This window comes from Perognathus longimembris, chromosome 3 (genome assembly GCF_023159225.1).
Source record: "Perognathus longimembris pacificus isolate PPM17 chromosome 3, ASM2315922v1, whole genome shotgun sequence".
NCBI classification, from domain to species: Eukaryota; Metazoa; Chordata; class Mammalia; order Rodentia; family Heteromyidae; genus Perognathus; species Perognathus longimembris.
In genome coordinates this window covers 42,287,296-42,359,221 of record NC_063163.1, presented here as the reverse complement: position 1 = coordinate 42,359,221, position 71,926 = coordinate 42,287,296, and the positions used below count along the sequence as shown (strand labels likewise).

At 38.8% G+C, this 71,926-nt stretch overlaps 3 protein-coding genes across 3 annotated transcripts in view; 2 read left to right on the top strand and 1 right to left on the bottom strand.

Moving 5' to 3' along the window:
- Med4 (mediator complex subunit 4) overlaps nt 1-3,131 on the top strand; it is a 21,614-nt gene extending 18,483 nt beyond the window's left edge. Inside the window, exon 7 of the mRNA XM_048341370.1 lies at nt 2,276-3,131. Within this exon, the coding sequence (XP_048197327.1) occupies nt 2,276-2,448 (173 nt within the window). The 3' untranslated portion in view covers nt 2,449-3,131. The remainder of the gene's footprint in view (nt 1-2,275) is intronic.
- Nucleotides 3,132-11,874: 8,743 nt separating this feature from the next.
- Nucleotides 11,875-16,379, bottom strand: Nudt15 (nudix hydrolase 15). Its single transcript, XM_048341371.1, has 3 exons — nt 15,869-16,379; nt 12,546-12,742; nt 11,875-12,389 (listed from the first exon to the last, which is right to left on the bottom strand). The coding sequence occupies exons 1-3, from the start codon at nt 16,024-16,026 to the stop codon at nt 12,229-12,231; spliced, it is 516 nt and encodes a 171-aa protein (XP_048197328.1). The 5' UTR covers nt 16,027-16,379; the 3' UTR covers nt 11,875-12,228.
- A 10,523-nt stretch (nt 16,380-26,902) lies between these two features.
- On the top strand, nt 26,903-56,214 carry Sucla2 (succinate-CoA ligase ADP-forming subunit beta). Its single transcript, XM_048341369.1, has 11 exons — nt 26,903-27,053; nt 33,404-33,584; nt 40,551-40,650; nt 40,805-40,967; nt 43,660-43,788; nt 46,474-46,612; nt 48,214-48,375; nt 48,471-48,613; nt 53,141-53,261; nt 54,109-54,197; nt 55,460-56,214. Exons 1-11 carry the CDS (start codon nt 26,964-26,966, stop codon nt 55,532-55,534), a joined length of 1,392 nt encoding a protein of 463 aa, XP_048197326.1. The 5' UTR covers nt 26,903-26,963; the 3' UTR covers nt 55,535-56,214.
- Nucleotides 56,215-71,926: the final 15,712 nt, after the last annotated feature.

Below are 71,926 nucleotides of genomic sequence, written 5' to 3'. Positions count from 1 at the left end.
TCTCTGGGGTTCAGGAACGCTTGGTGGGAATCCACCCTTTGGGATTCTGGTAAAACCTAAGAAGTCACATGCAGGGGTGCCACTGAAAGTTGCTGAGAGGTAAACACCACTTGACCTGCACTCCAACCAGGCTCACAGGAATAAAGGAAAAATGACAGTCAAGGAAGTGAAGCTTGTTTTGCAGAATACCCCTAGCACCTTCTGCTGACAAAACCAGAGATTGCAGCAGCTGGCCCAGGAAAAAATGGTGTCAGGGATTAGGAAGGTTAGATTGAAGCTGACTGGCAAACCTATACAGTCCCTCCCCTCCCCTCCTTCCCGCCTTTTTGTTTTTTGTGTGTGCTTGTCCTGGGGCTTGAACTGAGGGCCTAGGTGCTGTCGCTGAGCTTTTTTGCTCAAGGCTAGTGCTCTACCATGTGAGGTACAGCTCCACTTCTTTTTTTATGGTTAAGAGTCTTTTAGGGGCTGGGGATATAGCCTAGTGGCAAGAGTGCCTGCCTCGGATACACGAGGCCCTAGGTTCGATTCCCCAGCACCACATATACAGAAAACGGCCAGAAGCGGCGCTGTGGCTCAAGTGGCAGAGTGCTAGCCTTGAGCGGGAAGAAGCCAGGGACAGTGCTCAGGCCCTGAGTCCAAGGCCCAGGACTGGCCAAAAAAAAAAAAAAAAAAAAGAGTCTTTTATACTTTCCTACTTGGGCTAGCTTTGAACCTTCATCTTCAGATCTCAGCTTCCTGAGTAACTAGGATTACAAGTATGAGCTACAAGCCCCTAGCTTAGTTTAACTCTTTTGATCTTCTTCAAATCCGCCTTCTTCCTCTTCATCTTAAACTAATTTGCTTTGCTCTGTACCTTTTCTTCAGTTTTGGTGTGATTTGGGACTTTGTGTTTGTAAGATAGCTCTGACACACACATTGCCAGTCAACAACTCTGATGATTGTTATTTTTCTTTTTTTTTGGCCAGTCCTGGGCCTTGGACTCAGGGCCTGAGCACTGTCCCTGGCTTCTTCCCGCTCAAGGCTAGCACTCTGCCACTTGAGCCACAGCGCCGCTTCTGGCCGTTTTCTGTATATGTGGTGCTGGGGAATCGAACCTAGGGCCTCGTGTATCCGAGGCAGGCACTCTTGCCACTAGGCCATATCCCCAGCCCCTTATTTTTCTTTTTATATTGGTCCTGGGACTTGAACTCAGGGCCTAGACTCTGTCCTTGAGCTTCTTTTCCTCTACTTCTGACTTGAGTAGTTCATTGAAGATAAAAGTCTCCTGCTTGGCCTGCTATCCTCAGATTTCAGTGTATATCCTGAATAGCTAGGATTGTAGGTGTGAGCCATCAGTGGCTGAAGTGATACATTTTTAAAAAAGCATTTCTTCTGTTTTCTAAGAAATTACTCAAATCTATTATAATCCTTAAGGTGTAGTATACACTATTACATATTTTTATATATTTATAATATATCAAATATGACCTAATTATATATTACATGTGTTGCAAATAAGAAATTGTCAAGTGAATGAATAGTTTCTTACATTGTAGTGTGTGTGTGTTTGGTGCTAGTTCTAAGGCTTTATTTACTTATTTTTGCCAGTCCTGGGCCTTGGATTCAGGGCCTGAGCACTGTCCCTGGCTTCTTTTTGCTCAAGGCTAGCACTCTGCCACTTGAGCCACAGCGCCACTTCTGGCCATTTTCTATATGTGTGGTGCTGGGGAATCAAACCTAGGGCTTCATGTATATGAGGCAAGCACTCTTGCCACTAGGCCATATTCCTAGCCCCAATTCTAAGGCTTTAAACACAGGGCTTGGGTGCTATCCCTGAGTTTTTTTGCTCAAGGCTAGCACACTACCACATGAGCTACAGCTTTACTTCCAGCTTTGTTGATATTTAATTGGAAATAATAATCTCATGGAGTTTCCTACCCAGTCTGGCTTTGAACTAAAATCCTGAGATCTTAGCCTCCTGAGAAGTTAGGATTACAAGCATGAACCACTAGCACCCAGCTTGTGTGTGTGTAATTTTAAACAGGGTCCCGCTTTAATTTGATCTGCCTTAGTTTGTTCAAATATGTATTTTAATTCTAACTTTACCCTTAATTCAGTGGCTAGGGATATACTCAGTGGTACAGCATGTGTTTAGCATACATGAATGAAGCCTTGGGTTGGTTCAGTTTCCAGAAACACACTCATACTCAAATTATTTGCATATGGGGAAGAGTAATGAAGAAGTAGATTAATACCAGTAGCATTGTTCTTACACATACTTCTCTCTTTTCTCTAGATGTTCTTGCTCCACAGTATCCATGGCAGTCAAACGACATGTCAATGAACATGTTACCACCAAATCACAGCAATGACTTTTTGTTGGAACCTCCTGGGCATAATAAGGAAAATGAAGATGATGTAGAGGTTATGTCCACGGACTCCTCAAGTAGTAGTAGTGACTCTGATTAAAAAACTTATGAGATTGCACCTAGAACCGAATACTCTAAGATTTTCTTAATAGTGGGAAATATAAACTGCACACTCCTAAGTGTAGCCATGTAGACTGTGCATCCTATTAAAATCAAAGTGGGTTTTGTTTGCAAGCCCCACACTGTGGTTTTAGTTCTAATCTACTAGGCAGATGTTGGGGACTAGTCAAATTTACTGTTGTGAAAGTTGTTGAGCCAGTTCCATGCTGGTCTGCCCTGTTCTGTTCTAGGTGTGCTGCTTTGGAAGCACATGGTAGGGAGATGATCCATGCACATGTGTCACTAACCAGCATCAGGAAATATTTAGAAAAGCATTTTTCAAAAGTGGTGGGTTACTGCCATGCAGAGTTTAGAGTACAAACATATCAGAGTGTAGTTTTTCAGCTGTGCCACAGTAATAAGTTGTCAGTTGTATTATTTGTAATTATTGTTATTTTATAAATAAAATTGTTTTTGTTTGTACTTTGTTTTTTAATTTAAATACCTTAGTGGAGGTAAAACATTGTTTGTTTGTTTTGCAAATCCAGTAACATTTCCAGATACTTAGCTAGGATTCTGCAGTGGTCATGTCCATGATGTTGGAATATATCTGACCCAGTAATCCCAACTAGCAAGTTTCTCACTCCTTTTCTTAGAAGAAATAAACTATTTATTAACAGAATGCCTACTATAGTCATGTCTGCTTTCAAGAATAAGTTGTGTCGAAGGTGTTAGAAGACAACTGCATCTTGCCTTTACCTTTTTTTTCTAATTTTTGAGACAAGGTCTTGATAGGTGGCCTTGAACTCAGTGTGCCGACCTTGGTCTCCCCATGTGCTGCGGCTAGCTGCTTCCTACTGTAGTTTCCCAGCAGGAGGCAGTTTAACTGCTTCTGGTGGTTATCCTTCATGTCAAAGAATTTGTTTTTACGTCCATTTCTGATTTAGCAGTTTAAATTTTTGAGGTTCTGGGGTCTGAATTAAGAGCCTTTCCACTTGGTAGGCGGGTGATCTGCCACTGGACCCACACCCCTTAACCTTTTTGCTTTAGTTATTTTTCAAATAAACTATATATTTTTTTTGTCCAGGTTAACCTTGAATTTATATCCTCCTGCTATTGTAGCTGGGATGATAAAAGTGACCCACTGACTTAGCAGTTTTGGGTAATGTATTTTTCCTACTGCATGTGTAATAAAACACCAACTGTGGAATATTTAGGAAATAGCGCAGAAAGAAAGCAAAATTATTAGTATTCTACCCAGAGTTAATAATAGTTAATATTTTGGTAAAGATTCTATTTAAAAATCCACATATATGCTTTCTGTAAAATGTGAAAAATATTTCCTGAAATGATGCAATATAATTTTAATTGTTAACACTGTATCCTTCAAGGATTTTTTTTCCAACTTTGGTTTTTCTTTTTCTTTTTTTTTTGGCCAGTCCTGGGCCTTGGACTAAGGGCCTGAGCACTGTCCCTGGCTTCCTTTTTGCTCAAGGCTAGCACTCTGCCACTTGAGCCACAGCGCCACTTCTGGCCATTTTCTGTATATGTGGTGCTGGGGAATTGAACCCAGGGCCTCATGTATACGAGGCAAGCTCTCTTTGCCACTAGGCCATATCCCCAGCCCATGGTTTTTCTTTTAATTAGTTTGATCTCCAAAAAAATTGGAGAATTAAAGTTAACCTTAGAATTCTACAATGTAGAAGGAAAACTGTAGTATTAAAATGTCTCTGTAGGCTTATATCTGCAAATTAATAATATAATTTTATGTTAAATTGTGCTTTTTGAGTACTAGGAATAGTTTTTTTCCTGTCTATATATTGTTTTGAAAAGATTTGCATTATGCTTAATATTACGTGATTTTCTGTAATGATCTGCTTTTTTATTGCTGAATGTGTACATTTTTCCTTTTTCTGTTGTTTATATATAAACTCATTGCTAATTTTTAAGGATAGATTCAAAAGGAATGCATATTTTCAATTTTTTAAATTTTATGCTGTAACAAATTATACAAATTTGCTAGCTTAGAATAACACAAGTCCATCTTATACTTTTGTAGGTCAGTAGTCCATAATGAGTCTCACTGGCTAAAGCCAAGATGAGTGCTTTCTTGGGGCTCTGGGGAAGGTGTGTTTCTTCCTCTTTTCCAGGTTAGAAGTGCCTTTAGCTCCCAGAGGAGTCTTTTTCAGTCAGCATCCCTGATATTCTTTTTGCCCATCTTTTCCACATTTGAAGAATTTTGCTACTATCCTGGGCCCACTGGCTAATCCAGGGAAGTTTATTTTATTTTAAAGTTAGCTGAGATGACCTTATATTTGCTACTGTGTGGTTAAGACTGGTATTTGGTAGGTTATATATATATTAAATATATTTTCTGCTTACAGTATTTTCAAGTTATGATGAATTTACTAGAATATAACTATCAGAATATATAATTTATATCAAAAGGTACAAACAATTCAAGTATCTACTGATAGATGAATAGGTAAGCAAAATGTGATATATAAACAGTGGAATATTATATAGCCTTAACAAGAAAGGAAATTCTGAAACATTATTGATATACACATGGACAAGCCTTGAGGACATTATGCTAAGGCAAATAGGCCAAGCACAAAGGAGTACATATTGTGTGATTCCAGTTGGTGTACCTGGAATAGGAAAGTTCAGAGACAAAATAGAAAAGTGGTTTCCAGGGGCTGGAGAAGTGGACATTAGTTTGTAATAGGACAGAGTTTCAACATGGGAAGATGAAAAGGTTTTGGAGATGAATGGATGATTGCATAATAGTGCTATAATAAAAACAGATGGTGTTAGTATATGGAGAAATTGAAGCCTCAGTGTTGATGTAGTATAAAATCCAGTCACACCAATAAACCATTCAGCAGTTCCTCACAAATTAAAACAGTTAACCTGTATGGTCTAGCAGTTCCACTTTTATTTATCTGTGAGAATGGACACCTTGTCTATACAAAAACTTGCATACCAATATTCCTAGAAGCATTACATTATTGAAAAAAAAACTTGTGTCCTAACTGAAGGAAAGGGTAAACCTAGCCATGTAATAGAATAGCATTCTGCTATAAGAGGAATTGATACTTGCATCCAGATGGATAATCCCTGAAGATGTTAGGCTAAGTGAAAGAAGCCAGACACACAAAATGACATGTACAGTTAAAATTTTATGAAATTTCTGGAGAAGGCAAATCTAGAGAGCTAGAAAGAAGTTAGCCAGTCTCCAGGGGCTGGGAGAGGGGCACCCAGGGTGATTACTGCAAATTGGGCACTGGGTTTCTTTTTGATGATGAAAATATTCTGAATTAGATGATGTTGGGATTGAGGACAATATTTGTTTTGCAATTTGTGCGCTTTCAAATGAAAAAAATCATTTTCTAGATCAGGAGCTTTAGTAACATGCCATGAAATGAATTTGAGATTCTAAAAGTAGTATTAAAGCAACATGAATTAATTTGAATGGTATACCCATACACACCAATCCCATGGAATCATTTTGCAATCAATAAAATATTAATACAACTTGGATACTATAATGGGGAAGGAAGGAAGCAGAGGAGACAGATGGAACAAACAGGAAGCTCTTAGTACCTGGAAGGACTAAGAAAAATGTGGAAGTTAATTGTTACAGTTTTCTATTTCTGGGATGTTTAAAATTTGTCATGTAGAAATTTCCTTTGTTCTCTACATCACCCCCCTCCCTCTGCCACACACAGACAGTTTTAAAATGTCAGGAAATGGAAAAGTTTTCCTTCTAAAACAGCTTTGATGCACCAAAACTCAATTCAGAGATGCAGACATGTGTAGGAGTTCGCCAGAGTGAATGTTTATTGCTCTATGGCAATACTCTGAGCTCACCTGTGGCAGTTAATGAAGAGTAGCATAAACAAATACTGTCACAGACTGGGTGATTTAAGCAACAGGAATTTGTTTTCTACATATGAAGGGCAAAGTCTTCTGCCACCTCTCTTCCTATGTTTTTGTCTTCTAATGTGATCTTTTCTCTTCATGTACATCCCAGTATTGGTTATGTCTTCAAACCTCCTACTTTTATGAGGACCTCAGCTATATTGAAGAAATAATACCTGCCTTACCAGCCTCATTTAAATTCACTTACCTTTGAAAGCCTAGTCTCCAAATACTTGGAGACTTCAGCCACTTTCTGAAATATTGCGGGTTACATGTAGAATTCCATTGGGATGCAGTTCAAAAAATAACCAAGGAAGGGCCTGTATAAACTAATAATCAGATGTTAAATGAATGTTCAGCCTAGTAAGGTGTTTGTTTTCAGTTTTAGGTTGTTTGCATATACAGTTGCATGTCCCTTGTATAACCCATGTACATAATACATACGGAATTGTACCAAATTTTGCAAATCATTGTTTTAGTTAACCAACTACTTTTGCTGCATGTTCATTTTAATGTAGCTTTTAGCTCTTCTTATGAGACCAAATCCTTGATCAGAGATACATCACTCTAGTATCACCCTAGTTGTAATAATTTGTTTGGGAAAGTGACTTAATTTGTAACAACTGATTTTAGGGCCATTTAAAGGAAAGTTTGGTTGTCAGAAGGCAAATTCTTACTCTTCTTAAAGCATACTCTCCCTTAATCTTTTCCTTCAACTTCTTCTAAATGTCATAGCTACTTTCCCTTCTGATGCATACAATCAGAATAGAAGCATTCGAGATATCTAAGGGTATGAAATCCAGGGACAGGAAATAAATTTTCATCATTCTGTTTCCCATTTGCTGATGCTGACTGCTGTGTTGAACAGGTTCCCTGGGCTAAGTGCGAAAATATACTGATGCAGCTTGGTGCCCTTGGGGCAGTCATTCACTCACTCAGTGTTTGAGCACCTTTGTGTGCTAGGTACTACTTGCTGAGCATCCAGCCCTGAATAAGACAGAACATAAACATAAGATGAATTCCATAGTGGTAAGTATGGTAAAGAAGAGAAAACATAAGCCAAGTTCCAAGTCTAAGATAGTTTAGAGTCACCTAGATCTCTTGTGAAGTATAGTATAGAGTTTTCATAAATTTTGAAAATAAAAGCAAAATTGTGAGTGCTGCTACTTTTCACAACAGAAAAGTTAACTTTTGACCCTGGACTGTTAAAGGAAAAGGCCAACATTCTACTCGCCCCCTTTTTTTTTCCCCCACCAAAATAGCATGCCTGACTGTGGCCTTTGTTTCTATGATGAATTTGTTTCTTTGTTTCTGTGTTGCAATTCTGAGAACTGATAGTCTTATCTGAAAGGGAAAAAGATGTTCATAAGATTCCTTTATTTTTCGCAGAAAAATCAAATTCAACAACCCTACTCATTTCCTTGTCATGCTATAGTTTAGCAGGAAAGTACCCCAGGCACAGCTATTAAATGCTTTAAGATTGAAAAAACTGGGGCTGGGAATATGGCCTAGTGGCAAGAGTGCTTACCTTGTATACATGAAGCCCTGGGTTTGATTCCTCAGCACCACATATATAGAAAAGGCCAGAAGTGGCGCTGTGGCTCAAGTGGTGGAGTGCTAGCCTTGGACAGTGCTCAGGCCCTGAGTTCAAGCTCCAAAAAAGAAAAAAAAAAAAAAAAGAAAATCAGAAATAAAAGAAAAAATTTTTAAAAAATGAATGAAAAAATTTCCAACTTCCCTTCACTCAATCTCCACTTTAATGTTAAGATTTGTTGAATTCCATCTCAAAGTCCCAAGTTTAATGTGTTTAGTTACCTCTAGGAAAATTATGCCCATCCCTGTGTTAAGTGTGTTACATTCTGCAAAGCATAGTGAACACATGACAGACTTCAAACTTGCTTTCAGAATGGTATTTCTCCAAATGTGGCTACAGCCTCGAGTATCAGAAGCAGCTGGGTGGTGATTAGAACACAGATCCAGCTAGATGGAAGAACCCTGTGAGGTCTCCTGCACAAGCCTGGACACCAGTGTCCTAAACCAGCCTCAGTCACTGCTGCCACTATCTGGGAATCTCAGTGCTCCTCTCAGGAATTTTCATATATAAACAATATAACAAATCTCCTCCCCCCCCCCAAAAAAAATAAAGGACTAATGAATGAGTATACAGTAGAGATTCTAGTGAGATTAATAGGGGCAGCAGATTAGAAAAAAGAATCAATTGTGTTCACACCCACTTTCCATTTATATATGAAGTGCTATAAATCTGACTTCTCAAACTCTTGGGCCTAAATGTATTTCAGAATTTGAACTGTATGTTTTAGAAGGCTAATAGGACTTATATACCATATGTTATAAACATCCCAACAAAGTCTGTAGTAGGACCTTTTAAATCAAGCACATTACAATTTCTTTAGCAAAAATACCTATTTTGGTGACCCAGCCTTTTCACTCTATATCCAAAAAAATAAGCGAAAATGTACATGCACACATACACACCATCTACACACACCATCTACAAAGTCATAGCAGCTTTATTTACAATGGTTCCCAATCAGGAACAACTCAACATCAACATTAGTTTGCATGAATTCTGGTGTATTTATCAAGACAGAGCTCAATTGTGTATTCCAGGCTTGTCTCTCACTCTTGGTCTTGCTTCAGACTAAGTTCTGGGATCATAGTCATACATTACCACACCTTGCAATTTCAGTGTATTTAAACATGGAACACTACGTACAATGATAGTGATGAATTGTAGCTGCTCGACAAGGATAAACACTAAAAAGCAATGTTGACTGAAAGATGCCATGAATAAAAATGCATGTTATATGATTCTTTTTTCTTTTTTGCCAGTCCTGGGGCTTGAACTCGGCCTGAGCACTGTCCCTGGCTTCTTTTTGCTAAAGGCTAGCACTCTGCCAACTTGAGCCTGGACTCTTAAAGGAAAAGGCCACTTCTGGCCTTTTCTATATATGTGGTGCTGAGAAATCGAACCTAGGACTTCATGTGTACAAGGCAAGCACTCTTGCCACTAGGCCACATTCCCAGCCCGTTATATGATTCTTTTTTTTTTTTTTTTTGCCAGTCCTGGGCCTTGGACTCAGGGCCTGAGCACTGTCCCTGGCTTCTTTTTGCTCAAGGCTAGCACTCTGCCACTTGAGCCACAGCACCACTTCTGGCCATTTTCTATATATGTGGTGCTGGGGAATCGAACCTAGGGCTTCATGTAAACCAGGCAAGCACTCTTTGCCACTAGGCCATATTCCCAGCTCCTGTTATATGATTCTTACAATCATATTATTATATAATTTCTTACAGCAGATCAAAGTCAACTGATTTCCAATGATGGTAGTGGTGGTTACTGTAGGAGGCAATACTTTTGGGGTGCTGATAAGTTCTATTTCTTGATAGTGGTAATTCATTGGAATTCTTATATGCATGTTATTCTTCCATTTAAAAAAATTACTGAGCAAGCTAATCTTATTTCCTTAACTTTATTATTCAAATAGATTTAAGTATTTATGGAATCCTACTCATAAGCCAGCTACTGTGCAAAGCATTAAGGATACCTAATGAGCCTTATTTATGGTACATGCAGCTTGCTGAAGTCATGCTTACTGGCTAGTTTGCTTACCTATAAGATCCCATACAGAACAACTTTTAGGGGTGATTTCTATCATGGTTTTAACCATTAATTCTCACAGCTATGACTCCTGGCTATCACTTCTAGCCCATGGAGTGAGCTAGACTCCCATACTCCTTCCAAGGATTGGCCGACATTAGGCAAAGCCATGCCTGTATGCTGGGTTGGGAAAGTGAACTGCAGGACCTACCTCATGACAGTTCTCCATTTTGGCAGGCTGATCCAGTCCCATTCCCCTGGCTCCAAATTCCTCACTTCATTCACCAGCCCTTAATCCCTCACTCTGGGCCTAATTTTATTCCGAAGCTGTTGACTGCTTATTCTTCCTCTCTCTGTTTGAATTCAAGTTTTTGTTTTGTTTTGATTTGGTTCTGGTATTAAGGCTTGAATTCTTGATTGACTTTCTTGTTACAGGCACTCTACCCTTCAGCCATGCCTCCAGTATGGCATTTTGCTGGTTAATTGGAGACTGAGCCTCACAGACTTTTACAACTGGTTTGGCTTTGAACTGTGATCCTCCAGGTTTCAGTCTCCTGAGTGGTAAGGATTAGAGGTGTGAGCTACTACCCCTGGCTGAATTCAGCTCCTTTAGTGATAACCTGGGCAGGGACAGTGATTAAGGCAGGTGCTTGCCATCAGGACTTGTAAGCCTAGCCTATTGAAAAGTCACTAAGAAAAGCAAAACAGCCTAGTCCATGGTAGGCCTACTCAGATCATGGTTTCGACTTTCTGGACTGATAGCTGTTTTCCTGGTTTATTTCTATTGGGGGTTTCAAGAATCTCTTACCCAAATAGCCTCTTTCTCAGTACCCTAAGTATCTTGTTCATTGGAATATATTCTTGCTGTGTAAAACAAGTATATCTGCTTGTATTTTTTTATTCAGTAATAAAACAGAAGTAGTCTCAAACACAAATGACTATATATGACCATGTGCTTCTGAAAATATAGAAAACATTATGCAGTTCTTAGTTTCAAACACAAACTTCAATAATTTCCCCTACAATATACCTAGCCATCATGATTCCTCTACAAGTAGCGTTTGGATTTCAAGCACTCCACCTAGTGGCAGCTTTATGCATACACACCTTTCGCTGGTAGGTGCATCTCTTTGTTTCACTACTGCTCCTCCATAGAAACAGGTCTCCTCCCAGCTACAGTGAATCTTAGTTGGGGCTGGACTGAGGCAAAAATCAGGACCCTATCTCATAAATAACAAGAGCAGAAGGGACTGGAGATGTGTTTCAAATGGTAAAGTGCCTGCTAAGCATGCTTGCAGCCCAGAATTCTAAGCCCCAGTACTACCAAAAAAAGAAGGGAGGGGTGAGGGAGGAGTGGGAACAGAAACAGGAAGTAGCAATTGAAGTTGGTGGCTGTTTTGCTTACTCATTACTCTCCCTTTGCCTAGAAATTCTGATGAAATGGAGAGTTGCATGCAAAACTATTAAGTTCTAGCAATATACAAAAATCCAATATTTAAACATTTGACAAATAAAAATAAGGGAAAATGTAGGCTAGGAATTTGGAATTAAGTACAGACTTACATTTCTCAAATTTTCTTGAGGTAAATAAAATAGGGGCCATGGATATACCTCTCAGTTAACAGTTATCTTTAACTGATGCTTCTTGTAAGAACTACTCAAATTTAGCACTAACACAGAATATGACACAAATCTAATTACTTGCACAGAGAGAAAGAAGGGGAAAGGGAGGAAGAGGATAGGGGGAAGGGAGGAAGAATGCCTCAAAATGTGATCTTATATCTGGATGGGTACCTGGCTCAAGTGGTAGAGTACCGAGCAAACGGGAGGCCTTGAGTTTACTCTCCAGTACTTCCAAGAGACAACACAATACCCAAGATATAGCTTAGTAAAAAAAATAAGTTTTTTTTATTAACCAAGTAACAACATGTTAACCTAAGTTTTCTGAAAAATAATTTTTTCTAAAACAAAAAAGTTCATCAGTGAGAAGGGTATTCTGGCTTTACAGTTTTATATCTGGCTTAGTTCTGACAGCTGATTCTCATATTTGCTTTTGTATCTGGTCTGTTACAATACCATACAGCCAGGCTCTGGACATCTCTGTACACTCATGAGAATAAAAGTGAAAAGTTACATGCCTTAAATACAGTTCTGGCCTTGAATACCCTGAAAGGCTCCTGGGAACTGCCAGATACCTGTTGAGATTCAAGAAGATTCAAGAAATTCAAAAGAGATTCAAAGAATCTTTTTGGTGAACTGGAGATGGTTTCCTTTGTATCCTTCCAGATGGCTCAGCTCTTCTGTAAATGGATTATAGCCTTGCTCCTTCAAACAGCGGAGTGCCCAGAAAAGCTGGTCTGGAGGAGGGAATTCTTCCCACGGAACCCACTCCCAACCTGGAGAAGAGACAGATTGTCAGTGCACTTAGCTGACACAGAGCACAAAGAAGGTACTCTGGTACGCTAACCTAGATTTAGGAAAATAACTTAATTTGACTGTGATCTGCTGCAGGCAGACAAGGCAAAAGGCACCATTATATACAGTTGTCTTACTTTCATTTTTTTCAGGTTCTACATTCTTTGGTTCTGGGTCTTGGGTCCTATCAACTTCTCCTTTCATCAGTATAGTGACATAATGGTAATTCTCTTTCTCAACAAATGAATTGACCACTGAAGCAAAGCGGACATTTTCCAGGCGAAGAGCAGCTTCTTCCCAGGTTTCCCTCTGAGCACATTCTTCCCAAGTCTCTCTAGAAAAGAGATACATTCCACTTATACAGTTTATTCTTCTCTTTCTTGATTAGAAACTAGTGTAAAGGCAAAAAGAACAGTAACTGGCTTGCACTTGGACATGATGAAAATCTTTGCTGGGTGAGTGCATTTCTGTAATCCCAGCTGCTTGGGAGGCTCACTTGAGTCCAGGAGTTCTGGGCTGCAGTGTGCTCTGCCAATTGAATATCCTAAATTCAACATGAATGTGGTAACCTCCCTGGAGTGAGAGGCTACCAGCTTGCCTAAGTAGTTGACTTTCTGCATGTCCTACATCGACTGATCCAAGCAGCAAAAGGACTTCACAGAGAACAAAAAAATAACACTTAGCCCACTCAGCATGAATTCTCAAGCTGGATGCAAACCTGAGCAACTAGAAGGCAGTTCAATGGATCCATTTCAGAGCATGGGCTTTGGGTCAACTAGACTTGGATGGGGCTTGAAGGCCTTTATTTTCTATCCTAAGGACAAAGAGAAGCGTGAGCTTTTGTACTGGGTGGTTATGTTGAAGTGCACTGACTTTTCCAGGAGTCTCACCATTCCAGCTTATGCCTCAAAACTGAGGACAGTAAGCACTTCTAGATTCTCACTGGTATAAGGGAGATCAAACAAGAGGTCATCTGAGCTTGTAGATTTGCCAGGAAGGCCGGACTAGTCCTTGACCCTCTCAGAAGACAGAGGAAAGATGTGCATTTGCTATTTTGTGGGAATGTTTCCCTTACTCCTGAGGAACAATCTGTCCGCAAGGAGAGACAATCAAAAACAATGGGTCACAGAGGCCAGGAGATTTGCCGAGGAAATTGCAGAGACTCACAGGCCTACCCCAGTGCTTCAAAGCAGGGTGCTAGGGAAGAAGCTTGGGAAGATCTGCAATGTCTCATCATTTTAGGATGCACAGAGGCTGATGTTTAACCAAGCAGAGATTCCTGATGAGAGCAAAGAGATAGTATACGTTGCACAGAGGAGCAATGGGTGGACTGCAGCAGCCTCCATGGGATCAACAGCCTGCTCATTCCTTCTTCCTCTACACTGCAGGGGGGCGGGGGAGGGGGTGGAGAGAGCAAAGCAATGGCTTCACTTTGTACATCACAGGGAGAGATTAGAACCAGGAATCACACTAAAGGTTTATACTGGATTAGACTCTGGAATGCTTGGAAGTAAATTGTAAGGGCCAAATTTCCATTTACTTAAAATAAACTAGCACAGGAAAATTTACTGGAAATGTCACGTGTGGAAAAAACCCTCATGTTTGGAGACAATGGAAGGACAAAATAAAGTTATTTTCTCTTTGGCCTCTGTTAAATTTAGCTGTCAGTATACAGTTCTGTAAAGACCATATGACAGAGAGCAGTTTTGCTTAAGCACTTAGTAAAAGTGCATTGAAGTTCAGTGTTGGCGACCATCATTGATACTGAATCAAGAGCCCAGTACTTTCCAGTATAGCTGTCTCTAACTATTCTAGTAATTATATATTCTATGTAGTCCTTAGCTTGTCATCTAAGTTTGGCTAATACCAACAATCAATAAAGTACAATTAATGTGCAGCTATGTAGACAATTTAGGTTTTTGTTAATACTGTTTTGGCAGTGCTGGGGTTTGAACTCACACCCCTTCTGCTTTATATTTCTAATAGGGTCTTGCACTTTCCCTGGATTAGCCTGATCATTATCTTCCTATTCATGCCTCCTATGTAGCTGGAAAAACAGATATATACAACCGCACTGGGCTTCTCCATGGAGATGGGTATAACTTTTTGCTGTGGCTGGCTGCAAACTGAAATCCTTCCCATCTCTGTGTCCCAGCAGGTAGGATTGTAGGTGTGAGCCATAGTACCTGGTCCTATTGTCTGTTTGTTTGAGACAAGTTCTTGTCTATGTAACTCAGGCTGGCTTTGAACTTGTGATCCCCAGTGCTGGGGTTACAAGTATATACCACCACAGTGGTTTATAATTTGGTTCTTAATCAAAACTTTAAAAATGTATTAACTAATGGCTTATCTTAATTATCTGAAAATGACAAACAATATTTTTTTTTAATTCAGAAGACCATTTTAAAAAATTCAACACGCTGGGTGCTAGTGACTTACATCTGTAATCCGTACTCAGAAGCTAGGATCTGAGGATCATGGTTCAAGGCCAGCCCTGGCAGGAAAGCCCATGAGACTCTTATCTCCAAATAATCACCAAAAAGCCAAAAGTGGAGCTGTGGCTCAAACCGTAGAGCACTAGCTTTGAGCAAAACAGCTCAGGGGCAATGCCTAGCCTTGGGTTCAAGCCCAAGATGAAAAAAAAAGTTCACATGCTAAAGATATTAATTTCATATTTTATATTAAAAAACACAACAAAGACTGATTAAAAGACACTAGTATGAAGCTTTTACTTTTAATTACCAAGACAAATGCTCCATATTTTCAGTTGATAATTGGCAAAGACAAAAGGCAGGTGAGACATTGCAATATATATCTTTCCTTTCATCCCAATGGGGACAAAAGAGCTTAAAAAGGACATTTTGGAGTTAATTTAGGAAGAGGGCTTGGGGCTGTAGCTGAAGTGGTAGAGCTCCTACCTGCATGCCTACCAAGCATGAGGCCCTGGATTCAATCCCCAGTAATGCAAAACAAACTAACAAACATTAAATTGGGAAGAACATAAAGTAACAGATGATATAAAGAGCTGATGTTAGAGAGTGGTATGTTTTTACTTCTAGGTCTATTTAGGCAGAGGACTTGGGTATTTAGGGATACATCTAAATCTCATGGAATCTCACGGAATCCTGGATGGTCAGCTATGGACTGCTGGGGGGTTTAGAAACCCCAACTCAGCTCCTTCCAGCCCCACCTGGGACAAGTAAGGGTGAACTCACCCGGGGGACGTGCTTTCTCTCCCTCCCCCACCCCCCGCCCCCGGCACAGCGCCCCCACCCGGCGGGAGACTGCGAGACCTTCGGCTTCCAAGAGAAACTCCTAAGAAACTACGCACGGCGAGAGCGCAAACGGATGCGCACGCACGCACGCGCGCACGCACGCACGCACACCGACGCGCAGGCCCACCCCCTGCAGACTTGTGTTTAGCCTTGCACGTTCCGCTTTGCCTTGCCGACCTGCTCACCCGAACTCCAAATGGCCCCCAGGAAGCTGGAAACTGCCGGCTCCAAAGGACCCTTTCCTCTTGCCCAACAGGACGCATCGAGGATGCTTGTAGCTGGTCACAACCACTCCGACCCCGACTCCGGGCCGCCGCGTTAGCGGCTCCGTGCTGGCGCTCATAGTGCCGAAGGCCTGGCTTGGTCGCCCCTGGAAGGACACTTCCGGTGGCGTCCGCTTCGGATCTCGGCTCGGCTTGCCCCAGAGCTCTAAACCAAAACGGGCCGCTAGGCTTCCGCCTCCTGCAGAGGTGGGACTGCGTGCCGAGTTTTATTTTAACTAACGCCACTTATTTTTGCACTTCAACACTGAGGTGTCCACTCCCAGATCCCTCCATACCACATATTTACAAGCCACCAGCGGTTTCAAACCTCTGGACCCTTACACATTCTTTTATCCTTGAGTGACCTTCGTTCCAAGAACTTACACTAGGCTCGGTTCAGTGAGGTACCAGGGCAAGAGAAGATCCTGTAGAAACGGCCAAATGTAAGTCACTGTGATTCAAGAGTACACATAAATGAGAGTTTGGAGTGAATAAGGGCTAGTTGTGTTAGAATGTGTTAAGTGTTTGATACACTTGCAGATGTTTACACACCGTGCACCAAATAAAAAATAAAATAGAAAAGGAAAAAAATCGCAGCGGACTCAAAGAGAGCTATAGCTAAAACAAATGATTCGCCTCTCGATGGGATTTACTTTTAAAATATGAGTTTTTATTTCTATTAATGTACACAGTTTTAAAAACCAAATGGTTATGAAAGAACAACTTTGACCTCTAATCCTGTTCTAGAGATACTTTGAACTCTTTGGACTATTGTTTTTGATATTTGCATACACACACATTTTGCTTGCTAAGGAATCCAGTTAAAAGTTACTAAATGTGCCAGGCACCAATAGCTCATGTCTGTAATCCTAGCTACTCAGATGGCTGAGGGTGGTGGTTCCAAGCCAGACCTGGCAGGAAAGTCCAAGAGACTCTTCAATTAAGCCCCCCCCACACACACACACACACACACACACACACACACACACACACACACACACACACACACAAACTCCAAACCCTGAAATGGAGCTATGGCTCAAAAGAGTGCTAGCCTTGAACAAAAAAAGCTCAGGGACAGTGCCCAGAACCTGAATTGAAGCCCCAGGACCTTCATTCTCTCGGACTCCCACCCCCTCACACTTACTAGATGAAGTCAGCATAGGGAACCTCTATGAGAACTGCACTCAATAGGGATTGAGATTGGAGAGAATTCAATAAATTATTCTGTGCAAAATATATTTACATCTGAAATACCATAATGAACCTCCTTGGTGCAATTAATATACCATCATAAGAATAAATTCTGTTAGATGGGAGAGTAGGGGTCAGTGGCTAGAAAAGTTGAGAAGACATTTAACCAAAAAGAGTTATGAAGTCAAATTAGCACTTGAAAAGGTGCTCACTATTGTGAGTTAATAGGAAAAAGGGGAAGTATAAAGCACACTGAGGCTCCCTCTACATATGTATTAGAATGAGTAAGATTCTTTCCTGTCTTTTCCTCTCACCCCGCCCCCAACCTCCCCTCCCAAACAATACCAAGTGCTTAGGATACAGAACATTTAAAACTCTCCTGTGTTGATGGGAATGTAACACAGTACAGTTTTGTCTGGAAACAAATTGCTGTTTCTTCAAATGTTTGATGTAGCTGGGCACTGGTGTCTTACCCATAACCCTAGCTACTTAGGCTGCTGAAATATAAGAATCATGGTTTAAAGCCAGCCTGGCCAGAGAAGTCTGTGAGCCTTTTTTTTTTTTTTTTTGCCAGTCCTGGGGCTTGGACTCAGGGCCTGAGCACTGTCCCTGGCTTCTTTTTTGCATAAGGCTAGCATTCCACCACGTGAGCCACAGCACCACTTCTGCCTTTTTTCTATATATGTGGTGCTGAAGACTCGAACTCAGGGCTTCATGTATGCGAGGCAAGAACTCTACCACTAGGCCATATTCCCAGCCCTGTGAACCTTTTTTTTTTCTTAATAATTAACCAGCAAAAAAAAAAAAGCCAGAAGTAGGTGTATAGCTCCAGTGGTAGAGTGCCAGTTTTGATCTGAAAAGCCAAGCAAGGGTGTGAGGCCTGACACAAAAAAATTAGGTATATACTTATAATACAATTCTGCATTCTCATTACTAGCTAGTTAACTGAGACAAGTTAAAGTTTATGCTTATATAAAGGATCTGTATGCAACTATTACAGTGGCTTTCTTCATAATCATCAAAAATTGGAAACAATACAAATATTCTTCCCCTAGGAGATGAATAAACCAACTGTGATATAGTCATGAATGGAAAATCATTCGGAAATATACAGGAACAAATATCAGATATCCTCAACAATACTGATGAATCTCACTTGCATGATTGTAAGTGAAAGAAATCAGATGTAAAACACTACATGCTGAATGATTCCATTTATATGATATTTGGAATAGACAAACTCTAGGCACAGAAAACAGGTCAGTATTTGCCTGGGAAGGGTGGATTGCAAAAGACATGTTGTTGTTTTTTTCTGGGTAGTTGAATAGTTCCATATGTTGATTATGGTGGTGATGACATGATTATGTGTAATTCACGGGAGTGTATGCCAAAAAAGGATGAATTTTACTATGAGTTTATCAAACTTCAAGTATGTCTGACCTTTTTAAAGAAGGCAAAACAGAACAATGCAACATGTATTTGCAGAAAGGAAAAGTCAGGATGCAGATGGAGAGGGTCAAGGCAACAAAAAACCAAATGGCTTTACTTCACATCAAGAGTTATCATCCTTGTAGGCCATTGTGTCTCTAAAGATGACATTTTTGGTGAGGCTAGCCTTATATTGGGGTTGTTGGGAGACAGGCTTCTACTCTTACTGGGTCTTGGAAGGTGTGGGGGACTGGTGGTTAAGATTCCTATTTTTAAAAAGTTGCTTCTAACCATAATAAGAAGTTAGGAGCTTAGAGAGAGGATGACTAGATAAGGAGTATAGACTGTGGCATTCAGGATAAATCACAGTTAGTAATCAGTTTCAAGTTTTCCTTTATTGCATTGTAATTCCATTTTACTATCCAAGACCTTCATGAGCTCCAGTTACATGGTATAGCATCGTCTTAACTATGCTGTAAAGAATTGGAATGGGGGCTGGGAATATGGCCTAGTGGCAAAAGTGCTTGTCTCCTATATATGAAGCCCTGGGTTCGATTCCCCAGCACCACATATACAGAAAACGGCCAGAAGTGGCGCTGTGGCTCAAGTGGCAGAGTGCTAGCCTTGAGCAAAAAGAAGCCAGGGACAGTGCTCAGACCCTGAGTCCAAGGCCCAGGACTTCCCCCCCCCGCCCAAAAAAAAGAATTGGAATGGATAGGGGCTGCTTTTGCACAAAGGAATGGCCAAAGAGAAGCATCAATCCCAAGAAGCAATGAGGTCTTTTTAAGTCTCAGTATCACTGATACTCAGAAGAGTGACTAACACCTAAATGCCTATAAAGAACACTTGAATGCAAGCTACTTTTCTATATATGAGTGTAACAAGATAGTGTAGTGCGTTTACACAAGCTAGAAAAAGATTTTTCCTTACAAACTAGAAAAAACATTTTCCCTAAAACCCTTATATTGCAGGTTAAATGGTGGCATGAGTCATTTGAAAGGGAAAAGGCACCACACTGATGTGTAAGAATCACACAAGAGGGGCTGGGAATATAGCCCACTGGCAAGAGTGCTTGCCTCCTATACATGAAGCCCTGGGTTCGATTCCTCAGCACCACATATATAGAAAATGGCCAGAAGTGGCGCTGTGGCTCAAGTGGTAGAGTGCTAGCCTTGAGCAAAGAGAAGCCAGGGACAGTGCTCAGGCCCTGAGTCCAAGCCCAGCAAAAAAAAAAAAAAAAAAAAAAAAGAACCACACAATATATGTGTTTACTCTCCAACTGCAAAATCCACTCACCATGTTTCCTTCTGTAGGCATCCTTACCAGCTGTACTAGCTGAAGGGGGTGGACAAGTCCTTGCAGTGTTAACATCCCACAGAGCTGTGTGAGGCCACATCTCCTCTCTAGTTTATCCACATTCCCATAGAAGCAGTCCCTGTGCCTATGGCTACTCTCTTCCCCAACCTACGACTTTTTCAGGAGAGTGCCTTCACCTCACTTTGATTACACAGAAATAGTGAACCCTTGGCCTGGAGGGTAATATTTGTCCTATTCTAGTGCATCCTTATTTTGATAACATCTTATCTGCTTTATTTTCCTCATGGCTTGTTTATCTATTACTACTATGGTAGGTTTTTATTTTACCTAAAAGTTATCTGATCTCACTTCATAGTGTACACTAAAGCTGAGAATTTTCCTAGCAATAAATTATGAACAAGTTCTTCTTTATTTCCCTAGAAAATAGCTAACTAATGCAACATTTATACTACTAACAAGGTATAAAATGAAATAATGTAGTTAAACGACGCTGCTTTTCTTCAGCCATAACTCCTTGTCAGGGTGCTGATCTTGGAGTAAGAACCCACTGTTGTGAGATCATTTCTTCACTGCTCTAGACCCTGCACAGTCCTGTGTTGACTGAATGTGCCTGGTTCTCCCACACATAAGACTCTGGTTTGAACTCAACTGATTTTTTTCCTTCTGGCACTCTTCCTGTGTTTTACAGTTGAAGCTCCATGTAACTCAAAACCCACCTTGCAGTTTTATATAGTATTGAATGGTGCATAATGTAGCTAAATCATACACTTAGATCACATTGCAACTTATGTCTGAAGGAACATTTTTCCCTCTCCTTTTTTGCCTTCTCACACACACCTCTCATCTCCCTCCTAACACTGCATATCATTGGATTGAGTCTGTGTGAAATGAATTAAATATTCAATATGTTTCAATTTGATCTAGTCACATTCAATGTGTCTTGATTAATGTCTGACCTCTCAGCTTTCTCTTATTTCCTTTAAGATGTCCCAAATATATCAGATTTATGGTGTGGCTCCTATTCTGTTCTAACACTTTGGAAAACCATGTCCTTGACTTCATGTGGACCCAGCATGGGCCCCAGGGACCAGCAAGAAATCAGAATCTGAGTCCTTACACAGAAACCTCCCCTTCCACTCATCTGCTGTGCCCCATGACTATACGCTGTGGTCAAGTTTGTTTTGGTATGAGGGACTCTCTTGGGTAATATCAAATCATCTCAAGTAGGAAAGTTGACAAGGCTGGGCTAGAGGCAAGGGATCCTGTCTTCAACATTGCTGTTACTTACCTGATGAAACTTCTTTATATCAGAAGATTATGAAAAAGAAAAAGTAACAATTCACTCTCCTCTTTTCTCTTTGAGACCAGAAAGGGAGCTGATACTCTCCACTTAAAAAATCTATAATTTATGATCTGGCTTTAGTCCTTCATATTCTTATGGGAGGGCTTACAATCAGACTTTGCAGGCCTATTGTCTTGCTATGTAAATTTAGTTAGAAAGTAAGCATTACTTCTATCAAATGTGCCTTTCCTGTCATTAATGTATTAGATGGGTATTATCTTGTAGTAAATTACAGGTAGTAATAGCCATACTCTTTATTATTCCTCTCATTGAGAAATGTAACTCAAGTACCCTTATTTTGAATCTACTTGTGACTTTCTTGACCAATAGAGTAAGACAGAAATGACATATGATTTGCTGGGTTAGGTCATTAGAATTCTTGAAGCTTCATCCCTCCTGCCCCCTTGGTTCTTAGAAGACTTACTCTCAGAAATCCAGGGACCATGTGAAGAGTCTAATTATCCTGCATCTGCTATGTAGGAAGCTCAAGCTAGCCACATGCAGAGACAGGGAGAGAGATGCTTGGCGGCCTGTCACTGGCTTTTCCAGCCATCCTAACCTAGGCAATTAGATATGTGATCCAAGAAGCCATCTCTATTGTTTCCACTTGAGCACACATGGAGAAGAACTGAAAAGTCCAGATGACAAACAGAACTGAGGCACTAGCTACGTGATTTGAGAGCACCAAGTCCAATAAAAATGTAGAACTCAAGGTTTAATACTGTTCAGAAGTTCAAGATGGTGTAAACAGAGAATGAAAGGGGCCCCTTTATTACTACTGAGTCACTTACAACTCACTCACATGCCTACTTTAGATACACAGAATACTCAAAACCAGCAAACCCCAGTCCTCACCATGGGAAGCCAAGATACCTGTCCTTGCCGTGGCCTGCTCACATCGCTGACCTATCATTAGTATAATACAGTGATTGTGGTTTTTTTACACCACCAAAATTTGGGATTGTCTGATTAGTAACATTGCGTATAATCCCATTACAGAGGAATAGTTACCAGTGTTTAGCCTTTATATGAGTTATTTAAAGGCACTATGAAGTAACAATGTAGCAAACACTAAAATGTTAAGCTGTGTTAGAATGTTGGCTAGACCTTAAGAAGATTATACTAAATGCAGACACAAAATGACACATACTATATGTGTCCATTTGTATGAAATCTATAAGAGGCAAAGTCATGAAGACATGGAATAGAACAATGACTACCTAGGGCTGGCAGGTTGAGTTTGCAGGAAAGTAGGAGGTGACTGCAGATGGGTAGCAACTGCTTTGTTGTTAACTGGAGATTAGTCCCATGGACTTTCTGCCCAGACTGGCTTCAAACTGTGATCCTCAGATCTCAGCTTCCTTTGTAGGATTATAGGTATGAGCCACCAGGGCCTGACTCATGTATAAAGTTTGCGAGTGCTTATGTATTTTATCATTAAACCTTTTTATCTAGAAAATGTCTTCATAACTTTATTGTGCCTCCTTATGTCCTATCATATTTCTCAGTACAAGCCCTAGCACAGTTCTTCTGGGACATGTTTTAAAATCAGTACTTACAGCTTAGGATACAAAAAAGGCAAATTAATAATTATTTGATATTTCTAGACACAGAAGAGATGATTAAATCTCTACTGTTGTGCCGATTTTACAAGGTAACTGTCCAGAATGAGGAAGTAAAACTCACCTTATATTGAAAAGGAAATGGGTAGGCTAACTGAAATCAGGGAAAATTAGTTAGCTGCTCCCGAGTTGGGATTTCCTTCATTCTCCTTGGTTCACTGAAATATGTCACCAGATTCAGGCCCACAGATATGAGCATACCAGAATGTTCATGGTCTTCCTTGGAGAAAGAACTTAAGGATAGACAGAGACATGACTTAGTCAGGAGCAGGCTTAATAATGCAAAGAAAATGAAAGCAAAGCCAAAGCAAACCCTCCAGCTGGGAGGACAGGCAGGCCAAAAGAAGGTGCTATGCAGGAGCTGCCAAGACGTCAAGCTTTTTGGGAGTTCAGGACACAGTGGTGGTCAGTCCTGGAAAATTAGATTATGTGTCATTACCTAGAAGTCTCCTGCTAAAGGACCTACATGTGAGGGAGGTATGGCGAGGAGGCAGTTCTTGGACTTGGTTGGTCAGACTAGGGCTGGTATTTTTTGCACATTCCAGGGACCATTGGTAATCAAGACCCTGCTGGATGTCATAAGCCATTCTGTTAATATCTGAAGTCTAGGAGGCAATTTCTTATCAGTGTCCAAGCAATGCTTCTCAGCCATTAGGTTTTCTAACTCCTAATTCTCTATCTGATAGTTCAAAGGGAAGATCTAGTTCTTCATGTCATACTTAACACAGGTAGTAGCATTTTTTAGGGCTAGGACAGATAGACGAGGTGAGAGGGAAATTAAAAACAATAAAAATACAAAACAGGTCAGACTTAGGAATGAACAGAACCAGAAAGTAAAGGCTGGAAAAGAAATCACTACGAACAGTGAGCTTTCCTCCTCCCATCACTCTCCCTTTTCCAGATATTAAGTTATCATCTCCTGGATTGTGTAGGGAGACACTGAATAAGAATGCATGTCTGCCAAACTGTATTATCTGTTATACAGATATTGTGTATTTTGAGTAATAGTAGACCCATCTGAGCCATGGTTTTGGTTATATATCATGCTAAACATATTGTCTTCATGCCTGAAATCTTCATGAGATGGTCAAGGATTGCTAGGTGACCGGACCATATATCTAAATGGGGATTCAAGACAGAGTCCTCTCAGCTCAGGTAGTATAGACATAATTGTTAGGTCCACTTGGGAGAACATCCCCTCTTTTCCCTCTTCATGAAGGACAGCACGTTGCCTAGCCAGAAATCATCTTCATCTGATCTGGTCACACCGCCTTCTCACCCTTTCCTATATATCTCTCCACCATTCGTTCGAGCCACTACACCCTACTCTAGACTGCAGCCCACCAGTTTGGCTCTCCCAGTAAAGCCTTTTTCTGCCTGAACCATATGGTAGACCCTTTTTGGCAGTCCTTACAATCATACCAACCACCATTCTGAGCCTTAAAATTCCCACCTTCTGCAGATGAGGAATTCTCCTTTCGCTCCTTATTTTATCCTGCTCTGCTTAGTAAGTTCTTGCTAAACTTCCACTTTGTGAGATTTTCCTTTTTGTGAAAACTCTAGAACTGCTTTCCATGGTGTATTTCCAGGACCACGATTGACAAGAGAATTGGGAAGCTAAATAGAGAAGCCTCTCCCAAGAGGTCTCTTCTCCCTTACTGGGTGTTCTCTTGTCCATTTCTTTCTCTGATAACATGTGGACATATCCACCATCCCATATGCTCTAGGTCATTTCTCCTTCCTTGTTCTTTTCTGCTGGCTCTCTATTTGGCTACAGCTACAGGGTTGTGCCAGCTTTCCAGAGGTTTCTACTCTTTCCCTTCACACAAGGGATTTGAAGATCTTGGTTGTCCCTCAAATGCTCCTTAGTCTAGATTCCCAAATCTCTCTAGGGGCAGATATGCCCTCTGTCCTAGACAAAATGGTCCCTGGGAGTATACAGCACAGACGTTCTTCTCAAGGAACCATTGCTAAGATTCCTGCTTTTCTTCTTAGTCTCCCTGCCCCATGCCCTCCAGGAGTGAGTAATGTCAAGTTCTACTTCTAACGTATAAACTTGAGTCCTTCTGGGCTTTGGCTTTTGGAAGCCAAAGTTCAGTCTCTTGTAATTCAAAGCATGTGAAACCTGTCCTGCTAATGTGTTCTATCATTCTTTCCTCTGGAGATGAACATTATTAATTAAATGTAGTAAAAAGTAAAGGGCTAAAGAAAATCTGAAGTATGAGTCATAGTTATCTCAACTTCTCATCCTTCTACCCTGATTGGGAAGCAATCAAATAAAATCCATGACAAAAGGCAAGTTTTCATTTTATTCCCAAGTTCTCTTTTCTCTTCTGTAAATTGTAGGATTGTTGTCAGGACTACAAAGAAAATATTTGTAAGCATCTGACTAATAGATGTTTAATAAACATCTATGATCTCAGCTCTGTGTAGAACTTACAGGTAAGCAGATACATTGAAGTTGTTTGTAATTCATTCTAAATTGATTAATTCTGAAGTTAATAGTAGGACACATCAGCTAAAGGCATTGTCTTTGGAAATCAAAGCATGACGTGCAAAAACTGGAAGAAGTGACTGTTTCCTGACACTTAGAAAATGTCTTTTCTCTTTTCCCTATGAGTCATTTATTATCCTGGTGGGAGGCAGAGAAAGGTCAAAGGCAAGAATTCTGTTGTACTTTGAGAAAAATTTGTTTACACGCACACCACTCTCTCCACCAGCAAGCAAATAAAAAACCAAAATTCAACCTTTATTCTACTTACCACCTTCTGCTATCCTGCCATATTAGTTTCTAAGATCTTTGAATATAAGGATCGCAAGCTGTGAAAATAAAAGCTAGGTAAAGCATGTCAGCTTAAAATTATTAATAAGTTAGTCATTCATATCAATGGGGTTTGAGTGTGAGATTTTCATACATGCATTGTGTGATGTGCACTGAACAAGCCCAGCATCCCTTTTCCCACTCTTCCTCCTCCCACATCCTTTCCAGTCTCTGTTAATCACTGTTCCACTTTCAAGTTGACATTTGTTGCTTCATCTTATGAGAGAGAAGCATGAAGCTCTTATCTTTCAGTATCTATTTTAACATAGTGGCCTCCAGTGTGCCATGTTTTAAGGCTTATTGCCTAATATTACAAAAAAGTTAGCAGATAGGAGAGACCCATCATCATTTTTACATTCTTGCTTTCTCTTTTTTTTTAATTTTTGGCCAGTCCTGTGGACTGGACTCAGGGCCTGAGTACTGTCCCTGGCTTCTTTTTGCTCAAGGCTAGCACTCTGCCACTTGAGCCACAGCGGCACTTCTGGTCGTTTTCTGTATATGTGGTGCTGGGGAATTGAACCCAGGGCCTCATGTATATGAGGCAGGCACTCTTGCCACTAGGCCATATTCCCAGCCTCTACATTCTTGCTTTCTTTAAATGAGATCTTAAGAGACACAGAATTATTTTGGGCTTACCAACTTGTCTTAGTTTTGGATTGTTGTGGTTGGTTGTACTATCCACTCTATCATCAGTTAAAGATAGGTGACTTGACAGTGCACCCTCTTTCTATTCAGTGGGAAATGTGCTCCTGACAGAAAACAGTGAGTCCCTCACTGTTCTTTTAGCACGATTATTTAGATCTTATCCGATTCTCTAGTAGAGGGTGCATCCAGAGGTAGTTGAATTGCCAATGTCTATTTCTCCCCTTCACTGTTTCTAACTCAGAAGCTTCCCCAGGAATTTTAGTGTAACGTTAGTTTCGTGGGAAAGCACCATGCATTTTTCAAGTCAACTTTTAAAACTCGAATCCCCCAAACTTAGTGTTTTGCACAAACTCCATTTTACATGTACGGTTTCAAAGGCTCAGAGAGGTTTAGGTCACACGCGAGTGACGTTCGTGTCGTCCTGGGGCCACAGGTCTGATGCCCAGGCTGCAGGGGACGTTCCGAAGGTCAAAGTTTGGCTCCGCGGTGGCCCGACCCAACCCTGACGCCGCACCCAGCACCTGCAGGGTTAACAGGAGGCCCCGCCCCCCGAGGGGGCGGAGAAGGGGCGGAGTGCGTGCCAGGAGCAGCCGCGTCGCCTCTCTGCGCCTGCGCGAGGCGCCCAGGGGACGGGGGTCGGACGCAGAAATGGCGGCCTCCGTGTTGTACAGCCGGTTGTTGGCTGCCACCGCTTTGAGGAACCACCGGCCCGGGACGACGCTGCGGGCCGCTGCCCAGGTACGGCTTCCGGGTCTCATTCTTGCCTGGAGGGCCGTCAGGAGAAAGGGCGAGGTGGGACCCTTGGTTTCCGTGGGCGAGGCTTGAGCCGGCTTCGGGTCACTTCGGCTGGGGTGACATATCCCGAGTGTCCAGCGGGGCCCGCGGGCGGCCTGCCCGGGGGCTGCGGCTCCCCGGGACGGCGGCTGCCCGCGGTCTTCCCCACCTAGCTCCTCCTCCTTCTGAGGAGGAGGCCGGCCCGCGGCCCGGTTCCGAGGGGGCGGCGGGGAGCCGGCGGGCCCTGAGGCGTGCCCGGGGGTCGGGGCAGTTCCAGTGAACGTCCGGTCCCGGGAGCGGTGGGCCGCGGCCTTCCTCGCTCGGGTCCGTGCGGGGATGCTGCTGCGGGGGCTCCCCGCGTGTCTCCAGGGAGCTGTCACTGGTAGAGATGACTGCAGAGGACCAGCTGTGCCCTGCCGGCTTGTCTTCCCCAAGTAGTTGTGGGTCCTTCTGGCTGTTAGTGGTGATGTTTGTCGGGGAGAGGAGGAAGATCATCTTTTACGTGGTTTCATTTCTCCTCAGACCCCAGCGTAGTAGCCATTGTTAGTTTGTTTTTTATTGTTATGATTTGTTATTACTTGGAGTATTCATGGTGTTCAAGATACGGAACGAAGCTTTCAGCATCGCTGGAGAGAGCCATGAAGATACCCTACCCTACCCCCTGCCCGCATCATGGGTGGAGATTCTGGTACATTGGGGACTAGGACCCCCAGAACTAGTCAGGTGAAATCGGAGGTTTAATTCCAGGACTATTCTCCTCGAAAGGTTTGCTGCTCTACTAGTTTAAAAATGTAAGTCTTTGCCCGTGCCTTCTAATGTTGCCACCGTGAACCTGCGGTGGGCCTGACTGACTTTCTAAGTCAAGTCTGGAGTTTCAGGTTGTGTTCTGAAAGACTCCTCGGGCTTGCCATATACGAATAGGTTTAGGCTTTTATTGCTGTTATTACTATTATTGATAATTATTATTTTGTCGGTCTCGGGGCTTGAACTTAGGGCTTGTGTGTTGTCCCAGAGCTTTTATTGTTCAAGGCTAGTGCTCTACCACTTGAGCTACATTCAGATCCACTTCTGGCTTAAATTTTTGTGTGTGTGTGTGTGTGTGTGTGTGTGTGTGTGTGTGTGTGTATTGTGTTGGAGATACGAGTCTCATAGAGAGTTTCAGCTGGCTTCAAACTGGGATCCTAGGATTACAGGCATGAGCTACAAGTGCACAACTATTAATTTTTTAAAAAGCTGCTTATGCTTTCAGTCTAGGGGTAGTGAACTTTGTTTCCGAATACAAGGTTTTTTGTTTATTTTTGCTTGAACTGCCTTAAGGGGTTATTGGTTTGTAGGGAATGAGAATTTGGTAAATAAATGCGTTCTCATTCTTTCTATTCATATATATATTTAAAAATTTTTTTTTTTTTTTGCCAGTCTTGGGCCTTAAACTCAGGCCTGAGCACTGTCCCTGGCTTCTTTTTGCTCAAGGCTAGCACTCTGCCACTTGAGCCACAGCACCACTTCTGGCCGATTTCTATATATGTGGTGCAGAGGAATCGAACCCAGGGCTTCATGTATAGGAGTCAAGCACTCTTGCCACTAGGCCATATTCCCAGCCCCTATTCATAATTTTTATGTTTGGAGATTCCTTTTTGGAAAAGATTTTGTTTCACTGGATGATAATATGCCTAGCATGTTATCTTTTTAAAAGCTGCTTTCTGCCTTGACATTAAGAAATACATTTGATTTTGTAGATGAGGACAAATCACTGCATTGGCTTAGGAAAGTTGTTTAAGGTCACATTTTGAGGTTAGCAATTCTTTTCAATATCTTGTTTAGCCCTTTGATCATCTTCCATTTCTTTTTGTGACTTTGTTGAAAATAGTTCAGGTTATGACCATATAATTTCTTAATTTTCTTGGATTTGGTTAGGGCTTGGTAGCCTTTTGGCAGTGTGAATCTTCTTAGCTTTTCCTCTGTTTTTGTTTTTATTTTAGATGACAGCAAATTGTACATATGTATCTGTACATATGGTATATTTATCAGTGTGGTGTTTCAATATGTATATACATTGTATAATGATCAAGATAATTAGTATTTCCATCATCGCTAACATTTTCATTTCTTTGTGATAAGAACATTATTTTCTTTTCTAGCTGTTATAGAATAACATTATTGTTAACCATAAACACCCAAAACTTACCCTGCTGTCTATTTTTTGAATAATTAAACTTATTTATTGTCAAAGTGATATACAGAGGGGTTACAGTTTCATAATAAGGCAGTGGGTACATTTCTTGTACAATTTGTTACCTCCTCCCTCATTCTCCCCTCCTACTCTCTTCCCCTCTCCCCCCATGAGTTGTTCAGTTGGTTTGTACCAAATGGTTTTGTAAGTATTGCTTTTGGAGTTGTTTGTCTTTTTATCCTGTGTCCGGTTTTGATATTCTCTTTCCCTTCCCTAGTTCTAATACCAGTATAAACAGTATCCAGGGTACTCAGATGAGATAGAGTGATAGCGTGTGGACAACCACAGGCAGGGGATACAAGAGGATCATCAACAAAAAAAAGCGCTACGGTTTCACATGGCATGTTGAAAGTAATTACAACAGTGATATAGCCCTCGTTTCCATAACATGGAGTTCATTTCTCTTAGCATCTTATGCGTTCATAAGGGCACAGCTATTGGGTTCTTGTGATCCTCTGCTGTGACTAGCCTAAACCTGTGCTAATTATTCCCTATGAGGGAAACCATAGAATCTATGTTTCTGGCTCACTTCACTTACTATAACTTTTTCCAAGTCCTTCCATTTCCTTACGAATGGGGCAATGTCATTCTTTCTGATAGAGGCATAAAATTCCATTGTGTATATCTACCACATTTTCCTGACCCATTTGTCTACTGAAGGGCATCTGGGTTGGTTCCATGTTTTAGCAATGACAAATTGTGCTGCGATGAACATTATTGTGCTGGTGGCTTTAGTGTGTTCTTGTTTGTAGTCTTTTGGGTGGATGCCCAAGAGTCCTCCTGTCTAATTTTAACTTTGTACTTTATTGACCGACTTCTCCTTGGCAGTTAGAATCTTCTAAGTGACAGTATCAAGAAAGATAAGTACTTCAGTGTGGGAGTCCTTGTGATTATATAGCAATTTGTATTACTAACAAAATTGGTAACTGATATTCATATTCTCTCTCTCTCTCTCTCTCTCTCTCTCTTTCTCTCTCTTTGCTTTTTTGTGCTAGTCATGTGGCTTGAACTCAGGGCCTGCCACTGTTCCTGAGCTTCATTTGCTCAGGGCTAGGCATTCTACCACTTGAGCCACAGTGCTGCTTTTGGCTTTTTCTGTTTATGTGGTACTGAGGAATTGAACCCAGGGCTTCATGCATGCTAGGCTACTCTACCACTAAGCTACCTTCCCAGCCTTCTTCTTCTATCTTCTTCCCTTCAGCAATATGTTTGTGAAATTAATCCATTGATGTATGAACAATAGCTATTTTTTTTTTTTTTTTGCCAGTCCTGGGGCTTGGACTCAGGGCCTGAGCACTGTCCCTGGCTTCTTTTTGCTCAAGGCTAGCACTCTGCCACTTGAGCCACAGCGCCACTTCTGGCCATTTTGTCTGTATATGTGGTGCTGGGGATTGAACCCAGGGCTTCATGTATACGAGGCAAGCACTCTTGCCACTAGGCCATATCCCCAGCCCCAACAATAGCTATTTTTAAAATGTTTTTAATTTTTAAAAATACCCTATTTATGAATGTATGGCAATTTACCCATCCTTCTATCAATCCTTCTATCAATGGGCAATGGGTCATTTACATTTTTTTGTCTGAGTAAAACATTCCTATAAATGCCTTTGGTAGAGATTGAACTTGTTTATTGCAGTATATTCATGAAAGCAATTTTTGGGTCAGAAGATAAGCATACAGAATCCTAATAGGTTACCAGCTTTTAACATTGGAATAACATTAGAACAAGGAATTGGGTTTTCCTGGTGAAATGTTAGAATTTTAGTCAAATGATTTAGAAATAAACTGCTATTATATGTGACTGATTTATTAGACTAAGATTCTCCGACTGTAGGATATTTAGGTATCAGCTGAGTGAAATGTTATCGGTTCAGATATCCTTGGATCCAGTCTATGTTTTTTAGAGAAGAATAGGGTCCAGGAACCTGCATTTTCAGAAGCAGATCTAGCAGATTCCATGCTTACTTTCAAAGAAAAAGGCTTTATTCATATAATGCTCCTTTAAATTCTGTTCTTAGGATACTGTATGTTTGATACAAGCTTTCAGTGAATAGTATTTTGTGTGGCAATAGTGCAGGTGTGTAGATAAAGCTTGAAAGTGTGATTTTAGTGTAGTCTTCTGAGGCTTGATTAGAACTTAATTTGTTCCATATATTAAGCAAATTAGGATTGATGTGTTGGAAAAAGGAAGACAGGCATTTTGACAAGTCTTGATAGGTTTAAGACTAGGTTGTTACTTACTGGAGGTTTTCAGACTAATAGATGTGCTTACCGATGCACATCATTTTTCAGCTCTTCACAATTTTGTGGCCTTGATAGCATAAGCTGAAGAGTTAGCCTTCTTACCATTTCTCCTATCTCAAATGTAAGCTGACACTGTATAGGTGGTTCTATAATAATTTGGAACCCAAATTCCTTTCATATACATAAAACTTAAAACCCTGGCTTTATTTAATTGGACACTATGGTATACTGCTGAGATCTACTCTTCAGGTCCAAGGCATTCATGGTCTGAGCTACTGAAAGTGCAGCCTGGAAAAATACTCAGGCCACACCTCTCACTTCATACTTTTTGGAGTAATTCTGAGTCAACTTTGCTCATAAATACATTAGTTTCCCCTTCTTCAGTAAAGAGCACTCTTTGATCTTCATTTTCTTTTTATATTACTTAGTATTTGTTTACTTATCACCTGTCCCCATCTTCTTCAAAATACAACTAACTGGGCTGTAATTGTTAGGAGATAACATTGTTTTGCTTTGTTTACTAATGTGTATTTCTAGTAGCTGGATGCTCAATAAATATTTTGTGGATATGAATGAATAATCTACATAAAATGAGAAGAGTTAACTTTCTTGGGAGCTTTGTGGTCCAAGCTTTTATGGCACAAGTTTAAAGAATCAGTTAGAAGGCATGTATTACAGATGTTCTTACAAAGGTTTGTTCTCTGAGATTTGTAGACTATGAGATGGAGAGTTGGGTGAAGTTAATTGGGAAGTGATCGGAATTGATATCCATTGGAAAGTAAAGATGGGAGAATTTGAGTAGAGGTATAGTTACAGCAGAATCATATTATTCCCATGGGCCATCTAACTTGGCCCTCCTACTTCTAATAATGTCAGTGGTGCAGGTTGCCAAGTCTGTAAAGGACTTTAGGCAAAGAAGCTTCGATGATGGGTCTGGTCTGAATGCTGTCTGAGCTAGTACTTCGCAGCAGCTCAGGCCATGAATGCCTTGAATCTGAAGAGTGGATCTGGGCAGCACCCTACAGTGTCCCTGGTAGTTAAAGCAAGGGTTTTGAGTCAGGTATATGAAAAGAATAGGTACCAAATTATTTAAGTATCATCTCTAGTGTCACATGATTTGTTTGATGTTAGAGGAATGGTAGAGAGAAAAAGTTGCCAAGGAGTTTGGTTTGGCAGAAAAGATGAGATTGGTTTTTCAGATCTTCTGAATTTGCATGTAGGTGAAAATACCTTGTAAGTCATTGAAGGTAGGCTAGTAAGTCTCAAATATAAGATAAGGACTAGAGATGATAAGGAAATAGTTAACAAATGTAAGTAAATTTTGATATTTAGCTGGTAGATTAGCTCTTAGGTTTTGAGAGAGAGAGAGAGAGAGAGAGAGAGAGAGAGAGAGAGAGAGAGAGAGAGAGAGAGAGAGAGAGAGAGAAAGAGAGTGTGTGTGTGTGTGTGTCCTGGGACTTAAGCTCAGGGTCTGGCTCTGTCTTTTAGCTTTTTTGCTCAAGTCTAGTACTCTACCACTTCAGCCACAGCTCCATTTCTGACTTTTTGATGGTTAATTGGAGATAGGAGTCTTATCGACTTTCCCATCCCAGCTGGCTTCAGACCTTGACCCTCAGATCTCAGCCTTCTGGGTAGCTAGGATTACAGGCATGAACCACCAGCACCTGGCTAGCTTTTAGTTTTATATTGTAATTTAGGTATGATGAATATTATGATTATTTAACACAACAATTTATAGTTATGAAGAGCTAAACATTATATAGAAAATATTTTGGAGAGGTTTTATTTAGTAAGACTGCCATATTATTGTCAAATATAAATATGTTTCCAATTTCTTTAGGTTTTGGGAAATTCTGGATTATTTAATAACCATGGACTCCAAGTACAGCAGCAACAACAAAGGAATCTCTCTCTACATGAATACATAAGCATGGAATTGTTGCAAGAAGCTGGTGTCTCTATTCCTAAAGGATTCGTGGCAAAGACATCAGATGAAGCTTATGCAATTGCCAAAAAATTAGGTACTAAATTAAGCAAAACTTTTGCCATCTTGATATGGAAATTTTGAAAATACATTAATTTTGCTTTTGGTTTGATGATAAGTTTTGGCTTTTGTTTTAAAAAATAACTTTATGATTGTTCAATTCTACAATTATTATGTAATTTTTGAACTGCTTTCATGCTATTGACTTTGCAGTCTCATATTAGCTTTAGTAACCTGAAGCCCTAAGTTAAGCTAGAACATAATTATGGCAAAAGAAATTCTGTTTACTACTTTGTAGCTTAAAGTATTGGTGGATGTGATGCTTTTTCAGGAAAACGTTGAAGGAAAGTCTTAGCTGTTTATGTGTGGTTATGAAGAGAAGTCCAGTACTTTCCTTTCCTGTTTTTGATGTGAAAAATATGGTTGTGCTCTAGAATGTAAGCTCCATGAGAGTAGGGTTTCTTTGATATATTTGTTCAATGATAGATCCTAAAGTTGTAGGAAAGTGCCTGACATGTATCAATAATACTGTTTATTGAATGAATTAAGTACTCATATGACTCAGTAGATTATTTTATCAACATTTTGTCAATTTTAATTTATAGTAAGCTGTTAATTAAAAAGCTTCCACTCAATTAAGTTTATACTTTTAAAGATCTAACACAAGAACATAATAATGAAATAATTTAGTAGTTATACATTGTGTTTTCTTTGTAATAGTATTTGAAACCCACCAATCTTATGATTAACATAGTTGATATTGTATGTACACTTGATTTCCATTTTTTCTGTATCACATATAGTTCTCATATAACCAAATTCTGAAAGTTTATCAGAAAAATATTTATGTAGGACCTTTTTCATAGAGAAAGATTTATTCTGATGCCAGTCTCCATGATACTGTTCCATCTTATAGTTTCTAATGTTTTTTAGATATGGTAAGGAAGAGAGTTAATATATATAGGATAAACTGTAACTCTTTTAGACTATTTCTGGCAAACTGTATGGGACTGTGACATATGAAGGAATGTATCAAGGATTTACTTATTTGTTTAGGACAATTAAAGAACAGGTAGGAGCTCTGATTTTGAGCCATTTGGAAGAGGATAATGTTATTTATTGAGAAGGTATTTTCTTGTCATTAAAAATTGCAAACAGTATTATAGGATGGGTATGGGATTAGGGGCTAACAAAAACCTTTAAATCTAGAGCAGACCTTTTAAAGAATATATTTACTAATGACTCTGAAGACATCCAGAACAGTTTGTTTTTTTTTTGTTGAATGAGTAATAATATCAGAAGAAATTGAGTATGACAAGATATACATTTACTGTATGAGGTGTCTAGTAAGGTGTGGTATGGTTTTATCCATCTAGATTGCAATTTCCAGTGTTGAGTTTTGGGTACGTTAGGGTTATTTTTGCTTTTGTGTTATATTGCAAAGTTTATAAAAGTTCTTAATAAAAATTCCTACCTAAAGTACTATTCACCAAAATATATGCTGGGATATAAATTCATTACAGATGTGTAAAACTATTGTTTTCCTTTAATCTTGTGGGTAGCAAGAAGAGCTTAATTCACATGGAGTTTCAGGCCACTGAGCTCTTATATTAGTGATTCCTTCTGAAATAGCTCTGGCCTCTTTCCTGAATATTTCTTGTTTTTAATTATGTGAAAATAGTTGTAAAGCGCTGTCCTGGAAAAAAGTTTTACTTGGGGCTGGGGATATAGCCTAGTGGCAAGAGTGCCTGCCTCGGATACACGAGGCCCTAGGTTCGATTCCCCAGCACCACATATACAGAAAAACGGCCAGAAGCGGCGCTGTGGCTCAAGTGGCAGAGTGCTAGCCTTGAGCGGGAAGAAGCCAGGGACAGTGCTCAGGCCCTGAGTCCAAGGCCCAGGACTGGCCAAAAAAAAAAAAAAAGTTTTACTTGGTATGAATAACTGAGGTTAGCAAAGGAAAAATGGTTAGAAAGAAATCTAATGTGTGTGTGTGTGTGTGTGTGTGTGTGCGCGTGCGCGTGCGCATGTGTGCCCATGTATTCTGGTCTTGAAGCTTTAACTCAGAGCCTAGGTGCTGCCCTTGAGCTTTATGGCTCTGCCACTTGAGCCACAGCTTCACTATGGCTTTTTGGTGGTTAACTGGAGACATGAGTGTCATGGCTTTTCCCATCTGGGCTGGCTTCAAACTAGGATCCTCAGATCTCAGCCTCCTGAGTAGCTAGGATTACAGGCTGGAGCCACCAGTGCCTGGTTTAATGCTAATATTAAAAAACAAAACAAAACAAAACTATATGAGTTCATAAAGTGAACTTGGTGAGATTAAAGATCATGGATATGGGGCTGGGGATATAGCCTAGTGGCAAGAGTGCCTGCCTCGGATACACGAGGCCCTAGGTTCGATTCCCCAGCACCACATATACAGAAAACGGCCAGAAGCGGCGCTGTGGCTCAAGTGGCAGAGTGCTAGCCTTGAGCGGGAAGAAGCCAGGGACAGTGCTCAGGCCCTGAGTCCAAGGCCCAGGACTGGCAAAAAAAAAAAAAAGATCATGGATAAATTTCTGGAATGGATTATTGAAGGTAAGGTTGTAAGGCACAGAGAAATGGTAGTTATATAATTTAGTAGAATCAGTTTTAAGAAGAACTCACCATCTCCACAGTCCATTGCTAGTTCAAGGAAACACGATTTCCATAAGGTATCTGGCAGAGGTCTTAAATATCTTTTAGTAGTAGATTGGATTTTCTAGTGTAATTAAGAGGATTCCTTGTATAGTTCAATAAACATGAAAATTAACGAATGCCCTCTGACAGGGACTTTTTGAATGGCTTAAGTAAGACTGCTACTGTTCTTTTCAATGTTTCATTAATTAGATAACTATATAAAGGAATGGTGTAAGTGTTTGTGAAGACTGAAACTAGGGAGGATAGCAATTATGCTATAAAGACAATGTTCAGACCCTTAAAATCTCTATGAAATAGCAGCAAATATGTAATAGAGTATAAGATTATAAACTCTAGAAGGTAGGACATGCCTCTTTTATTCATGTTGTATCTATAAATCCTGCAGTGTCTGGTATGTAGATAGGTCTGTCACATTAATTAATAGAGTTGAATAAAATACTTTAATCAGTTATCCTCAGGTTTATCTTTTTTTTTTTTTTTTTTTTGCCAGTCCTGGGGCTTGGACTCAGGCCTGAGCACTGTCACTGGCTTCTTCTTGCTCAAGGCTAGCACTTTACCTCTTGAGCCAGTGTTGCTTCCAGCTTTTTCTGTTTATGTGGTGCTGAGAATTGAACTAAGATCTTTGTGCATGCTAGCAAGCACTCTACCACTAAACCACATTCCCAGGCTCCCCAGGTTTATCTTATAGTTCTTTCTTTTTGGTTGTCCATGAAATTCAAGATATAATTTCCCTCTCTCCTTTTAGTTCCTTCTTTCTTTCCTTTCTTTTCCCTTTTTCCCCCTTCTTTTTCCTTCTCATTCTTTCTGAGAAAGTTTTGCTAAGTATTCTTGAACTCAGAATCCTTCTTCCTCAGTCCCTTCAGTGTTAGGATTGCAGCATGTGCCATCTAGTCAGAAGGAACTTTGAAGAACCTTCTTTAGGACTTTATTGTTCTAAAGAAAGTAAATTGACACTTTGGAGGAAGAGCCTTTTGTGAAATGTGTATGAAAAAATAGACCTTTATTCTTGCTTAATATTGGTCACTATGCTAAAATTTCAGCTTAGTTCAGTAAAACTACAGATTTTTTAAACCGTTGACCAGGTTTTATGCAATGTATATTAGTTATTTTCTTTGGACATACATGAGTATTTCCAAAGTACTAGAAAGTCAGGACATGTCAGATATTCAGAGACAAGAGACTAAATAATGACTGGTACTTGTAGTTAGGGCATTGTCTCTCTAATTTGTCATAGTTCCTGAGGCTGACAGTTATCTTCTCAATAATTATTGAGAAATTATTGCATTTTAAAAGAAAAATTTAAAATATTCAATCCTTACCCAGTCAGTTGAGATATATTTGTGAATGGTTGAGACTATGACATACTGAGTCAGTCTTGTCTAAATAAGACAGCTTTAGTTACTAAGATTGAATCCAGTATTTTCAATTTTGAGTTTTTCAAAGAGTGGAGTGGGGGAACAACTTGATTTACAAGTCATCTTAATATTCCTCTTTTAAGTATTCAGCAAAATGTTATGTTGGGTACTCTTTTAGAAACTTGGAAGCATCAGTGAATACAACAGAGATTCTGCCACCCTGGCCTATATCCTAGTGGAGAAGCAAATAACACATTTTTTTTTGTGTGTGTGAACATTGTGCATTAGATGATAAGCTATGATGGAAAAGGGTTGGCTAAGGAAGGGGAGTTGGTAACATTTGGGTAGGATGCCACATTAAGTAGGATGATATGATTGGGTTAAACTTCATGGAGTGCAATAGTTAAAGAAAAGGAAAGGACACCTGGATAAAGACTATTTCAAGCCAGGCACTGGTGGCTTATAGCTAAGTAGGTGGCTGAGATCTGAGGATCGTGGTTTGAAGCCAGCCCAGGGAGAAAACTTTGTGAGACTCTTACTTCTAATAAACTACTCACTGTGGCTCAATAGATAGAGCACTAGCCTTGAGCATAGAAAGGCTAAGGGACAGCACCCAGGCCTCGAGTTCAAGCCCCAGGACTGGTAAAAAAAGAAAAAAGAAGAAAAAAAGAGACTTCTAGATAGAGGGTGCATTACAGCCAGATTTTGAAGGCAGGAATGTGAGAAGACGTGTGTAGCTGGAGTGAATAAACAAAGAGGGCACAAGAACTGGAAAAGGTAAACAGGTGTCAGCAGTACATCATGTAGGGTCTTGTAAGCCATTGCAAACTCTGGCTTTTACTCTGAGTGAATTAGGCATTCAGCAGTGCATCATTGGTTTAAGCTTGCTTACTAATTTATAAATATTCATCTAGGTGAGAGATGATGATAGCTGAGACTGGGGCCAAATTGATAGCCAAGATTCTAGTATAATCTCCCCTCCCCTCCCTTCCTTTAAAAAACATTACCATGACTGACCTACTTGGTGTGATTTAATTAATAAACATTTCCAATATTGGTTAGTTTACATAATTCATTTTCTAAGCATCCTTCTGCAATGGTTTTAAATTTTATATCATTGCTTATTTGATCACAACTGAACTTTTAATAAAAAGATTGGTTGATTGATTCTGCTTGGTGTGAACATGAGTGACTTTTCCTCATAGTAGAGTGCTCATCTTCAGCCTATTTAAATACATGTTTATAGAGTAGTTTTTATATCCAAGATATTGCTTTGTACTTGAGATATAATGAATAACATGGGACCATTTACCTTGACCTATAATATGGTAATTGGTGCTGTATTATCATTATGGGAAAAATGCTATGGGAGGTAAGATGAGGAAGGAGGCTTTGAAATTCTGCATGTCTGGGAAACTGGGAATGCCTTTCTAAGATGTGTTAAAGTTCCTTGAACATAGGCTAAAAGTTTGCCAATTTCTTTTATTTCTTTGATCGAGATAATTTATTTCTCTTAAGGTTTATCAGCTTTGTACAACATATTAGTGAGGAAAAGAGATAGTGATCAGTTTGCATCTTAAGGAAGAAAAATTCAAGACTATGCATAATAGATATTACATGTAGAAACTTAGCTTTCTGATTTTTTGTTTTGTTTTGTTTTTGTTTTTTGGCTAGTCCTGGGTCTTAGACATAGGGCCTGAGCACTGTCCCTGGTTTCTTTTTGCTCAAGGCTAGCGCTCTGCCACTTGAGCCACAGCGCCACTTCTGGCCATTTTCTGTATATGTGGTGCTGGGGAAGTGAACCCAGGGCTTCATGTATACCAGGCAAATAAAATACTCTTGCCAAAAGGCCATATTCCCAGTCCCTTTTTTTTGTTTTAAATGTACACATGTTACTAACTCCTGGCAACTTCTCTTATCATTACTGCTCAATAATGTTTATAGGACTTTTAGTATAGAGTATAAATCAGCATTAATGCTGGTATTGGTAATATCCTTCAAATCATAGCATATTCTGTTCAAAGTATTTATAACTCAAATTTTTACAAGATAGCAAGTTTACATGTGAATAGAGAGGTAAGGAAGTGCCAAGGAAACATTTGAGTTATTTTGTTTTTATTTAATTATTTGTGTTAGTCCTAGAGCTTGAACTGAGGGCCTGAGCTCTGTCCCTAAGCTTTATTTGCTCAAGGCCAGCTCTCTATCACTTGAACTACAGCTCCACTTTTGGCTTTTTTGGTAGTTTAGAGTCTCACAGATTTTCTGCTGACTTTGAACACCGAGTCTCAGATCTCAGCCTCCTAAGAAGCCAGGATTACAGGTGTAAGCCACAGACACCTGTTTGAATCTCATTTTTTTGCTCTTCCTGGGGCTTGAACTCAGGGCCTTAGGCACTGTCCCTGTTTTCCCAAGGCTAGTGCTCTTGAGCCACAGTGCCATTTCCAGCTTTTTCTGTGTATGTGGTACTGAGGAATTGAACCCAAGGCTTCATGCATGCAAAGCAAGCACCCTATCACTAAGCCAGATTCCCAGCCCTTAAGTCTGAATTTTTACTTTCAGTGCCTTCCAAAGCACTAGATGGTTAAATGTCAAAGAATGGTTAAATTGTTTTCATCATATAGTATTTGAAGAAATGATTTAGGACTGAGTATGTAGCATAAAAATAGAGTACCTAGTCCACACAGACCCTGGGTTCAATGTCTGTGACTATTTAAAAAAAGAAAGAATTTAATCAGTGATTAACTCTTATATTGAAAAGTTAGTCAGCTTTTAAAAGCTGTAGTGTTTTATATAGTGAATGTTCTCATTTTTGGATGTAGAAAATTTATATACATGAAATGCCTCATTTTTGACATTGTGTAAGTGGGACTTTAATAAGATGTATTATTACCTTGTTATGTTAAATAAATCTGTGCCTTGTCTATAGGTCCCTGCTTCATATCTTAACAAAAATGTTTTTGTTTTAGGTTCAAAAGATGTTGTGATAAAGGCACAAGTTTTAGCTGGTGGTAGAGGAAAAGGAACATTTGAAGGTGGCTTCAAAGGAGGAGTGAAGATAGTTTTTTCGTGAGTGATATTTTTTCAAAGGAAAAATCACTATTAGAGATTAAAATTGATGAAAATATTGAGACTTAAATATTAAATGAGATAAAATTTTAGCTGTAAAGTGTAATTTTCTTAATTTGAAAGTAGAGAAGTTGAAGTATTTTTCTTATTTTAGACCAGAAGAAGCAAAAGCTGTTTCCTCACAGATGATTGGGAAAAAGATATTTACTAAGCAAACGGGAGAAAAGGGCAGAATATGCAATCAAGTTTTGGTCTGTGAGCGAAAATATCCCAGGAGAGAATACTACTTTGCAATAACAATGGAAAGGACATTTCAAGTAAGTGATTAATTGACATGACAAATTTATGACATTCAGTTTCAAAAGTTGTGTTATTTATATAGGAAAAAGTAAAAATATGATTTGTAATTCACATACAGTTTATGTCATATTTGGAAAAATAGTATGGCAAATGCTATGAAATTTGACATACAATGTCATGATTTAAAAAAAGCTACAGGAAAAACCCTGCTATAATTAATTACATGGGATTTCTAAATTGCTGATTCACTAAGAAGAGCTTAAATCATCTGTGGATCATCATTGGATTCCAAAGACTTCTTGAAAAAATAATTTCTAGTACAGTAAAATAGTCCACTAAAGAGTAAGTTTTGTATATCCATTGCTTCATCTATTTCTTTTCTACTTCTTGGTATATTTTATGGCTGCTTTTTGTTTCTCTATATGATTTGATGTTTGGTAAGTTGAAGGTGGCATTGAGTAGCAAACAGTATGATTTTAAGGAACATGACAATAGCCCTTATAAGTTCTTTACAGAACCTAGATTTCTACCATTGAAAATAGGTACCAGGTTTAGCTGACAATCATTTCAAAGATCTGGTGCATGGAGAGAGTAGAAATAAACATTTTCATTGAAATGATATGGCTTCTTGTGTATATATTGAGTAAGTAGGTTTTACAAGCCAAATCAGCCAGAAAATGCTTAAAAGGATTTGATGTGAATATTATTAATAATGTATAATTTAGAGAAACAAATTTTAAGGGTTGTAAGTTTCTTAAATAGAACAAGTTTTAAACATAGCAATATTTTCTATAACGTGATATTTTCTCCTACAATTGAAATTTTAGTAATGTTCACTTTACAAAAAGATCTTGCAACTTTTCGTTTTATAAGAAAATATTAAGTTATATCACTAGGTGGTAGTAAAAACTGATGGAGTTTGTGATTTTTCACTGGGATACTATATATATATATATATATATATATATATATATATATACACATTATATATAATTCAGGTACTCAGGAGGCAGAGTTAGGAAGACATTAGTCCAAGGCCAGCACAAAGAGGCCCTTACCTGAAAAACAAACTAAAAGTAAAAGGACTGGAGACATTTGACAAGTGGTAGTATAGTTACCTAACAAGCATAACTCCCTTCAGTACTGTCAAGTAAGTAAAATAATAGTATGTTTATAGTAAAGAATTTATTTAGGAAAGTAGGTATATGTAAAACAACAAGGCATATCTTTATGTTTTAGTTACTGCCTTGTTATTTATGTTAAATGATAACAATTGAGAAAAAATTAGAGTTTTGTATTTTTTTCTTTTTGTATAACAGCTTGTTTATGTAACTGATACATGCGTGGGATAGATTCTTGTCTCTTTGGCAGTATAGAAATAAAACCAGGAAGGAATCATGAGCACAGTTGTAAAGAGTTTATTTACCAAAGAGAAAGTAAAGGCCACTCAGGAGAGTGAGCAATGGGACCTGGAAACTGGTTGTCCACTATATGGCCAGGGACTGGCTATTTTGTATTGTCCTTCCCTCCCTTTCTTTTCTTTCCTTTTGAGTAGTAGCTATAGGATGGTAGCTTGCAGTAGGGCTGGTCTGAGTTATGGAAGGACTCCATCTCCCCTGGTGGTGACTTACAAAAGGGCTGACCTGACTTATGGCAAGAACCAAGACCTTCCCCTGGGTGGTGGCCACTAGTTTTGGGGAGGCAATCTAGCCTGAACTGGTTCCAAATGTTTGTTTTTTTTTTGTTTTGTTTTTCCTGTTTTGTTTTTTTGATGGTGCTATGGTTTGAACTCAGGTCTTCCTGCTTACTAGGCAGATTTCCCCCACTTGAGCCTTTTTGCTTTATTTATTAGGTAAGTTCTCATGCTTTTTCTTAGGCTGTCTTCAGACAAATTCCTTTACCCGTGTCTTCTAAATTTCAGGTGTGCACTTCCATGTTTGGCTTGATCTTTGAGATAGGTCTGACTCTTTTGCCCTGTCTCTCCTTTAATTGCTATCTTCAGATATCCTTCTCCTAAGTAACTGGGATTACAGGCATAAGTCACTGCACCTAACCATAACTCTCTGTTGATCATTATTTTCTTATATATGTACTTACCATTTTTACATATTAAGGTAATTTTTCATTACATGTATAGATTGGCAAATGTTAATTAGTTTAAGATTATAAATTAAATTAATTAAACTAATTATTGTATTAACATATTAGTTTGTTACATTGTTCATGATAATAGCCAGGGTGATTTTTCAAGGTAATTAGTTAGCTTTTGTTTTTGTTCACTTATAGTACAGTTCGAGATTAGAAAATTTATAACTCTTAGGCTTCTTTCAAATGTGACTAGGCTTTGTTTTCATGATTTTCTAATGTTTGTACTTTAAGCATTTTTTAGTATCTCAAGTTCATACAAAAATACATAAGTTTATATTTCATATATATGCTTATATTTAATTACTTGGTGTAACTGTCCGTGTGCACTTTTAATCTTTTTTCCTTGTAGGCATGCCATCATCTATGTCTTGTTCTTTTCCATTGTTTCAGTTGAACATGATAAGGAGGCACTGTTCTGGAAAAACAAGGATAAATTCCTAAGGAGATTTAAAAATAAGAGTAGTAAATAGAATGCCTAAGTCTGATAGTTTGTACAGGTTTTAAAACTTTATTGAGTATAGAATAAACACTATGTGTTTTGTCTCTTTTCCTACTTGCTAGGGTCCGGTATTAATAGGAAGTTCACAAGGTGGTGTTAACATTGAAGATGTTGCTGCTGAGACTCCTGAGGCTATCATTAAACAACCTATTGATATTGTAGAAGGCATCAAAAAGGAACAAGCTGCCCAAGTAGGTTGTATTCTGAAAAAAAAATTAGCTTTCAATTATAGGATTACAATACTTAAAGATAATTAATGGTACAAATGAAGTGATTGTTCATTTTTTAAAAAGGGATTGACAGCTGGGTACCAGTGGCTCATACCTGTAATCCTAGCTACTCAGGAGGCTAAGATCTGAGGATTGGGGTTCGAAGCCAGCCCAAGCAAAAAAGTCTGTGAGATCAGACTGGAAGTGGTGCAAAGTGGTAAATTACTAGGCTTGAGCAAAAAAGCTCAGGGATAACATTCAGGACCTGAACTCAAGCCCCACATTGCCAAAACAAGTTAATATCTTACTTAAAATATTTGAAACTATCTGCAGCTTTTTTTTTGCTTCCCACCTCCCCTCCCCCCGCCCGCTTTATTGTTGAAGTGAATTACAGAGGGGTTACAGTTTCATATGTAAGTCAGTGAGTACATTTCTTGTTTAACTTGTTACCTCCTCCCTCATTTTTCCCCTCACCCTCCCCCTCCTCCCTGCAAATTTTTTTTATCAGTATTCTTTGTGTGTGTGGTGTGTGTATATACATATACATGTATGTATCTATACATACATATGTACATACATACGTACATACATACATTTAGGAGTCTTGATTTCAGTGGCTTTATTCACTCATGGCCGGCATTCTACCGCTTCAGCCACACCTGGCTTTTTGTTGACTCAGACTTTTCTGTGTGGGATGGCTTTGAACTACAGTCTACTAGGTTTTAGTCTTTGGAGTAGCTGGGATTATAGAGCATCAATATTTATCTTGAAAAGATAGGGATTCTTTTAAGAAGACGACTGTATCTTTAACAATTCTTTAATATCTTCACTCATTCAGTCATACAATTTCTTATTGTCTGAAATTACTGTTTCTCTTGTAATTTATTTGAAGCAGGATCATACTGCTGTTGGTTCATATGTCTTCTGTAGGTTTTCTAATATATCCATTTTACCATTTCCATTCTTTTTATTTCCATTATTGATGAAACTGGAATGATTATTATTCATTGTTCCTATTTGAATTTTCCATTCCCTTATTCCCTTTTTGCTATTTCAATGTTCTTTTATTTCCTGTAAATTATATAGAATGATATTGAAGCTGTCTGTGATAAATCAGTAAGTTTTTTGGGGGGAACTTATTGATTTTTATGGATTTTCATGAATCCTGTGGATTTTTCAGTTGTGTACACATACACAGTAATTTTTGCTTATAATTTCACTGGTTTTATGTACTTCCTCCTCTCTAGCCCCTGTTCCCTTTGCTCTGTCTCAAAAAACAAACAAACCAAAAACCCATGGAACTTAATATTACTATGTCTTGTGAAAACTGAAAATTGCTTTGCAATATTTATAATGCTACTATTGAGTTATATTATTTGGTTTAATGCTGTACATAAGTGATTCATTTTAAAAGTTGGACTATTAAATTTTGAAGTTAACTGTCTGCTAGTGGGAAAATGATGTCAAATTAAGTTTTGCAAGAGCAAACATTTGATTGGTACAAGGCTAAAGGAATAGGGAATTTTCCCTGATGAATAGTGAAGCAAATAACTTGTCAAATGAATGCTATAAATGTTTAAAGGGATAGAAATTTGATTCATTAGGTAGTTATATGCAAGTAATGTTAAATTTAGATAAAGAAGAAAATACCTGATTTACAAGAATCCTTGAAATAATAATGTGCTAAATTAAAACATTCTGAATGCTGAGCAGAAATGGCACCTAGCTTATTAGTGCTGGGCAAATTAACATGATACTGAATTGATCAGCATTATTTTGGGATTCTCAAAGGCTTAAGCTTATTAAGTATTGAATTACATCCTAGTGCAAATCTTTGTTAGTGAAATAGCATTATTTATTTATTTTTTCATTCATTCATTCATTTAAGTGCTCGTGCTTGAACTCAGGACCTGAGTGCTATCCTTTAGCTTTTCACTCAAGGCTGTAGTAGCTCTATCCCTTGAATCATAGCCCCAATTCTGGCTTTTTTTTCTGGTTAAGTGGAGAGTCTCAAATACTTTCCTGTCTATGTTGGCTTCAAACTGCAATCCTCACATCTCAGCCTCTTAAGTAGCTAGGATTGCAATGTGAGCCAGTAGCACCTGTCTCATTTTTCTTTACTTGAAATAAAAATAAAATTACATTTCTTTTATTTACTCTTGTCCAAAATCCTATTCACCCTCAAAGAGTTTAAGATTTTCAATTCACAAGAAATGTACTCACTACCTAATGCATATAACCGTAACCCTTCTGTATATCCACCTTGAAAAAAAATAACAAAAAATATTTTCAATTCAAAGAATGTGTTTTAGCTTTGGTCACATTGAAAAGAGGGAGAGAATTCTTTGTGTATTTTGAGTATTAGCAGAGTGTTAGAATAAACATACAGACTTTTTTTCTGTTATCTCAATTAATTAGAAAGTAGGAGGATAAGTAGAAAGTAGGAGGATTGTCTCTTTCACATCTGTAAAATGGGCACAATGTGACCTGCTTTGGAGGACTTTGAATAAGTTTTATTGAGGTATTTAGTAATAATAGCTGATAATTCAGTGGTTAGTGTTTTGACTGTGAGTGACTCATAGGAATTTATAAACAGGTGTGTTTCTAATACTTTAATACCATTTGAGTATGCATCAGTAGTATTTATTAAAGACAAATTGCTTTCAGCTTGCAGAGAAGATGGGATTTCCACCTGATCTTGTGGATTCTGCAGCAGACAATATGGTCAAACTTTATAATCTTTTTCTGAAATATGATGCAACTATGCTAGAAATAAATCCAATGGTAGAAGATGCAGATGGAACTGGTAAAGTATCTTCTTTTATCAAGTTAATCTTTAAGAGAGTGAACTAATTGTTCTGTAGAAGCTTATTTTGTAATGAATTGTATGTGAATAAATAGGCCAGAAACCCACTAGAATAAATACATATTTACAGAGATTAGGTTCTTACTGCTCAGTATAGTGACCACCAGCCACATGTGGGTATTTAGATTGGTTGAAATATTTAAGATTTGAAGACTCAGTTCCTCTATTGTATTTGTCATGCTTCATGTGTTCAAGAACTATATGTGGTTAAAATGTGGGATAAGGATAGCAGTATGGAGTATTTTTTATCATTGTAGAAGTTGGGGGGCTGGGGGAGGGGGTGTACACCCACGCACCAATCCCAGGGCTTAAACTCAGGGCCTGGGTGATGTCCTTGAGCATTTTTTTTTTCCCCCAAGGCTAGCACTCTACCACCTGAATCACAGCTCCTCTTCTGGCTTTTTAGTGGTTAATTAGAGATAGGCATCGCACAAACTTTCCTGCCTGGGCTGGCTTCAAACCTTGATCCTTAGATCAGGATTACAGGTATGAGCTACCAATGCCCAGTGCTTGTATTTTTTAGCTATCTATCATTTTAGGAACTTCAGGAATGTTATAGTTAAGATTGGAGTGAGGAAGAAAAGTACTGGAAGGTGAAGTCAGGAAAGTAACCTTTATCATAAGAAGTCACCTTTTTCTGGTAGATGCTGATTGGAATGGGTGTAAGAGACAATGGCAGGAGAAAAATTGGGTTCAACAAGTTTCAACATCTTTTAGAAGTTCATGTGTTAAGCATTATGAGCTACCTATGTGCTTGATTTCTGTCGTCTGATTTTTGTTTTCTTTTCCCCTCTTTCTTTGTTCATAATCCTTTAATGATGTAAAACCTTCAGCTGGTGTTATAGCTCAATAGGTAGACCATCTGCCTTGAAAGTGGGAAGCCCTGAGTTTAATTTTCAATACTGCAGGAAAACAAAAAAGCAAAACCCATTCCCATTATTAGCTCACAGGCCATAATAAAAATAAACACAGCCAAATTTGGCATGTAGGCCACAGTTTACTAATCTCTCTTTTCAGCAAAGCCTTTCAGAAGTTCTGTTCAGGAAGCGGGTGGCGAAGGTGAATGTTTTTATTTTTCCTTTTTATATAAGGTGGGGAAATACTAGTATTTTTGCAAGTCACTGGAATTTAGCCACTAGGAAGGTGGTGGTCGAGATTTTATTATGTAGCAAAGACAGAATTGCTGCAATAGTATTCTTGGGTCATGAAGATGGGACGGGATTTGGAGCTTAGAGAGGGTTAGCTAGGAGCATAGACTTTCCTGGAAAGTTTTTAAGGTCTTAAAATGCATGAGTTTTTGTCTTGTTTGTTTTTTCTTCCTTTGTCGCCTAAGATGGAGGTAGAAGTAGTAACTTTGGGGTACTTTAAATTTCAGCTATTTAAAAACCAGTTTGAAATAATTGTGAACATAAATTGAAGTATGTCAAATAAGTAACAAAATTAAAATGTGTTTTTTTCCTTGAACTATATAATATTCGATTGTTGCATCACTTATTGCATCTTTTGTAAAGTTGAGATCACTTTCTCTTTTTCTCTTAAAGTGCTATGTATGGATGCAAAGATCAATTTTGATTCTAATTCAGCCTATCGCCAAAAGAAAATCTTTGCCCTTCAGGACTGGACCCAAGAAGATGAAAGAGACAAACGTGCAGCTCAAGCAGATCTCAACTACATTGCTCTTGATGGAAATATAGGCTGTCTTGGTACTACATGTTTTTATATTACAGCTGGCTTTGCTACACTTACTTTGTTATCTCTGTGTTTGTTCCTTATACAAATCATCTTCCCTTCTTGATAGTAAATGGTGCTGGTTTAGCTATGGCCACAATGGATATAATAAAACTCCATGGAGGAACTCCAGCTAACTTTCTAGATGTTGGTGGTGGTGCCACAGTCCAACAAGTAACAGAAGCATTTAAACTTATCACATCAGATAAAAAGGTAAGGGCAGAGCTTATGCATTAGAATTTAGATTATGAGGAGTAACTTGAGTAATTAATAGATTTCATCATTATGTTAGTTGAAAAACTGTATTCAAAAGATCCCAAGAGTCTGGAAAAAAGTTAACATCTTTCAAGTACAATAAAAGTTAATTTGACAAAGTTAATTTGTTAGCTTTGTAAATTTAACAGTCAAGGTGAACAAATATTAGATGGCCTAACTTTTGATCCTGAAGGGTTACTTATCATATGAGATGATAGGTCATGTGGAAAAAATTTCTTGAGATACTATTTGACCACAGAAATCCCAGAAATCAAGAAAATAAAGCTACAAAAAAAGGAAAGAAAAGCCACCTATAATTTTATATAGGATGACTTATATTGTTATTGACTTAATTCTTTTCTTTAAGGTATATTAATGACTGTATGTTCTACACAAACACATTACAAGTACATTCTTTGGGAAATAGCTTTTGTTAGGTGTAATTCACATATTGTACAATACACCCATTTATATATATCTTTAAGGCCAGGTACTGGTGGTTCATGACTACAGTCCTAGTTTCTTAGAAGGCTGAGATCTAAGCATAGCAGTTTAAAGCTAGTCCAGGCAGACAAATCGGAGATTATTATCTTTAACAAGCAAAAAGCTAGAAGCACAGGTATGGCAACAAGTGGCAGAGCTCAAGCCTTGAGTGAAAAAGCCAAGTAAGAGTAGTTGGACTTGGGTTCAACCTCTAGTGTACACACACACACACACACACACACACACACACACACACGGAGACTTTTTTGCTGATGGATCTTGATTTTTTTAAATTCATTAAAGTAATTCTTCTAAAATACTCATTTTGATGTTTATATGTCTTACAAGTGTATCATAATTTATAACTATATATTTATTAGTTATTATTGAAATACAAGGGATGTGAAACATCCTTATCTAAAGATGTTCATGTTATTATTACTCACAAATGCTGGTTAAGGAATATCTGTTGGCTGGCCAGTGTGGATTTTGTAAGGCTTATAACAAAGTAAAAAATAATGGTTTCCATGAAGGTAGTTGTATAGAACTTAAGCTGGTTCCTCATTGCTAGGGGATCCTATTTTACTCACTGTCGGATCTAATGCCCAGTGTATACCTAGGCCATTAATAATGTTTATCATTGGTGTTGCTAGCAGTTTCCATCTAGAACCATGTACTCTAGAATTTTTAATAAAACAAATTAAAATTGTACTGCCTTTACTTTTGATCCTAAAGGGTTATTTATCATATTTTTTTTTTTTTCTCTTCAGTGGCGCTATGAGTTGACTTTAGGGCTTTGTGCTTGCAATGCAGGTCCTCTGTCACTTGAAGCATGACTCTCTTTTTGTCTTGGTTACTTTTGAGGTAGGGTTTCACTTTTTATGCCCAGGCAAGCCTGGGCTATGATCCTTTTGCTTTTGCTTTCCCACACTGCTGGGAACACATACTACTATAACCAAACATTGTGCTTCCTCTGTGACTGGAATAATGACCCGGCCATTGAGTGAAATGGAGTCTTGTGAACTTGTATGTCTGATTGGGTCTCATGAGTCTTAATTTTACTAAGAGGATTCGAGTAAAATGAGACATAAAATGTGCCTATTTCATTGGGTGTTGCTGCCTCTTACACTGTTGATGCAATAATAGAGGTTTAAATTTGGGTTGTGATGATGGTAGACAATTGGTTGTAACTATATTATACTACTAATAGTTATTGGATGTGCATTTGAAAATCGTCAGGATATTGAGAAAGTTGATGTCTTAGGAGTTGATAAGGTAATCAACCAAGAATGAAACTTTACCTCTCAGAGTTGAAGGTTGAATAAAGAAGAAGGCTCATTGAAAGAGAGAACAAAGTGGTAGGTAGGTGAATGGATAGATAGAATAGATCAGGAGAAGGTAGTGAAGTTAGTTTGTTTGAGAAGCAAGGTGATAGGCAACAATGCTTAATGCTGTAGAAGTAGTCAAACACAATAGAGACTGAAAGAGCTGAAGAACAATAGAAGGAGGAACAGAGGCCAGTTTGGAAAGAGTGAAGCTGTGATTAGGAATTGAAGAGTAGGAGACTTCCTCGTGAGATGACTCTTCCAGGATGATGATGATGATGATGATGATGATGATGATGATGATGATGGTGGTGGTGGTGGTGGTGATGGTGGTGGTGGTAAATGAAGTCCCAGAAAGGACACACTGTTTTCATTTGAAAGAGGTAGACTATTTAATATATATTACTTGAACAGAGGTGTTGGAGTAGGTATGACAAAATTAAGCATGCAGGTGAAATTGTTTTTTTTTTTTTTTTTTTTGCCAGTTCTGGGGCTTGAACTCAGGGCCTGAGCACTGTCCCTGGCTTCTTCTTCTTTTTTTTTTTTTTTGGCTCAAGGCTAGTACTCTACCAGTTGAGCCACAGTGCCACTTCTGGCCATTTTCTATATATGTGGTGCTGAGGAATCGAACCCAGAGCTTCATGTATACGAGGCAAGCACTCTTGCCACTAGGCCATATTCCCATCCCTGAAATTGTTGTTGATTGACATATCCACACATTGCAGATTCTGTTGTGAAGGTCAGGTCAGACTAAGAGAGTAGAAAGGAACTGAGGGACCAGAGAGAGGCTTTTAAGAAACTTTGTGTGTGTGTGTGTACTTGGTTCTACTTCCAACTTGTTGGCCGTTAATTGGAAATAAGAGTCTGGTGGACTTTCTTGCCCAGGTTCACTTCAAACTGGAATCATCAGATCTCTCAGCCTCTTTAGTAGCTAATATTACAGATGTGAGCCACTATACCTGTTGAAAGAGTAGATGAGATTTACAGATTGATATTCTGGAAATGTTTGTTGTGGTATGGTCAAGTGTAGGATTTATTGTTGGTAGCAATCAGTTAAAATGGAATGAAGTGAAAGTGGCTTGGTAGAGACCCAGTAACTTTAAGACTACAGTGATGGGTGATGTTTTCTAGTGAATAATGAAGCTATCTAGAAGGAAGTAGAAGAGAGGAAAATAGGAGAGGGTCCTATTCCACAATGAGTTCTAGTCCATTTAATGGAGGGCCACTCCTTTCCCTTTTTCTTTACTTTCTTCTTTTTGCAGTATTGGGAATTGGACTTAGAACCATATTCTTGTTAGGTAGGCATATTACCACTTGAATGGCATTTCCAGTCTTTGGCCTTTTTGTTTTTCAGATAGGATCTCACACTTTTGCATATAGGCTCTTGTTACCTTTTGCCCAGGCAGGCCTCAAATCTCAATTCTTCTATTTCTTCTTCCCAAGTAGTTGGAATTAAAAGGATTGCCATGCCTGACCTAGAGAATCATTTCTTGAAAGTCTACAAGTAATAGTGTTAAGAAAAGGACTGTGTAGTATAGCCAACATCATGGCAGTCACCGAAAATATTTATGGTTGAGGTTATAGGGAGCTCCTGCCTAGAATATTCAAGGTCCTGTTTGATCTCTTTTTTCTTTTAGTATTTTTTTTATTATTATAAAGGTTATATACAGAGGTGTTACAGTTATGTAAGTCATTCTTTTTAGACAGTGTCACCCCTTCCTCTCCCTGTTTGGTCTTAATGATCATAAGAAAACAAACAAGTGAAAATATTTAAGTGGAGTCTAAGATTTAGATGGAGAAGTTTATGATCAGAGCCTCCTGGCCAAAATTTAGCTGTCTTGGACTTCCTAGCTTCCATAAGAATTGAGGGAGACAGTATTTTGGTATATCTGAAACCCATGTATATCCTGCTACTTGAGAAACTCTGGTGTATCTGAATAAACTCTTTTTTTTTTTTTTGCCAGTCCTGGGCCTTGGACTCAGGGCCTGAGCACTGTCCCTGGCTTCTTTTTTGCTCAAGGATAGCACTCTGCCACTTGAGCCACAGCACCACTTCTGGCCATTTTCTGTATATGCGGTGCTGGGGAATTGAACCCAGGGCTTCATGTATTCAAGGCAAGCACTCTTGCCACTAGGCCATATCCCTAGCCCCAAAACTCATTTTTTTGGGAAAGGATAAAATACCGAGTCAAAACTTATCATTGTAATAGTAACCCAGGTAGCCCCTGGGGTTTAAAGGTGAAGTGTAGCCAAGGGAGGTATGCAGGATAGGGTGAGTGATTCTGATAGGGGTTTGTGTCAAAAAGTGGTTACATTGATTGTGATAAATGAAGAGATAATAGGGTATCTTGATATGACATTGGCTTAGGATATGAATTAAGATGATCATGTTGGTACATGGTTGTATTATATAGGAAGAAGTAAATGGACTTAGGTCTTGTTCATATGGGGTATAGTTAAAAAGAGAATATAAGCCATGTCTTGAAATTACCCAAGGAAATGGGAATAAGTTTTGGTGGGCAATGGTCTAAGCTGGATTGGGATATGGCAGTTTGCACTGAAAATGTTTCCAGGGGACTAATTTTAGTAAAGCACAGGTACTAGTATTTTCTTGTGAGGGAAGAGTGAATATTCATTCCTATATAATTGTAACCTATTGAAAACACTTTATTGACAGGTACTAGCTATTCTGGTCAACATTTTTGGAGGAATCATGCGATGTGATGTTATTGCACAGGGTATTGTCATGGCAGTAAAAGATTTGGAGATTAAAATACCTGTTGTGGTACGGTTACAAGGTGAGTGTTAAAAGACATCTTGTACTTGATTCATAATTCCAGGGAGGTCCGTTTTTGAAAATGTAGCTGTGTCTTGTCTCTCTCCTCCCTCCCTCCCTCCCTCCCTCCCTCCCTCCCTCCCTCCCTCCCTCCCTCCCTCCCCCCCCTCCCTCTCTCCCTCCCTCCCTCCCTCCCTCCCTCCCTCCCTCCCTCCCTCTCTCTTCCTCTCTCTCTCTCTCTTTCTCTTCGTTTCTTAAATATGTGGGTGTGATGGACCCAGGGCATGATCTCAGGTCCTGAGTGCTCTCCCTGAACTTTTTTGCTTAATGGTAATGCTCTATCATTTAAACCACATCTCCACTTCGGCTTTTTGGTAGTTAATTGGGGATAAGAGTCTCACAGACTTTCCTGCGTGGGCTGGCTTTGAACCTCAATCCTCAGATCTGTCTCCTGAGTAGCTAGGATTACAGAAGTGAACCATCAACACCTGGCACAAATAGTTATATCTTTTACTTGTGAAGCATCATATATAGTGAAATTTTAAAAACTTAAAAGAAAATATTATAACTTTGGTGCAGTAATGATCATAGTTTTGTTTGGTATAATTTGATACACTTTTTACTTGTGACTTACCTGAAATTCCGACTTGCCTTAATTATCTTGACTATGGTAAAGGGAGGTGAATGTTTTACATTGTAACTTCAGGCTTTTGTAATATTTTCTTTGCATAGAAGTATGCTAGGTGAATGAAGTACTCCTTTTTTGAAACTTTTAATAATACCATATGTTGTGGCAACAAATTTAAATATACCTCTGTGTGTGTATATATATATATATTTAAAACTTCTGTATATTTGTATATTTTCAGGTACACGAGTTGATGATGCTAAGGCATTGATAGCAGACAGTGGACTTAAAATCCTTGCTTGTGATGACTTGGATGAAGCTGCTAAAATGGTAAATGAGCTATTAGTCTAAGGGTAAATTTGTAGCGTATAAAGGATTTACCAACTCCTGTAGTCTAAAATGAACCAGCCAATTATTAATACTGCTTGTAATAGTGGGCCAGCTAAATATATATAATAAACTGTTAAAAATAATCATGCTTATTACAAATAGTAAGGCAAAACTTGAGATGGATGATTGTGATGGATACACAAACTACTAAAATGGCAAATGAACATCTTCGTCTGTATGAACTCAGGGCTTGCACTGAGTTTTTCTTAAAGAAAAAGAGTCTTTTTGCCCAGGCCTTGGATAGTAACTTTCCTATTATGTCTACTAGTAGCTGGGAAAACAGGCAGGCTCCATTGTGCCCAGCTTGTTGGTAAAGAATGGTATCTTTCTAATAACTCTTTGCTCAGGTTGGCCTCAAACTATAATCCTCCCAATCTCCATGTCCTAAGTAGCTGGGATTACAGGTATAGGCCAGCACATTTAACTTTTTTTTCCTTTTTTTTTCTTCTGTTTTTGCATTTACAGAAGTAATACTTGTAGAGGTGTTTGAAATTTTTTTTTGCTTATAGATGTCATAACAGTAATAATATTAAATAGGATGATGTTAGTAATTCTCACCATTTTTGAATATTTATGTGCATATAATTTTTTTCAAGGATTTTCTTAATGTAAGTTTGGTTTTAAGATTTTTATTAATATGGATGTGGAAACAGGCTAGATAACTTATTCAAAGTCATATATCAAAGCATGAGAATGACAGTTCAACTCAAGAACACCTAACTTCAAACCCTGTTTTTCCCTTTTTCTTTTTTCCTTTGACCCTGACAGTCAAACCTGGAGTCTTGCACATGATAAAGCAACCATTCTATCACTGAGCTATTGCATATCCTCAGCCTCAAAGTCTTTTTTTTTTTTTGTAATTACTCTGTTAGAAAGCAGATGCTAAGGTTTGGTTTTAAGGATGTGTGATTTGTGTGATATTTTGTATAGAAACCAGTTGATTCTCAGATTATCAAAGTGCAGTCATCTATATAATCTTTCTCTTCAGAAAGTTTTCACATGTGGGTTATGAAGAATGTCAGACTTGACTATTCTTTGAGACTGTCAATTCCTTGTGAGAATACAATATGATGAATAGCATCAGAACAGTTCTGATGTTTTGGAAGGAAAAGATTGTGCCTTAATTTTACATTGTTGTATAGTTCTGAGTTTACCTTTTTATCAATATAGACACAAAGATGCCCTGTTCTTTTTTTTTTCAGGTTGTAAAGCTTTCTGAAATAGTGACCTTAGCTAAGCAAGCCCACGTGGATGTGAAATTTCAGTTGCCAATCTGATCTGATAACCCAGTGGATGGCTGACCATGTTAAATGTATTATCATCCTTAAAAATACTGTGTTCTGTGTTTTGCTCCTTTTCTTTTAATTTTGTGGAGACCTTAATTGCCATATAGGCACACAAACTTTTGAAAGCATTTGGTCTACATTTAATTTGGCTGTTCAGAATGGACTGTTTGTATAAAGAATATATAATGCAAGTGTCTAGTTTATTTTGTTGCAGTCATCTTTTGGTTCTTCTACAGAATGTCACTTGCGATATGCCTGTTCATTGTTGCATACAAGATTCTCCATTGATATGAGTCCTATAAATAAAATAAATATAAATATAAAGCTTTATTCTTTAATATTAAAATGTATTATAGTATCTAGCTTCATTAGGAGATCACTTTTTTGTATCAGAAGTGTTTTATCTTCAGCACCAAATAAATGCACACTAAATATATCAATCACTATTTATAAACAGAGCTTTCAAACACTCCTCAGAATATTCTTTTAGATATTTCAGTAAGGTAACTTGTTAATTATTGAATCATTGCAAAACACCAAAAGCTGCAAGTCTTCATGGTTCTGTGGTGTTAAGAAACTCCTGCAGGTTTGTATCAAATTTGAATATATTTGCATAGACTTGGTAGACAAAATTACTGTCAATTCAAGTTAATAAAAATTTAAAAATGTGATTTGGATTAATGTTGTTTTTGAGTTTCTTTTTTATTTTTTGAAGTAAACAGTAGAAAGTGATATTTCAGTAAATAGATCTTAGGAACAAATTTATAGGTCATACCTGGTATGAAAGTACATATCTTAGAACTACTTTTGGAGAATTTAATAGAATTCTACTATTCATGGGTGTGCCATATACTGTATATTTAAGGAAAAGATACTGTCCTTATTTCCCTACATGCACATGTGCTTATACATACATGCATTTTTTTGTTCACGTTAAATTGTTGATATGTAACTTAATAATAGGAAATAGTTATTTGAGAAGTTCTACCTATTTTGGTGTTCCTAAAATGTAATTCTGTGTGTGTATGTGTATGTACACATCCACTACTATATACTGTAAATGACATCACAACACTGTGATTATGAGTATAGAATTTCTTTCTAACACTTAAGCCCCAGCCCAGAAAATCAACTTTGGTTTAAACTTCTTTCTTTAATTTTGTAATTTTTTACTGTGGAATAGCTCAGGATGTCAGTTCTAAGTAACAGAATTGATAACTGTGCAAGGAAATGTAATTTGGATTATAAAATTCTTGCTTTAATAAAATTCCTTAAACAGTGAAAAAAAATAAAATAAAATATTTGACTTAAATGAAGTAGTGGAAATGAATGAGACAGCATTGCTCATTTGGAAGCTGGTGTCCAGAGTGAGCTTGAAGAAGAGAAAGCTGGGAAGGAAGGGGTGTCTGGATTACATCAGAGGTGAAAATCATGATGGAACCCATTGAGTGCTTCTGAGATTGAGACTATGGCAGCCTTTGCCTTGTTATCTAGCTCAGTTCTTCATCTACTCTGACAGAATTTAGGGGGTTTTGCTTGAAATTTTAACTTTGCCTCCCATTGAGCAAAACCACAGTTCGTACGTAAAAAAAAATTTATTTCTTTATTGTTAAAATGATGTACAGAGGGGTTACAGTTTCATATGTAAGGCAGTGCATACATTTCTTATCCAACTTGTTACCTCCTTCCTCATTTTTACCTCACCTTCCCGCCTCCCCATAACACTTTGTTTCTTTACCTTCTCTACTTGCCCAAATAGTAGTCACGTTTTTGTTTTTCCTTTGCTCTTACATATGTGTTGTTCTAACTGTCCAGTCTCTTGCCTTTCATGGCTGGTGGGTTCGAACCCCTGCCACCCTGCTTGCCTGCTCTTCCTTGAAATTATCACTGTGAGTGCAGTCAGCAGGAAACTGTTTCAGTAAGCAGCCAGTCCTATTGGTTGGCTGGAAAGGAGGCCTGAGTGGGAGAGAGCTGACCTTCCAGCAACGAGTCAGCTGCCCGTGTAGTTTGATGGCTCTTCACATTACTACCTTTGTTGTTCACTGTTGGGGTCATATCTTTGGAATGGAGGTTCTTTACATGAAGTAGATATATGAGGATTGTGGACTTTATTTTTTTTTTCAAATTTTTATTATCAAACTGATGTACAAAGAGGTTACAGTTTCATACGTTAGGTGGACTTTATCTTGTCCCATCTGTAACAAGGCATTCATTCACCTCACTTTACCCAAGAAAGAACTGTGCAGAGGTAATTAAAGCTGTGGATTTGAAAATGGAGATTATCTTGGATTTATCTGTTAGACCAATCTAACCCAGTAGCTCTTAGGAGCAGAGCACATAGTTCTGTTGGAGGAAGAGATATGACATGAGCAATTAGAGAAATTTCAAGCATAAGAAGAATTTAGTCCCTTATTGCTGACTTATTGCCTTATTGCTGGTTCCCTATTGGACATAGGGGACCAGAGGGAGACTAGCTGGATATGTAAAGCTAGTGGAGCAAGGAAATGGGGTCCTACAGTTATGAAGAGCTGGGTCTTGCTAACCACTGGATATGTTTGTATTGCTGGAGTTTGATAGGAGCTCAAAGAGATCTCTGAAAGGGGCAGGGAACCTTAACTTGATACTTGAGATTCTCTGATTACAGAAAAGATTTTTTGATATTCAGGGTAAGAGACTGACAAATTTATTCAGCAAGTAGAGCAAGAAGTAAAGATGTACTTCACAGGTGTATGTATATGTAGGAAAGATGCAAATGAGCTGGGCTAGCAAAAGTATAAATCCTAGGAAGAGGTGACCCAAGGGTTCCTGTTAAATGTTCCTTTGGAAAAGCAGTCCCCTTGTTTTAGGTGATAATTGGCACATCCTAATCATTCCTCTTATTATAGTATTTTGATATGATCTGTTTAGCCCGGAGGCATTAAATCTTGTAGGCTGGTTAGTTCCAGGTGTCTAAAGGGTAGTGTTTGTACTTCTAATCAAGTTATATATTAATACAACACATATTTCTAAATTCCTGCTTTCTGCTCTCATGCTCATTCTCATTGTGTTATTTGAAAGCAGAGTCTTGTCAGCCTCCTGAGGAGAGTATAATCAGCTAACCTCTTGATTTTAGTTTTGTGAGAGAAGAGAATCCAGCCAAACCCAATCAGATTGTCTCACACATCTGTGAAAATAAATCTGTGTGGTTTCAAGCTGCAAAGTTGTTGACAATTACAAAACTGATCCACTGCTATTCTGAATTTTATGAATCAACTCTTCTCAAATTGGGAGGTCATTTTTAGAAAATTCACATCAGTCTTTTTAAAAGGAGTTTCAAAAAATTTTTATGTGTTATGAACTGATTTTTTACAATAAAAGAAATTATTAGGAAGCATATAATTATTAAAATGAAGTATACTCTAATTTTTATTTTAATAGGCCTAACAATATAAAATTGTTCTTTCAAATTTATGTATGTTTCCAAATCTTACTCTGAAATATATTTTTCTCTTGCAGATTTGTGAATGGTTTATGGATCAGCTTCAGTTCACAGATCACATTTTGGGTAGGACTGAGGAAAGCTCCATCACATCCAATTTAGAAGGAGGAAAATACAAGGAACTGGAAGTAGTATGTAAACAAATACCTAGGAGATGAGAGGCTGAGCACTGAGTAGTTTGTACTTAGTGATATCCTGCTCCTTACTTTGCAAGTCCATGAAACAATTGTTGGTAATCAAAGAAGGCAAACCACTGTTGTGTGTGAGTCATGTCACTGCCAATACAAGTAACCCAAATAAAAAAGCTTAGCAAATTGTAGGATGCCTTGAAAGGGTCAGGGAGGCCTAAGCTCTCTGGCCTGGTTTGTTGCTAATCAAATGCTAAAATTCATTAATGTCTTTCCTCGGACTTGAGACCATCAATTGAGACCTAGTAGTCAAGAAATTGTGGGTTAAAGTTCCAGAGTAGAGGGATGAGCTTAAAAAAAGAAGGTTGGAGAAAAGCCTAATTATTCCTAAAATTAGTTCCCAATGCAACAAAGCATCTTACTCTATTTTTAGTAGTGTATGGTGAAACAAGCAACATTTTAGAACAAGAGAGTTTGTTTTTGTAAAAATGTTGTATACGAATTGTAAGAATAAGCCCTCTTCAAACTAGAAATATATAAACAAAATATACAAGCAAATAAAAATTAGATGCCATTACAAAACCTAGAAATATAAAAATATAAAGATAAATATAATGCAAAATAACTATAAATGCTCTTGTTGACTTGTCTGTATGTGAACATGTATGTGCAGATATTTGACTATACTTACATTAGTAGGATCATACATAATGCCCTATAATCTCAAGTTAAAATTGACCATTATATGGCATTAAATATAGGTCTTTAATTGCTGCACATTTGAGAAGGATTTATCAAAACTTATGTAACCTAGGATTTGCATTATTGACCTTTGATTTCAAAGTAACAAGTGCTTATGTCTTTCAGCACCTGGGTTAATTTCTTATGATAAAATTCTGTAAGTGAAATGGATTAGCTGTGTAAAAGCACAAGTATACTTAACATTTTTCATGGCAGTTGCTGAAAGTCTCTATTGGTTACTTTGACAGGTAGAGTGTATAATACTTTTGTTCCATATCTTTAGCACTGTATTGCTAATTACCATAGGCAAAACATGTTCTTTCTATTTAATATTGATCTAATATTTCATCGAATTACTGGGCATTTGTGGAAGTGTGTGTGTTTTCATGTTGACTTTTTCTACTGACTATTCTTACTAATATTAAGAATTTCTTATATATTTTAGATTAAGCATTTGCCTATCATGTATTAAATATGTGCTGACTAGCATTTTATTGTTGTGACAAATATCTGGGAAAGGGAACCTAAAGGAGGAAAGAAGTATTTTGACCTAGAATTTCAAAGTTTTTAGTCCACGGTCACTTGGTTTCCTTTCCCTGTACATGGTGAAGCTCATTACAGTGGAAGTCCTTACTGGAGAAAAGCTGCTCACTTCATGCCCAGGAAGCAGAGGAAGGGCAAGATATACACCCTTCTGGCTCATGCCTCCACTAACAGACTTCTGCCATCTACTTTCTAATACCTCAATGGATTACTCTACCCCTGAGGCTAAAGCTCTTAGAATCTAAGTGTTTCCCAAAAGCTTATTAGCTACCAATCAACCTGTTAAGACATTAACCTTCAACATACTTTCTTATATGTCAATTTTGATAAAAATCAAATATATCACCCTTTTTGGCTTTCAGTCTTCACAACATACTTTAAAAGGCTTAATTTGTTTTGACATAAAGTATATAGCCCCCAAAGAGCCAGTTTCCCAAGTATCAACTACTTAAAATTTCATCAATTTACTAACTTTGAAAAGTCATCATTGTGATACTAACTTCTTGCATGTTTTTTAAAGTATATGAAATTCACATAGGGAAACTTTTTGTTGTTGTTGGTTGTGGGGCTTGAACTCTGGGCCTGGGTGCTGTCCTTGAGCTCTTCAGCTTAAGGATAGCGCTTTGCCACGTAAGCCACAGTGCCACTTCTGGTTTTCTGGTGGCTAATTAGAGATAAGAGTCTCACGTACTTTTCCTGCCTGGGCTGGCTTTGACCCACGATCCTCAGATTTCAGCCTCCTGAGTAGCTTGGATTACAGGTGTGAGTCATTGACATCTGGCAGGGAAACTTCTTTTGTTTTGAGACAGTGTCTCACCATGCCCAGGCAGGCCTTGGGCTGTTATGTAGCCCATACTAGTCTCAGACTCAAAATCCTCCTGCCTTTGCTGCCAGAGGGCTAGATTACAGTTGTCAGTGCCATACTCACTTTAGAGGGACACCCTTCATTAACTCTCATTTAGGTGGGAAATGATCTATTAAGATAATGGCAGAGGGTGTCTTAGATTGTTTTCTCCTTCAGTCATCTAGCTATCAAAGTTATTCTTGTTTATCTGCACAAAATTGTACTACATATTTTCGAAGTTTCCACCCTTTAATTGAATGAGTAGATTTTACTAGGAAACATATTTCACATTTGACATTGGATAAATAAAAAAAATGTATTTGCTGACAAAAAATGAAAACAGTTTGTCTAGTGATTCACAACTTTCTGTCTGGTGGGCTATGATTACTCTTAAAAGAGGCCAGTGTTGAGATAAATATTTTTGTTTTTCTCTTTGTGGTATTAAGAATTGAACTGAAGGCCTTGTACATACTGGTAAGTATTCTGCTATTACATTTACCCTTAGCTCAATCTGAATTTATTTATTTTTTAGGATTCTGTTAGTTTTTATTTTTCAGATAGGGTCTTGCATTTTTTGCCACAGGTCTAGCATTGGACTTTGATCTTCCTACCAGTGCCTGTGGAGTAGCTTGATCACAAGCTTGTATTACCACACCTAGTTGTTGTTTTGAGATAAGATCTCATAACTTTTTGCCTGGTTGGCCTCCTATGCCCTCCTCCAGAACATCTGTTATTACAAGCATTTTAAAAAATCTTTTTCCCCTTTCTTTGAGACCAATATTGAAAAGGGACATCCTAAGGAGCATTTTTACACAACCTGGTCATGGCTTTCTTTTTTAAAAATTGTAATTCAGCTGGTATATACCATGTTTCATCTTGTGAGAGCCATTTTAATTATGGGACAACTTTTGAAACACCATAGATTTAAGTTATCAGGCTATGGGTTCTCATGTTTGATATCACATGTCCATGTAAAATATTCAGCCTTTGTTGACCTTTGCGGAGACCATTGGGCAGCTGTGGAGCTGTATCTGACTCCTGTTTCAGCATTCCTGACACTAAGTGCTTGGTATGGCTCCTTTCCATGGTGTCCTCCCCTGTAGATTCTGCTCTTCAGTGCCTGTTCTGGTGTACTTGTCTGTGGGCCAAGACCAGCTGCTTCCCTGAGCATTAATACCACACGAAGCAAAGGTTATTTTTGTGGTACAGTGTTGGCTTGGTGCCTATTTTGTAGATGTCTGTTTGCTGAAAAAGCAGAGTAGTGACATTTAAATCTACGTACCACTTTGTTATCACTGTATTGCCAAATAATTTAACTTTGTTGGTGTTACTTAGCTGCTTACTGAACAGTGTTTGGCAAGTCATCATCAGGGGGACTTAGGAATGAAACACCATGTGAAAGAACTCCATTGTTTTGAAATTTCCACATTGAGAAGAAAGCCTGGAGGCTGCCTCTAAGGTGAAAAAATTTCACTTTAAAACATAAAAATGTTATGGGGTTCCCCATGCCTCCATGAGTCCACCACTCAGAGACAGTCTCAAGCAAAAAGATGGGTTTATTGGGGAAGCATAAAGCGAACTGACCAGCCAGGGACACAGCACAGACTCGGGAGCTGAACTGCGACAGTGAAAAGTGGGCTGACCAGCCGGGGACACAGTGCAGACTTGGGAGCTGCCACCGTGACCCCAAGCAGTCCTCAAATTGGGGTTTGTAAAGGTAAAAGGGTAGTACAAATTTAGGGGCTTGACACAGGGGGTAGAGCAAGCAACATTAACAAGCAAGCGTGGCACAGATGTAGGAGGTTGATGCAGGGGGCAGAGCAAGCAACAAAGAAGCCATTTACAGAAGCAGAATTTTGGGTCAGGTTGACCTAATCTCCCCCCAACATTTCCTACCATGTTTACCTAATCAACATGGAGTCAGCTCTGCTCCCTACAATAAAAACCAAACCCAAAGACCCATTGTTCCTCAACCCAGTGTAATCAGATATCTAATATCTTATTCAGAAAGAGGTTACTGAGTGTCAAGAATCCTACTGTGGTCAGTGGGAGTTAAACACAGGTCTGGAATTGAAGAGGCACTAACACTACATTTTAAGCAGATCGAAGATTGCAGGACAGCTTGCTTGTGGTGTAAGTGGTGTTGGCATTGGGTGGTTACCTGTACTTACTTGTAAGCTTATGCTTTCTGAAATATCTGTGGCAGGGACAAACAGTTACTTAGTGTCCTGTTGGGCTTTTATTTTTCCTTTGCATTCAGTTGAAAAGTATTTTCTTCTGTCTTATTCCATTTGGGTTTCAGTATGGATAAAAATCTTCTGGGTGCCTGTAAAACAAGTATACAGCTTTTTTGGCCCACATGTAGAAAGTCATTTAGCTGGGTTGGAAACATTTGTACCTAATGAACCCCTTAGGTGATTCCGTGCAAATGGCTCTTTGAATAATTGGTGTACCACAAACATCTCGTCATGCCAGGACACATCACTTCAGTGGTTCCCTCTCAAACCTTGAGTAATATGTGCACCTACTCTAGATAATTTTGTGTGTATCCATGCTTAGGGAATGTTTCTTTATGTTTGAAGAACACAAAGAGTGTTTTTCTTCCCCCTCCCTTCCTCTCTCATCTACCTCTCTCCCTGTTTCTCTCCCTTCTTTTCCTTTTAACCCAGGATCTTGTGTATGCCCTCCCCCATTTTTGTTGCTGTTTTGTTTATGACATCAGGCCTAGGCTGACCTTGATATTAGATTCTCTTGCCTCACTCTCCACAAGTACTGGGACTCCATGCATGCATGACCATGCCTGGCTTCTTACTGTCTTTTTTGTTGGTTGGTTTGAGACTGGGCTCCAACTTGGTATCTGATACTTTTGCTTATTGGCTGGTGCACTATGAACTGAGCCACACTTCTAACCACTTTACTGTCTTTAAGAATGTAGATATGCAGGAGAAAACATCTTATACTTTAGCAAAGTGCTAACTAAAGTGCCTAGTCTCTAGCTATTTATTCCTGGTTTCTACCAGGTGAGACATCTTTAACTGGAATGTAAGTCCGTTACATCCCCGAGTACATTGTTTATTCCATCTGATGTATTTTTCTTCTTGGCAGCGTAATTAGCCAATGAAGGAAGCTTCCTGTGCTTTTGTTTATGTTCTGCTATTTTGTTGCCAGCAGATGACAAATGGCTTCATGGACCAGACTTGGAGTAAGTATGGTCCTAACATACAGTTGCACCTTATAGAGTACAAACAACAGCTTTGGGTGGAGAGAAGGTCTACAAAGACAAACTCTAGTGTCACTAAATACCAACTCAGTTCACCAGACTTGTCTTTTACAGAAGCTACGCAAAGTCTAATTTGCCTTCTTTTTTGTGTCTGGCCTGCCCAGCAGTGGAAGTGTCAGTGAAAGGAAACCCAGTTAGATTGCCCAGAAAAGATAAACTAATCTCATTAGTTGTGAGTCTTTTTGAAGAGGGGAATGTAGGCCAGCAAAACCTTTCTCTCCAAGATGAGTCCTTCTGGAAACCTTGGGGCACATTGAACATCAATTTAAAAGGATTACAACTACTATTACAAGTACAGCTACAGTTTTTTGATGGAATTTCCATAACTTAAATAGTTCAATCAAGTTTGAGCTTAATGAGAAAAGGCAAATTTTCAAGTAGTTAATAATCATCAGGTATAAGTTTTATTTAAGCTGGGCACTGATAGCACATGCCTATAATTCCAGATACTCAGGAATGTGAGATCTGAGAACTCAGGTTTGAAGCTAACCTGGGCAGAAAAGTCCACATGGCTCTTGTCTTCAGTTAACCACCAAAAGAAGTGGAGATGTGGCTTAAGTGGTAGAGGACTAGTGCTGAATGGAAAAAGCTGAAACCTGGGGTTTAAGCCCTAGTGCTGGCACAAACTTTATTTAATTTAGCAAATGGTTGGTGCATTGATGTTTATATCAGATACTACAGTTCTCAGTGTTAGAGACACAAAAATGAATTTGACATTGTTCTTGTCCTCAGATCCATTTGAAAGTGTACCTGAACAACACCCGCATCTTTCTTCAATTCTCACTTGATTTTGTGGTTGATTTATATAGTTTTAGCTATTCAACTTACCCTCTGTAACAGTGAGGCAGACCTATACACGTGTGTTTGTGAATTTGTGTTGAAATCTATTTTCAATGTTTGTTACCATTAAAGTAATGTTTTTTCTTTTTGGTATGTGACAGTATTTGAGCTTAAATTCAGGTCTTGGGCTCTGTCCCTTAGCATTTTTGTTCAAGGACAGTGGTCTACCACTTGAGCCACAGCTCTACTGGTCTTGACTTTTGAGATATCAACTGAGCTCCTAACTGATACAGACTCTAAATAACTGAATTATTGGGGCTGGGAATATGGCCTAGTGGCAAGAGTGCTTGCCTTGTATACATGAAGCCCTAGGTTCAATTCCTCAGCACCACATATATAGAAAATGGCCAGAAGTGGCGCTGTGGCTCAAGTGGCAGAGTGCTAGCCTTGAGCAAAAAAGAAGCCAGGGACAGTGCTCAGGCCCTGAGTTCAAGGCCCAGGACTGGCAAAAAGAAAAAAAAAAAAGAACTGAATTATTGTTGGGTATCTATCATGAAATTGTTGCCTTATATTGAAAGTGATTCCAGGGTTTGTTCAATTCTTTTTTTGTTTGTTTTTTTTTGATTTTGTCAGTCTTGGGGCTTGAAGTCAGGGCCTGGACACTGTCCCTGAGCTTCTTTTGCACAAGACTAGCACTTACTCTATCTCTTGAGCCACAGAATCATTTCCAGCTTTTTCTGTTTATGTGGTACTGAGGAATCAAACCCAGGGCTTCATGCATGCTGGCAAACACTCTCCCACTAAGCCACACTCCCAGCCCCTGTTCAATTCTTTATTTATCACATCTTGGTACCTTTCATGTGACAGCCACTATTGTAGGTACAAGGTCACAGTGTACCAAAGAGACACAATTTGGCCTCATGAAACTTGTGTTCTGATGCAACATCTAAATGTCTCCTGATGGTTATTCCTTTCAGCTTCAACATTTTTATGATCAAGGAGCTCATGCTCTTGCATTCAAACAGCCCTAAACTATTTGAAAAATCTTTACATTGACCCCAAATCTGTTTTCTTATAGCTTTTACTTGCTAGGATGACAGGATTCAACTCAACATGTCAATTTAAAAGTACATCTTGATCAGTGTCACTCAGGTTCTGTCTTCAAACCATTCTAAGTATAATGAATTCATCATTCTGATGGAAGTACTTTAAATATTTGAAACATCCCTATATTCTTCTTAAGTCTTCCTTTTTAATTTTATGTGTATAAATGTGTTCAGATACATGAGTTCATGAATGTAATCTAATCATAGAGGGCAATAAAATTTTGCCTTTATTTTGGGGTACTCTAGGTCTCAGAATGCCTGATGTACAAGCTTATGAACTCTCATTCATGGTTAACATACAGTCTTACTCTTTCATGTGTGTGGACAATAGTCCTTTGTGACAACCGCTATCCCTATTCACAGTTGAGGGGACAGAGGAGAGGTTAAGAGACTTGCTGGAGGTTTCATGTGCTGTGACTTGAACCAGGCCTCTGACTTCAAATTCCCCATTCTTTCACACTATCCGATTATTCACCTTCTCCCTAGACTTACTAGTAGGTTTTAGGATGGAAGTGATGTCAGGCTTTAGAATGCTCTGTTCCCTATAGTCATTGCTAGAAGAATCCTGAACTCAATGCAGAAAGGTTCTCTTTCTATGTGTTAGGAGAAGTTGGAGCAGGAGGCAGTCCCTTGTGACATTCTCACTCTGGTGCTTTGTTTCATCCTTTCTCTTTCCCTTCTGTTTTCCTCTATTCATTTTCCTTTTTCCTCATGTCTTCTGCTATGAGATGGACTTTAATTTTCTGAACTGGAAAGGGTCATGACCTTACAGCTAAAGTATTTTGTGTCACTGGCAACAGCAGGTGCCAGACTCTAAGCACCTCAATCTGCAGAGGGGGTGCAATGATAAGATATCTAAGTCACTAAATTGGAAAGTGCTTGGAGCAAATTGCTTCTTCTAGTAATTTTATACCCCAGGGTAGAAGTGCAAAAAACTCACTCAGAGGAAAATATGCTCCTTGGTAAACTGTAGCAAAATTGTGTAATAATTAAGGACCTAGACATCAAATTTATGATGTTTTTTTTTTTTTCCTAATCACCTAAAAAAGACTGTTAGCATTGCAAAGGACTAAGGACACCAGCCCTCATAGAAAGGAATTGTTGTGTCCAAGTCGCAGAACCCCCACCAAGAAGACCACTGAGAGCCAGACTTCCGAAATGCAAAAGCAAGGCTTTTATCCAGGCAAGCTGCAGCTTGGGTCTTGTCCCATTCACCAACGCAGCAGAGATAGGGAGGAGGACCTGGAGCTGAAATCTTACAGGGTTTATAAAGGCAAAAACCACAAAGTTACAGTAAGCAGGTGTTTACAGATCTGATTGGCTCTGGGCTAGGGGCAACATTCCAGGGTGGACAGAGGTTATCAAAACAGTCTCTCGGCTGTCTGGGTTCTTACAACCTGTCCTGCTAGACGGAATATTTTGGCGGCCAGTGTGGGCTCACAGTGCCTGTTCATCTTTGGCCAGTATGGCCATTTCTCAGAGCTTGTGCAGGCCCAAGGTTACAGGCACAGAATGGGGCCTGGCTGGCTTTAAGATAGCTTTGTTTAGGGAATTTACAGCTCAACAGTTTCAGCACAAACAAGTCTAGTTTTTACAGTCCAACATAAACAACAAGATGGCTACGGTTTCAAAATGGAGTCACTGATGCCTCAAAGTAGGATTTACCTTTACTCTTCAGAATGTGACACAAACTTCATAGAGGTGGCAAAATCAAATAAATCCTCAAATTGCAAGGATGAGCCCACATTTCATCAGCAAAGAATATATGTGTAGGAATAAATAACTGATGAAGAATATGATTTCTGGTTAAAATTTGCTTTCACGTTGCAACAAGCTTTCACCTTAGGTTAGCGCTGTTCAATATGCTGCTTCTTTTCCACTTCTAACAAGGCAGTACACTAATTAAGCACCCAATAATTAGCTGCTTTCTGTCACATGACAATCACAATTATTATATAAGGTAGCACCAGCGATTTATTTTCCTTGTACCAAATCGTATAGATCATTATTAGCTTAAAGTCCTTTCTTGGTTTTCTACAGTGACATGATGAGCAAAAGGCTATTTGCAGGAAGGATCCTTCTTCCTGAGAGATAGCTACTGTTTATTATCTATCATTTCATATTTCATATTTGTTTATAGCTCTCTTCAACAGGAGACTTGGTAACATAAAAATAGTGCAGTTCAATTTAATTGAACAAATTCTAGACATGATGGTAGAACTGGGGATGTGAAGATGATTTGAGACATGGTCTTTGCTATTTACAGAGCCTCGAGGGCCAGGGAAATACACACACACACACACACACACACACATACATGCACACATACATGCACACATACATGCACACAAATCTCTTTTTCTAGAAAGACTGTATCATTGAGTTGGATGAGGGTGCAGGAACTTCCTAGTGAGGAGTGGTCTGGGCCCATGTGGAGAGGTGAAGCCCTGCCACAAGTTCAGCAGGTCACACACACACAGATCTTAAGCTTGGAAATGACTATGGCCCAGGAAGCATAGGGAGGCAGTACCTAGGTTGGAACTAGAAGATCATTGTTCTTTGAGCCTCCTGGCAGTCAGTCCCAGGCTCAAAGGAACCTGATGGTATGAGGGAATGGATTGGACTTTGTTTTCCAAATGGCTGTTCAGTTAACCCAACACAATTTACTACAAATGCCTACTTTTGCTGCAGTGATTTGACATAATACCTTTATTATCTGCTTGATACCTATATGAATTGGGTCTGTTCCTAGGCTTTTCCTTCTTTTGATTTGGTTGTCTAGTTATATATCAATATTATGGTTCTCTGTATTGTTCTTTTTTTTTGGCCAGTCCTGGGGCTTGGACTCTGGGCCTGAGCACTGTCACTGGCTTCTTTTTGCTCAAGGCTAGCACTCTGCCACTTGAGCCACAGCGCCACTTCTGGCCATTTTCTGTATATGTGGTGCTGGGGAATCGAACCCAGGGCCTCATGTATATGAGGCAGGCACTCTTGCCACTAGGCCATATCCCCAGCCCATCTGTATTGTTCTAATCACAGATACTTTATAGGAAGATATTCTAATATCTTTTTAGAATAGTTCTTCCTGAGCTCTCCTTTGCTAGTGTTTTCACAACCTTTCTTGCATGTTTATTTTCCTGAAATGAACTTAAGGATCATATCTAATGAGACATTTAACTCTGTATTGTGATTCCTTGTGAGGGTGTTGAGGGACTTATTGTTAGCAACTATCTCTCTGTAGGAATCTTGCCCCTTCAGGAAAATAAATGATGAGAACCTGGTACTGATGACATGTATGTTGCAGGTATGTCCAGCATTAGAACCTAACCTTAGCTGTGAACTAGAATGACCTACAAAGCTTTTAAGAAATATCAGTGCCTGGATTAAATTTGAATCTCTCCAGATAAGGCCATGCCATTAGCATTGTAAAGCAATTTTCAACTCGTGTGTAGCTGCGTTGAAATCCTAGGTTTCGGAGGTACAGCAAGCAATATCTTTGTCTCACTTTCTAGGAGGACACAGGAAGTTCCATATATTGAGCCGAGACACAGGTATACTTCCAGAGGGACAGTGCTGCAGGAGAGCACAAGTGATGATATTTGGGAGGGGAAATTATAAGAGTTTGTGCTATCAACCTTGGTCTAGGTTAGCAGATGCTGACCCTCAAGTGGAATTACAGAGCATAAACTTCATATTTGCTATTTTTACCAAATAATGTTAAGTTGTCTCACTTCCCTAAGATCATTCTGAGTACACTTTTTTTTCCTTAAATTTTCAGTATTCTCTATTTGAAGTGCTAAAAGGTCATTTTGCATGTGTATGGAGAGAGCAAAGATATTTTTCCCAATAATAAATATATATGTGATAAATTCGCTTATTTATTTCAGGGTATTGGGGTTTAAACTCAGTGCCTGAAGGCGCTCTTATCATCTAAGCCTCATCCCCAACCTATTTTGCTTTAGTTATTTATTATTTTTATTTATTTATTTTTTACCAGTCCTGGGCCTTGGACTCAGGGCCTGAGCACCATCCCTGGCTTCTTTTTGCTAAAGGCTAGCACTCTACCACTTGAACCACAGCGCCACTTCTGGCCGTTTTCTACATATGTGGTGCTGGGGAATCGAACCCAGAGTTTCATGTATACGAGGCAAGCACTCTTGCCACTAGGCCATATTCCCAGCCTGTGCTTTAGTTATTTTTTGAATAGAGTTGTTTTTTTCTTTCTTTTAATGCCTGGCAGGCCTGGACTTCCATCCTCCAATTTATACTTTGTGGGTATCTGTGATGAGAGGTGACCATCACCATGCCCCGTGTTTTTATTGTTTGAGATGGGGTTAAATGAATTTCGCGGCAGGCAATCCTCCCAGTCCTGGCTAGGATTACAGGTATGAGCTATCCCACTGGCCAATTCACATAATTTTATATGGGCCAGGAGCTACTTTCATGATTCAAGAAACTTGAACATTCTCCCTCTCTCCTCCCTTCTCTTTCTCCCTCTCCCCTTCTCTCCCTCCCTTCCTCCCTTCTTTCCTTCCTCCCCTAGGTTGCCCCGGTTGGAAGTTCATAACATCTAACTACAATAACAGTCATTCTGCTTTTCATGCCACACACTTGTGTTTTGTGAGGTCTCCTTTGAAGAATAGCACTTTGTTACCAGTTGTAGCTGAGATATATTCAAGGAAAAATAGTAATGAGGAAATCAGAAGGAGAATGTCTTGATTTGATGTTTGATGTTTTGATTTTTCATTGTAGATCATTCACTGGATTATATGGTCCACAAACCAGAGGTTGGTAAGAAAACCAGTTTGTCTGAATTCTTTTTATTAATTTTTAAATTAATAAAATTTTAAATCAATTAAATTTTGTTGACAAGGTGTTGTGCAAAAGGGGTACAGTTACGTAATAGGGCAGTGATACATTTCTTGTGATATCTTACACCCTTGTTTTTCTTTCCTTTCCCTAGATCAGGTAGGCATATATACAATACCCAGTGTACCAAAATCATATACAGTGGCCATGTGGCATATGCCAATGAAAATTCTCCTAGTGTTTGAATTTTTGAAACATCCTCTGACTGAGTGAGCAATTGAGTTGTCCCCTTACCTTTCAATCATGTGATTCATCAATCAGGTGAGCCGTAGGGTTGTTTGTTTTTGTTGAAAGAGATGAAAATACTAATTATCCTGATTTGCTCATGATATGCTGCTGACATATATCAAATTATCACACTGTACCCAACTACATATAATTATTGCATGCCAATTAAAAAGGATGGAAATGATATGTTGCCTTTCCTCATTTTATTCAGTCTTTGGTGCACTGTCACCTAATTAGCACAACAAATGTAATTTTATGTGACTTCTTTTCATAGCTTATTATTTTTCCACTAGGGTAGGAAATTACTGCCCTAAACATTTTTTATTCTACTCTTTCTCAAAGGAAAGTACCCAATTTGAAAGACATTTTTCTTTTTGGCTTAATTC

Excerpts from the sequence above, each read along its gene's own strand:
- Nudt15 (XM_048341371.1), bottom strand. The coding sequence starts at position 16,026 with ATGAGCGCCAGCACGGAGCCGCTAACGCGGCGGCCCGGAGTCGGGGTC. Across the intron at positions 12,743-15,868 it reads GGGGGCCATTTGGAGTTCGG|AGAGACTTGGGAAGAATGTG; the intron begins GTGAGCAGGTCG and ends TCTCTTTTCTAG. Across the intron at positions 12,390-12,545 it reads AGAACCTGAAAAAAATGAAA|GTTGGGAGTGGGTTCCGTGG; the intron begins GTAAGACAACTG and ends TCTCTTCTCCAG.
- Sucla2 (XM_048341369.1), top strand. The coding sequence starts at position 26,964 with ATGGCGGCCTCCGTGTTGTACAGCCGGTTGTTGGCTGCCACCGCTTTG. Across the intron at positions 27,054-33,403 it reads CGCTGCGGGCCGCTGCCCAG|GTTTTGGGAAATTCTGGATT; the intron begins GTACGGCTTCCG and ends CAATTTCTTTAG. Across the intron at positions 53,262-54,108 it reads TGTTGTGGTACGGTTACAAG|GTACACGAGTTGATGATGCT; the intron begins GTGAGTGTTAAA and ends GTATATTTTCAG.